The 62,004-nt window shown below is 35.9% G+C and overlaps 2 protein-coding genes across 4 annotated transcripts; both read right to left on the reverse strand.

The window, feature by feature from the left end:
• Positions 1–6,515: 6,515 nt before the first annotated feature.
• Positions 6,516–18,927, reverse strand: LOC123546481 (protein TRC8 homolog). The gene is made up of 3 exons (XM_045332780.2): positions 18,625–18,927; positions 16,938–17,062; positions 6,516–11,832 (listed from the first exon to the last, which is right to left on the reverse strand). Exons 1-3 carry the CDS (start codon positions 18,791–18,793, stop codon positions 10,225–10,227), a joined length of 1,902 nt encoding a protein of 633 aa, XP_045188715.2. The 5' UTR covers positions 18,794–18,927; the 3' UTR covers positions 6,516–10,224.
• A 7,107-nt stretch (positions 18,928–26,034) lies between these two features.
• LOC123546482 (solute carrier family 49 member A3-like) lies at positions 26,035–58,758 on the reverse strand. Of its 3 annotated transcripts, XM_045332781.2 has the most exons (11): positions 58,578–58,756; positions 52,789–52,947; positions 51,894–51,996; positions 50,933–51,046; positions 49,626–49,702; positions 48,769–48,903; positions 48,073–48,189; positions 44,326–44,478; positions 40,570–40,727; positions 32,754–32,890; positions 26,035–30,642 (listed from the first exon to the last, which is right to left on the reverse strand). In XM_045332781.2, the coding sequence occupies exons 1-11, from the start codon at positions 58,728–58,730 to the stop codon at positions 30,482–30,484; spliced, it is 1,467 nt and encodes a 488-aa protein (XP_045188716.2). In that variant the 5' UTR covers positions 58,731–58,756; the 3' UTR covers positions 26,035–30,481. The 3 variants fall into 3 exon arrangements, with proteins under 3 accessions (XP_045188716.2, XP_053406794.1, XP_053406795.1); XM_053550819.1 differs by lacking the exons at positions 26,035–30,642; positions 32,754–32,890 and adding an exon at positions 32,946–33,240 and having other exon boundaries at positions 58,578–58,758; XM_053550820.1 differs by lacking the exons at positions 26,035–30,642; positions 32,754–32,890 and adding an exon at positions 33,937–34,011 and having other exon boundaries at positions 58,578–58,757.
• Positions 58,759–62,004: the final 3,246 nt, after the last annotated feature.

Here is a 62,004-nt window from a genome sequence, read left to right on the forward strand (position 1 = left end):
GCTTCTGTTTTATAAAATTGCAGATGGAATGAAAACCAATTGTCTTTTGCAACAGTATCATGGCTTTTTACAATAGCCACAGCTGAACTATCACTATTAAACACGGGTGAGAGATATTCAGTATTTAAAGCTAAATTCTCAGCAACATCTATAGTTCAGTGAAATCAAAGCAACACAAAATCAAACATCAGCTTAATTAAATCTAAGAACATGCACTGGTTAATCAAACAGTGTTTCAGGAATGTATTGATGTTTAGACACTTAACATTATCATAACAAGAGGGCCATGATGGCCCTGTGTCGCTCATCTGAGTACCATTGCTCAAAATGATATGATCGTTTCAAACCAAATAAAGGAGGTAATTTGTCAAAAATTCAGTCAATATGTATCTTCACTGATTGTTTAAGTCCATCTGTTGACATAAATGAAATTTCAGATCAGTATCTTCATTAGTTACGGAGATATACCCATTTCAATTTGAAATAAAGGGAGGTAATTTGACATAAAATCAGTCCATAGTTATCTACCCTGATTGTCTCAGTCCAATTAATGACAATAATGAAATTTCAAGTAAGTCCTATAAGTACTTACTGATATAAATCCATTTTGATTACAATCAGGGGAGGTAATCAGAAATAAAATAACTCTGGAACCTACGATTGGATCTGATTTGTCAAGGAATCCAAGATTTATTGTTGTTGAAGATATTTTGGAAGTTTGTATCAAATAAAACCATAAATAAAGTCTCTACATGGCTGCAAAAGCCAAAATAGCTAATTTTGGCCCTTTCAGGGGCCGTAACTCTGGAACCCATTATGGGATCTGGCCAGTTCAAGAAAGGAACCGAGATCTTACGGTGACACAAGTTGTGTGCAAGTTTGGTTAAAATAAAATCATAAATGAAGCTGCTATTGTGCAGACAAGGTCAAAATAGCTAATTCTGGCCCTTTCAGGGGCCATAACTCTGGAACCCATACAGGGTTCTGGCCAGTTCAAGAAAGGAACCGAGATCTTATGGTGATACAAGTTGTGTGCAAGTTTGGTTAAAATAAAATCATAAATGAAACCACTATTGTGCAGACAAGAAATTGTTGACGGACGGACGGAGGCACAGATGACGGACGAAGGGTGATCCCAAAAGCTCACCTTGTCACTATGTGACAGGTGAGCTAAAAATAAAATTATTACCTAAATTAACTTAGGATCTGAGTGTAAAATTTTTTTTTACATGTTTCAAAACAATATCTGGATGTACTATCATGAATTAATGTCAAGAACTATCAACAGATAAATATTTAGTGACACAAAATTAAGCCAAATTATTTGTGTACCATTTTAACTATTGACAAGATATTGTAACAGAGTGCCCAATGTCCCACACCTATGGACATTTTTCACAAAACATAATATAAACTAGAACAAAGTCTTCCAGTTAAGGGCAACATACTTAAAAATCTATCTGAATTCTAACAACAACTAGAAATGTGTCCATGGGACACAGATGCCCCCACCTTTTCTCTTGTGTGTATTTATGTTGATGCTGTCAAAAAAAACTCATTTCTCTTCAAAATGACTGAAGGTAAAATATTTTCGGAGCTATGTGCGACAAAACATTAAAATGACAATTTTTTCCTAGACCAGGGGCCATTACTCCTACAATACTGAATGAATCCGGACGCGAAACCCCAGGTGCACAACTGCACATGCTGACCAACATTCCTGTAAACTTTGGTGACTCTAGGTCAAATACTTTTGGAGCTACGCGCGACACAACATTAAAATGACCAATTTTTAACTGTCAGGGGCCATAACTCCTACACAACTGAATGAATCCAGACACGAAACCCCAGGTGCACAACTGCACATGCTGACCAACATTCCTGTAAATTTTGGTGACTCTAGGTCAAATACTTTTGAGTTATGCGCGACACAACATTAAAATGACCAATGTTTTACTAAGTCAGGGGCATAACTCCTACACAATTGAATGAATCCGGACGCAAAACCTCAGGTGCACAACTACACATGCTGACCAACATTCCTGTGAAGTTTTGTGACTCTAAGTCAAATACTTTTGGAGCTAGGCGCGACACAACACTAAAAAGACCAATTTTTACAAAGTCAGGGGCCATAACTCCTACAAGACTGTATGAAACCGGACGTGAAACCCCAGGTGCACAACTACACATGCTGACCAACATTCCTGTAAAGTTTTGTGACTCTACGTCAAATACTTTTGGAGCTAGGCGTGACACAACGTTCTCGGATGGACGGACGGACGGACAAGGGCATATCTATATGCCCCCCCCAAAGTGGGGGCATAAAAAACAAATTATACAGATGTATATCATGTAATTGATGAAGAGATAAATAGTTCAACAAGGCAGTCTAAAAAACAGCTATATCCCCTGCCGCTGTTATGGATAGTGAAAGGGTTGATGGTATTGGGATGAAGTATATTTTATATTCCATGTATGACCATATCAATGAATTTGAAAATCCTTCAAGGGGTTTAGGAGATACAGAGCGGACGCAAAATTGAAGGCTCAAATCTTTGACCTCGAGCTGTGACCTTGATCTTGAGCCAACATGGCTGACTCATGAGTTCTGCACATCATCTTGATGAGGTGATCATTTCATAAAAATCCTTAAAGAGGTTTAGGAGATACAGAGTGGACACAAAATGGAAGGCTCAACCTTTGACCTTGAGTTGTGACCTTGACCTTGAGCCGACATGGCTGAAACTTGAGTTCTGCACATCGTCTTGATGAGGTGATCAATTGACCCAAGTTTCATAAAAATCCTTCAAGGGGTTTAGGAGATACAGAGCAGACACAGTGTTACGGAAGGAGACCATTCCTATAACCCCCAACCACTCGCAGCAGGGGATTAAAAATGTCTGGAATCTAGCTGGTTGATTGCTTTCACACATTAATACCTGCATTTTTACAGTTTAATACAACTTCAACTTGACCTCCGAGCTGCGTTTCTCTGTCTTGCATGCAACACCTAGTTTGTTATGGTAACTGTGTTTTGCAAAGTTACTTGAATATCCATCCACATGTAGCACGGTTATTGACCACACAAGAAAAATGACCTGATATATTCGGCCTCTAAGTGTGGCATTCACCTTTGTAAAACTTTGGACCAAGACAGCCCCTGAACATTATTAAATTCCAGATGTTCCAATAGATAAAATTATCTTGACAATTTAGTCCCAATTCAAAATCAAAGTTCAGAATCCTTTGAAATATTCTTCCTTTTACTGATCTAACTAATTGTTGACTGCATAATACAAATTTTCAAAACAACCTGGAGCAAAATTAAATTGCATCAAAATGCCAATTTCTAGTTATTAACAGAATAAAGTAAATGGCTGATTGTAAACTTTTTGACTAAAACTACAAAATTTCATGTACATAAAATTAAATCATCTTACTGCATGCAAATGAAAATTTTAATACAATATGGCCATATATGGCCCCCATTTAATGCAACAACTCCTATCTATTTTTTCATACCAAATCAACAACTAGAGCCATCACTGTGGGTGATTAATACCCCCATAAGGCATACAGACACTAAAAAGGGAATTGGCAGGGAAATACAGTAGTCACATACTGGTGGATTCAAAAACGTCGTTTTTTTTGCTGTGTTGAGCTTTTTTCTCACTTTCATTGTAATGTTTTGGTTGCATTTTCATTATGAAATAATAGCTTTACAGGATTTGGGGTCTCACTTTTTAGCTGATTTTACAGTGTCAGTTTGACTGACAATATATTTCTTGCATCAAACATGTCCCCTTCTTCTGTTTTGGTTTTCATTCAGCACTTAAAAGCTATAAGAAGTTTCTTAATTTTATACAGAACAAAGGAGCTGCATTTTCAAAAAGTAAAATCATGCCCCCGGGTGTATAAACAAAGAAGTTATTTTTTGATGTTTTAAGTTTGAAGGTGAAAATCAAATGAAGGTCAAGGTCATCTATATATTGGTCTGTTTGTAGGTCTTGCCACAAGGTTTGTGAGAGTGAATATGAACTAAATTAGGTCTTTTATGTGGGCTGTAGGGCGAAAAATGGTTTTTATTAAGGTTTTCAGTTGAAAGTGAAGGTAATTTGAAGTCAAGGTCATTTATATACGTCAGTTTGTAGGTCTTGCCATAAGGATTGTGGAGAGTGAGTAGGAACTAGAGCAGGTCACTAACAGGCAATCTGGTTCTTACGGAAGGACGGTCAATTCAATCGGGGCATAAAAAGAAGACCAGCTGTTTAGTGAGTACCATAAGGGGCTTTGAATCAAGGTGTCTCACTCTTAATGTGGAAAAATGCTAAAGCTAGTTTTATGAAAATTCTTATAATCAGTTTAGAATACAGAGCCATATGAAAATGAGCTCTTGGACCTAGTGACTCAGGTAATGCATGTATTTTATTGTATTATGATGGTGAATATATCTTTGCAGTCATTTGAAATTCAATTAATTATTTCCATGATATGCCTCATCCATGGAATGATGGACTGACGGACAGACAGACAAGCATGACACCAATATAGATCACATATAGTTGCATCATAGGTTATAATAAATAAATTGCAGTATTATTTAGTACTGAAACAATCATCATAAAATTTCATTCTTACTTTACAAAACATGAATTTCTTATAAAAAATAACACATATGTACACAAATAATCAGCAACAATAGTCCAAAATACACTATAAATAAATAACAACATAATGACTGTTTAATAAATGATAATAAAAAAGATATAACACATTCAGTTTAAATTTTCCTACAACAAATATTTAATGACAAGATGGAATGGCAATTACAGCAATATCATTCAAACTATACTTTCACAGAATAGGTAAAATTTCGAACTTTACCTTGCCAACATTCATTTGCAGATTCTCATCAATTAATCAGATTTAGTCATTTGAGCCACGCCATGAGAAAACCAACATAGTGCATTTGCGACCAGCGTGAATCCAGACCAGCCTGGGTATCTGCGCAGTCTGGTCAGGATCCATGCTGGTCGCTAACGGTTTCTCTAATTGCAATAGGCTTTGAAAGCGAACAGCATGGATCCTGACCAGACTGCGCGGATGTGCAGGCTGGTCTGGATCCATGCTGGTCGCAAATGCACTATGTTGGTTTTCTCATGGTGTGGCTCATTTGCTTTACTTGATTCATTTTGAAATGCAGGAAGTATGAGTTTAGTAACAAGACTCCACATGTTTGTTTTATTTGGATTTTAATGCAGTATTTTCCAATGATATGTTATGGCAGCCAGTCAAACCAGTATGCCAAAATGATGCGTTTCCTTCAAGCAACTTTCAACTTTCAGACATGGATCAGTGGTTGTGGATGAATGACTTCAGCCAAACTGTCTGAGATCACTATAGTTTTGTGTTATACCAACAGAGCTTTGAGACTCAAAATCATTATGTTCCAAGAATGAATCTCAGCACAAGTGGATCCTGTTCCTACCAACCAAACACACATTAATGATATCTAAGATGCAGTCACTGAGACTAACAAGAGGGTCATGATAACCCTGAATCGCTCACCTGAGTAATATGAGCCACATGTTTAAAATGGCAAGCTGATGCTAAAATATTATAAAGTAGGTCAGTAGGTCATATTCATGGTCGCTGAAAGTCAGTTTTAAGATCGGTGTGCAAAACTGTAAATGTCATCCAAATTTCAAGGCTGTATCTTAAAAAAACAAGAAAGTAGGTCAGTAGGTCAAGGTCACAGTCAGGTGACCCCTAATCACTTGGGGTCATCAGGTAATCATAATTAGTCTAGGAAATATGATCTGATAATTTTTGAAGTATTTATTCCTATATAACTCATATAACAAGTGACCCTCTTTTCACCCCAGGTGAATAATTTGAACAATCTTGTTAGACATCCACTAGGCAATGCTACATACCAAATATCAAAGGCCTAGGCCTTGAACTTTCAGACAAGATTTTTTTTTCCTACATAAGTCTATGTTAAATTTGGAACCCCCAGGGCAGGGCCTCTTTTCATCCCAGGGTTATAATTTGAACAATTTTGGTAGAGGACCTCAAGGCAATGCTACATACCAAATATCAATGGCCTAGGTCTTGCGGTTTTAGACAAGAAGATTTTTAAAGTTTTTTCCTATATAAGTCTATGTAAAACTTGGGACCCCCGGGGCGGGGCCTCTTTTCACCCAAGGGGCATAATTTGAAAAATCTATATAGAGGACCATTAGATGATGTCACAGGCCAAATATCAAGGCTCTACGCCTTGCGTTTTTGGACAAGAAGATTTTTAAAGTTTTTCCTTTTGGTTGCCATGGCAACCAGAGTTCTGCATGGAATTCAATTCTTTGAACAATTTTGAAAGGGGACTACCCAAGGATCATTACTGTGAAGTTTGATGTAATTCTGTCCAGTGGTTTTCAAGAAGATTTTTTTAGAAAATGTTGACGGACGTACGACGGACGACATACGACGGACACTGAGCGGTCACAAAAGCTCAATTACTGTTTGGCAAAATTTATACTATTAAAAGTGTTTTTATCATGATGTATGTTTACAACTGCTGAGGACTGCTTACTTGATTTATGACAAAGATTATTACAGCAACAGGAAATCAGGAGACTGCAGGTAAAGTTCGGCCTTCTGCAAGATTTGAACTTGCAACCTTTCAGGTAGGAGTACAGCATGTAACTCTGAACTCTATATCGTAACATCTTCCTTCTACATGAAATTATAGTTCACAAATCCTTGAAGTATACCAAATCTCGAATAATAAAAACAAATCTTTTTCAGCAAATTATCTAGATATTGGAATGAAATATATCTGATATTTTCACACTGAAAATGTTTTAATGTCATATATATTTTTCACTGGTAAGAGACCATAAAATGTATAAATTCATTCAAAACATGAAATAAAAAGAATATTTCGATATATTTTTCCTCTCTTCACACTATATCGTTCAAGACTGCTGTAAAACCACACACATTTATATTTCAAATGTAAGCTATAATTGAAACACTGTAAATAAACTAATAAACTTTGTAAACTTGATCAATCTCAAGATTACAAATGAAATAATAAAAAAGACAATTATTTTTATCTAAATCATACACTGTTTTTCTTTTCCACTTACATTTCCTAACTAGAAATGTGTCCATGGGACACAGATGCCCCCACTACATGACATTAAAATGACAATTTTTTCCCAGGTCAGGGGCCATAACTCCTACAATACTGAATGAATCCGGACATGAAACCCCAGGTGCACAACTGAACATGCTGACCAACATTCCTGTAAACATTGGTGACTCTAGGTCAAATACTTTTGGAGCTACGCGCAACACAACATTAAAATGACCAATTTTTAACTAAGTCAGGGGCCATAACTCCTACACGACTGAATGAATCCGGACGCAAACCCCAGGTGCACAACTGCACATGCTGACCAACATTCCTGTAAACTTTGGTGACTCTATGTCAAATACTTTTGGAGCTACGCGCGACACAACATTAAAATGACCAATTTTTTACTAAGTCAGGGGCCACAACTCCTACATGACTGGATGAATCCGGACACGAAACCCCAGGCGCACAACTACACATGCTGACCAACATTCCTGTAAAGTTTTGTGACTCTATGTCATATATTTTTGGAGCTAGGCGCGACACAACGCTAAAATGACCAATTTTTACAAAGTCAGGGGCCATAACTTCTACATGACTGAATGAATCCGGACGCAAAACCCCAGGTGCACAACTACACATGCTGACCAATATTCCTGTAAAGTTTTGTGGCTCTATGTCAAATACTTTTGGAGCTAGGCGTGACAACATTCTCGGAAGGACGGACAGACGGATGGAAGGACGGACGGACAAGAGCAAATCTATATGCCCCCCCACCCAAAGTGGGGGCATAAAAATGAAATACTGTTTAATGGGTAATGGTCTGGGTTACAAAATCTACTGCCTACTGTCGGATTCACCTATATCATAACATGGTTTGTCATTAATTAATCTATATAGCGATTTCCTATGAGAAAATTTGAATGATGAAATGCATCGCCTAAATTCAACAAGCTGCTACTTCCCTCCCTGAACAATTTTAGAACAGGTGTCTCCAAGTATTGATTAGTCCCAAAGTCACTGTGACCTTGACCTCTACATACTGTCCCCAAAAATACTAGGGTTCACAAGATGACTACATGCAATCATCCTAAAGTTTGATCAATACAGATCAGAAAAGGTTCTCTAGTTATTGACTGGAAACCAAATTGTCTACAGGCAGAGGGCCCAGAGTTTTTTCTAACTGATTTGGGAACATAGCCTATATCCTCAAAATTGGGAATTTTGACGCGTACTGGGAAATATTTAGTCCCATAGCATATAGTAAGGATGTGTTTAAGCACTTTCTCATACACTTGTTTCACATTGTACAACCTCTTTAACATACTTCCATTACAAAATTGTCCATAATTTGGTCAATGTTTGTGCAATTTTGATGAAATTGTTTTTCAGAATGTAGGTTGGGAATTTTTGCAGTCATTTTGGGAAAAATACATAGTTTTTGGCATTGGGAATATAGCCGAATAACGGCTATAAAAACGGCCGAAAAAAAAAACCCTGGAGGCTTAATAATATACCAATTCTTCCTTGAAGGTGTCTTCATGAAAAACATTATATCACTGACATGTGAAAAGTAAAGAAGAAATGTGAACAATTAATATAAACAGCAATAAAAAAAATTGTAATGATTTGAAAGAAAGAATGAATGTATGAATGAATATATTTACTTTTAGAATATTTTCTTTTAATTTTTCTGTTATCTGCCATTTTAAGACACCCCCAACTCACTGAATTTAAATTCCTAGCTCTAGACATGTTTTACTGTAAAGCGCTGTAATAGATAATGGCAACAAATTCAACTGCACTTATGAGAATGGGGAAAATATGTACTGTTACCTCCACAGAAACTAGATGCCCACGGGCAAAGTGTCGAGGCCACCCTTTGACCCATAACTGTGACCTTGACCTTTGACAGAGAGTCCGTCTCATTGAGTTAAACATTCATGCCAAATATAAACAAGATTCCTCAATGCATGTCAAAGTTATGGGCCGGACAAGATCTGACATGACCTTTGACCTCCAACTGTGACCTTGACCTTTGAGATAGGAACCTGTGATTTGCGCATGACACTCCGTCTCACTGAGGTTAACATTCATGCCAAATATAGACAAGATTGCTCAATGCATGTCAAAGTTATGGTCGGACAAACAAATCCGGATGCACGCACGCACGGCAAGACGCACACACGCACATACACCAAACAGCCATTTGGACAACTATGTCTGCGCTTCCACAAGCGGGCTCGACAAAAATTGTATGAGCACCACTAAAAATTTAATATTGCAATAATAAGTTTATAACAGATGTTGCATACTATTTTAGTTAAAGCTAGAATTACCGTAGATATTCAAAAACACTTCAAACTAATGATAATTCCATTAATATCTCCAGCAAGGCAAAAGAGTTTGGGTTATCTTATCATTTGAGGATGTTCAACTTTAAAAATAGGTACAATAGATTTATTTTGAGAAAAAAGGTGGGTCACTCATGACTGTTAAGTATAAAGTACAATGAAGGCGTTATGTAACCTGTGTATGATACATTGTTTCAGCAGCTATACAGTATTACATTTATACAGCAGAACTTGACTTCCAATCACATCTACATCAAAATACAATGTAGAGATAACTGAAAGCCAAAGTCTGCACACGTCAGTATTACTTCAATAAATATTCAACCTTTTGTCATAGTTTGTCAAGCGACAAATCATTACCATTCTAATATGAGCTTCTTACAAAAACTTCATTGCACAAAAACATATTATAAAAAAGCTTTACAAATATAAAATGATATACCGGTAGCTGAAAGCATCTTATTTCTAGTTTCAGGAACTCTCACAGAAATTTAATACTGCTGCAAATTGGCTTCAAATTCAATTCAGGCTATATGAAATAAATGATATCTAAATTTTTTTTTACAATACTTGGATTGCTAACACTGAAGAAAAATTTAATTAGTACAATATCTCAATCTGTAAGTGATCCGTTTTTCTACAAAAAATAAATAGTTTAATACTCATGAAATTCATCAAATGAATATTTAAGTAACAGGCTGTTTACAGGTGTACAAAATATCACAGAATTTACAAATCCTCTTGTTCTCTATTAGCATTTCCTATATCATTCTGGTTTGCCTCATCCATGTTCCGTGAACTTGTGTTTGCCGTGCCGTTCTGATCACCTGGTGGTTTGTACAATACCTCATGACAGAGTGGGCAATTGTCTTGAACATAAAGCCACTTACGTAAACACACACTGTGGTAGTAATGATTACATCGCGTTACACGCGCTGTTTTTAATTCTTGATAACATATAGCACACACATCATTAAATGCTTCAAGTTCCTCTTTAGTAGCTTCTCGCAACGAATTAATTTTATTCACTGCTGTCCGTCGTTTCATGAACACTTTCCAGCCTTCCTTAGCTTGCACGAATATATTGAGGTAAGCATGTACACACATCATCACTGCTCGTATAGCACCTCCAGACTCAAATACCATTATCCAACCACCGTTACAAAACATAAATATTCCAAATAAAAACTCTATAGTGTTTCCGGTTGACTGAATATAATAAATATAATCATCTAATTTTTCCCAAAATGAATCTCTGTAAGAATCTATCATAAATAAGGTATACACCATTAATGAAACAATCACTTTAATTATCACTTCAATACTAAACGCTGTCACTGCCAATAACCAGGGACTTGCGCTGTGGTGTTGCCATAGATACGTCACAAGGCATACTGGATATATCACAAGAAAAGCGCACATTGCGAGCACACGTAAATGTTTCCTAACAGCAGTACTGTGGGATGCACTTAGAGCAAGCAAAACTGGATTAACCATACTGTGAATAAAATGCAAAATAGCTGCTGACAGAAGAGCAAAGTTTCGGTACAAGCGCACTAATCTTTTTACTGGTTCAAGGCCTGTTAAACCAGTCTGTAGTGCTAGCAAAAAAAACAAAATGGCCGATACTGTCCCCATGTTTCTATCTTCCTCAGTATCAGACCCGACACAGAACGCCATAATGAGACCAATATAATGAGCGATATAAGAAACAACACTTGTTGTTCCCAGAAGTGATACAAAAGTCTCACAACTTCTGACCAATAAATTTTGAAAAATTAGTGTAAAATTTTCATGCTTGTATTCTTCAGTAGCATTTTCAAAATGCATTTTTGGAGGTGTGTCATAATAAATAGAACTAATGTAGACTGTTAACTGATAGGATACTCTGGTGATAAAGAAAATTCTTAGAACTTTTGGAACATGCAGTCTCATCCACTGATCCTCAATAAAAGCTTGAATTCCTATTGCACTAACTGTCACTCTCACAATATTATACATCCTCTTACATGAAAAGTACACATTAGATAAAGAATCCAGGATATCATGTGAAATATGCATCACTGGGTAAACAATAGCTATAGCTGGACTCCAGCCTCGGTAGAAACCAATATTCAACAGCCCATCTACAACAATGGGAGATATGAAAGACAGATGTACAGCTGCCTGCATGGCACTCTTTGTAAAGTTACTAAGGCCGTCTGAAGATCTACGTATATCCCATGCCATATAAAATAACCAAGCTAGAAAGAACTGGGCAAAAAAATGTTTGTAGACCACATCTCTTCGTGGGAAGGTCATTCTGTCCTCTTCTACAACATCATCCTCATCTTGCACCTGAAAACAGTGCCAAAATTATTTTATTGTAAGAAAGACGTCAAAATTGACAGACACATATTCCCTGAAAATTCTTCATAGAATTATGATTTAATATCAAAATTACTACTTTTTGCTACTTTAACTGGATGACATAAACACACAAGGTACATCTGTGTGTGATCTTAATCTTAGAAGTAGAGATCTAAGTGTTAGACTAGACATATTTTATTATTGAGGTGAATGTTAGTGCCAAGTTATTTGAATATCCGTCTCTGTATACAAAAAGTTATAGAATGGAAAAGAAAAAAATAGTAATGACCTCTAAGGGTGACCTTGATCTTTCAGCTAGGGGTGTAGGTCTTGCATGCAACATACTGACTAGTTATAGTAAATGTTGTGACAAGGTACTTGAATATATTCATTCTCTCATACAAAAGTTATAGACTGGACTAGAAACATTATGTAAAAGAAATCTTTAACCTCAACATGTGATCTTGATCTTTAAAGTAGTTGTATGGAAAATATTTGTGCAAAGTTATTTGAATATCTATGTGTGCATTAAAAGTTATTTCAAAATCTGACATAGCACAACATTGTGCATTGATGGACAAATGCAAACATGGACAGGAAAAAACTATCTGTCTCCCCCATTTTCAATGGTGGAGGCATAAAAAGATAGATATAACACATTCAGAAATAATAAACAACAAGAGCACCGCCTTGCGGGTGCTGACGCTCATCTGATGTTTTTTGTATAATAGAAATATTGTCCTACCCATGATTTTCTAAGTCTAAAAAGGGCCATCACTCTTGCAAAAAGCAGGATAGAGTTATGTTTCTTGATGTACAGTGTCCACTTATGATGGTGAAAAACTGTTGCAAGTTTTAAAGCAATAGCTTTGATAGTTTATGAGAAAACTTGACTTAAACATAATATTCAACCAAGAAAATGATTTTTCTAAGTCCAAAAGGGGCAATAATTATTGCAAAAAGCAGGATGGAGTTATGTTGCTTGCTGTACAGGGTCAGCTTATGATGGTAAACAAGAGCTGCAAGTTTTAAAGCAATAGCTTTGATAGTTTAAGAGAAAAAGTTGACCTAAACATAAAACTTAACCAAGAAATCTGATATTTTCTAAGTCCAAAAGGGGCCATAAATCTTGAAAAAAGCTGGATGGAGTTATGTTTCTTGCTGTACAGGGTCAGCTTATGATGGTGAACAAGTGTTGCAAGTTTTAAAGCAATAGCTTTGATAGTTTAGGATAAAAGCTGACCTAAACATAAAACTTAACCAAGAAAACTGATTTTCTAAGTCCAAAAGGGGCAATAATTCTTGCAAAAAGCAAGATGGAGTTATGTTTCTTGATGTACAGGGTCAACTTATGATGGTGAACAAGTATTCCAAGTTTCAAAGCAATAGCTTTGATAGTTTAGGAGAAAAGTTGACCTAAACATAAAACTTAACCAAGAAATCTGATATTTTCTAAGTACAAAAGGGGCCATAAATCTTGCAAAAAGCAAGATGGAGTTATGTTTCTTGCTATACAGGGTCAGCTTATGATGGTGAACAAGTATTCCAAGTTTCAAAGCAATAGCTTTGATAGTTTAGGAGAAAAGCTGACCTAAACATAAAACTTAACCAGGCAACGCCGACGCAGACGCCGACGCCGACAACCGCTCAAGTGATGACAATAACTCATCATTTTTTTTCAAAAAATCAGATGAGCTAAAAACTGCATCTAGGATACACGTCCTTCAGATATGGGGTAGAATATTTAATATCAAGTGGTAGAATTAAATATAGAGCAACAACTACAGCTATAGAACTGTATGTAACCCTCGGATACAAAGGGCATTTTCCTCTTATTACAAGCCTCTTTATGTAAATCTCCTGTCCAAAGTTTATCCTACATTACCAGTCAATATTTATCAGTGTGGAAATGTATTTCTGTATTTTCTGATATCATATGACGAATGGCTTGCCTTTGAATAGTCAAAATTATCTATCAATTGACCAGCAAGCCACACAGAACATGTACACAATATTCTTTTTCTTTGACGTACATTGTATTTTATTTTTGCCACTTTCAATGAATTATACAAAGGAGTATACAAAGCAAAGTAATAATGTTATCATTCAAAATTTGAGCCGTGCCATGAGAAAACCAACATAGTGGGTTTGCGACCAGCATGGATCCAGACCAGCCTGCGCATCCGCGCAGTCTGGTCAGGATCCATGCTGTTCGCTTTTAAAGCCTATTGGTATTAGAGATACTGTTAGCGAACAGCATGGATCCTGACCAGACTGCGCGGATGCGCAGGCTGGTCTGGATCCATGCTGGTCGCAAACCCACTATGTTGGTTTTCTCATGGCACGGCTCATATCATGCTTCAACTCTGAAATACAACATCAGATTCATACAGTCCAATGAAATCATTTCATGTTGGTCTTCAAAAACATGTTTTCTCATCCAAATTTCTACAAAACCACTTAAGTGCATGTTTTACCAACAGCTGCGAGGTGCAAGCAACTTACAGTACCAGAAGTCAGTTGTCATACCCTATACCACATAGGCTCCCTTAACATAACATGACTGTGTTATCTGGTTCTAGTTTAGCAGACACAAAACAAGATGACCCTGATTGCCCTAAATTGCTCAACTGTATACATAGACAATAACAGTTTCAGGAACATCCACCTGAATATGTGATTCATTGTTTTGTATAAAATAACCTTATGATTTAGCTTTTATACCAATGTGACCAAATTTCATGTTTGCTTTATGATATGACATAGCAGCTTAGATTTTGACCCAGAGAACACAAGTTTCATTTTGACTTAAATAATATAATGACCAGACCAGACTTAATGTAGACTAGATACAAAATGGGACCTCTAGTTCAAAAGATTTTTCTAGGATATGACCTAGTGACCTACAATCTTACCAAAGATACGTCTATTCAGACATAACTTAGTTTTTATCTGTCCGTTGCTTTGGGTTTAGCACTGTTATTATAATATTTCAGTTGTGTAACTGCAGGAAGTTAGCCCAACTAGTGTTCCTGGGTTTCACACCAGTACTAACCTGTTCTCTGTAAGACACTATCAACATCTTCACATGAAACAGAGGTGAAGAACGATATGACAACAGACATGTGTCTTTTATCAAACCACCAGTAAGAAAATACACCTCAAACAGGCAGGGCCCACTCTGCCATTAGCCATTGTAGCCACTTTGGCTACAATTTTTTCAATTTGGCTAAAAATTTGATGGTCCGTTTTGCAATTTTAAACATATTTTTGTATGATTTTAACAGCTTTTTCTTTAATTGGCTACAGCCAATTATTGGCCAAGCAGGCCTCTGAACAGGGATCAAACTCACAACTCCATGATCTACAGATCTGTTAATATATGCCCAAAGGTATGACCTTTGACCCCCAAGTGTGACCTTGACCTTGTAGCTAGCCATCCAAATGGATACTTATATTATGGCTACCCTTTTGTTCTCTCTATTGTTCTTTCAGCCACTTAGGGGAAAAAATAGCCACATAAGAGTTTACGAAATGAATGACAACAAAGAACAAGAGGGCCATGAAGGCCCTGTATCACTCACCTGACCTATTGACCTAAAGATCATCAAGATTAACATTCTGACCAAGTTTCATTAAGATATGGTCATAAATGTGGCCTCTAAAGTGTTAACTAGCTTTTCCTTTAATTTGACCTGGTGGCCTAGTTTTTGATCCAACATGACCAAGATTCGAACCTGACCTAAAGATCATCAAGATTAACATTCTGACTATGTTTCATGAAGATACAGTCATAAATGTGGCCTCTAGAGTGTTAACAAGCCTTTCCTTTGATCTGACCTAGTGACCTAGTTTTTTACACCACCTGACCCAGATTTTAACCTGACCTATAGATCAAGATAAACATTCTGACCAAGTTTCATTAAGATATGGTCATAAATGTGGCCTCTAGAGTGTTAACTAGCTTTTCCTTTGATTTGACCTGGTGAGGGTCAGACCTAGTTTTTGACCCTACATGACCCAGATTCAAACATGACCTTGACATCATCAAGATTAATATTCTGACTAAGTTTCATGAAGATACAGTCATAAAAGTGGCCTCTACAGTGTTAACAAGCTTTTCTTTTGATTTGACCTGGTGACCTAGTTTCTGTCTCCAGATGACCCAATATCAAACTTGTCCAAGATTTTATTGAGGGTAACATTCTGACCAAGTTTCATTAAGATTGGGCCAAAATTGTGACCTCTATAGAGTGTTAATAGTCAAATCGTTGAGGACAACGGACGGACTACGACGGACAACGGACACAGGGCGATCACAAAAGCTCACCTTGAGCACATTTTGCTCAGATGAGCTAAAAATTACAGTTACCTATTGTTCCTATAGCCATCGAAGTATCCAAATGTTAGCACAGACAGACAGACACCAGGGGTATAACATACATCCCTTAAGGTGTATAACAAGCAGGTGGGCACTGATTTAGCTTTTATATAGAGAAACATTCTGATTAGGCATTATGTAAGAAAGGAAGAAAATATAGCCATCGGAGTTTTCCAAATTTGATCTTGTGACCTAACTTGTGATTCTATGTAACCCAATTTTGAACTTTATTTCATAGACATTCTGATTTGACTTCTTGAAGTTCATGTGGATAATGTTACTTCCAGAGTGCTCATAAAGTTTTCCTATGACTGGATCAAGTGTCTTATATTACTTTTGACCCCAGACAACCAGTTTCAAACATGACCAAGCTGGCATAAAGACAAACACTCTGGCACTGTTTCATAAAGATGATTAGAAAATACAGCCTTTATAATGCTTTTTTTTTTCTATTTTGACCTAGCAGTTTAGCTTTTAACTCAAGATGATACAGTATCAAACTGCCCACGATTTTTCCGAGGTGCATATTCCGACCCTGACTGGACCAAAACTGTGATGACAATGGATGATCATTCACCTAATATTAACAGTTAACCTTGAACCTCCTGTTAAGGTGAGCTAACAAAACTGATCATGTGTATACACCTATTTAATTATTTCTATTAATGGTGTCAAAGATTGAAAGAATATGCTCAGGTAACAGTTTACTCACCTCAATAATGAAGCTATGATTCCACCAGTATGACAAACCCAGCACTACAATGTTTACCACGTAACTGTAGATCCTCAAAAGTTGTCGAATTGACATCACAAACATCACTAATCCAATTAGGAAAACTACAATTAAGAAAACAAAATTACATGCACTTGCTCCTGGTATGCGACACTTTCTAATTCATGTTTGATACATGTATACTGGGCCAAATTGTCAATGATTACATGTAGATTTGACGAATTGCCTAAGCTGTTAACGTAAATCAACTGTGAAATGATATGTGATGATTGACAAAATATACTTGCTCATTGATAATTGTTCAATAAAACTTGTTGCTTATTAATTATCGGCTGATATTTGTCTCTGAAAATGCAAGCCAACACTTCATGAGGGTAACAGAATAAGAATGTTTGAAAGTATAAATCATAAATGTCATCTTTGAACAAAAGAAACGAGAGCTCTTTCACAACATATATTGTATGCATAAATGATATATATCCTGTTACGATTTGATTATTTTAATAAATAGAATAAAGTTAAAACTGTTGTATTAAATAAGGGCTGGGTACCACCTTGAAAAAAATACTGCGGTATATCATGTTTTTTTTCCAATATACCATGGTATACCACCATATTTAACGTAAGACTTACAGCTATGGTAGTGGTCATAAAAATATTGAAAAACTCTCAGAAATACTTAATTTATTATGAGCAACAACAAAGACTAGTTACTTGACTAGAATTAAAGAAAAAAATACGCTGGAATATTAACTTGACTAATGACTAGTTAGATTAATGACTTAGTATTTTTTTCCAGCGTGTATTCATCAGAAGACGACATACTGTCTCTAGGGAAGCACTGGGTCACATGTATATAGGTCGGGCTTGTTTGAAGTTCGATTCGTGCACCCATTTGATAAACCAGTAACATTAACAAATAGTATGAAGGCTTCATCAAATCGTTTTCAAACAAAAAATCATAAATTTCGACTCAACATTTTCCATACTATTTATTTCTTTTTAATACATGCAAATACATACCAGGATATTTTAAACTATCATCATTTAAACAAGAAGTCGGGACTCGCCGAATTTACCAGACTCAAAGTAAAAACAAGTGCACCCAGGACGTCATCCATCTATACGGAACAATCTGGAGGTTTTCGGAGGTTTTGATTGGGGAACACGCGGTCGATTATACATGTTCAATTGCACCATTGGGTGGTTATTTTTGGAAACTAATAATAGTAGCATGGGAATTCCAGAGATATAATCGGAAAATCATGCATGGTGTCAATTGCTGTTACGGACGACTACATTATACATAGACAATGTAAATTAAAAATAAACAGTCGTAGGGATAATGTTGATAAAATACTGGTATTCCCCTATGGTACCATACCACGGGAAGCTGGTACCACAGTTACCGGTAATACCACGCACCTCTATTGTATCTGGTTTTAAATCTTCTTTATCTAGTAAACTAAGGTAAAAAACCATCAAAGTAAGGTAAAAAACCATCAAATTTATAGTATGCGCCACAAAAAATTGTGCCGCGAAAATCTTCCCACTTGAGACTCCAAATATCCCACTTAGAAATCATGAAAACCCCTCTTGAGCGTCAAAAAAGGTTGGGAAGCATGCACACTAGTACAAAAAACAACAAATTATACATTTTTCATACCTAGTGCCATAAACAGAAACCAAGTTATGAACTGTTGCCAGGACATAGCCGGATCATACGGAAACAAAAAGGCCAGGAACGACTTGTTCAAAACACTGTCTAGTAGAAACAGGGGTGGGACGCGTAAAATGACGCTAAGCGCCGTTTCAAGTCTCCCTGGCCAAGACATACTTTAGGACCGTCTTGAAGGAAAGTCGAACTAGAACATTTTTCTTCGGTTTTAACCCTATTTTTAAGATAAACTTTAAAATTTTGACAAATCAGTAAACCGGAAATACTTTCAGGTGAACGTTGATCTTTACAAACTGTAAAAATTGCTGCAGGTGAAAGTTAACTAAATTATAGAGACACCTTTTGGCTAGAAGCTGCTAAATATTTATTTTCTATAACATTCTAAAATTTTCATAATTACGAACTAGGCACAAAAATTGTTTTTCCTATATATACGCGAAATTTTGCACATTTAAAACATTTCCTAGGAAGGAAGTGGCAAGGGTCTGGTAACCAGACCTCTAGACAACACGTTCAGGGCGGGTATAGAATTTTTCTCGTTCTTTTAGATACATGGTAAGTCACAGGAAACAGAAGTATTTATAATTCTTTAATCCTGGGGAAAACACAACGCAAATTCGACAAATAATCAATAGCAGTTTGTACGCCGTAATTGGAAGCTTTAATTCTTTTTCTCGGGACTGATGAATTAAAATAATTAACTTAAAGCCCTGCTCCCGTCCTACCTTTTAACCTTGAATTGTCACTGAAAAAGCATGAAAATCCTGATTATGAACAGTGACGCCTGACAAAATAGAGTCTATTTTATATAAAATTCTATATGAAATACCTGTGGTTTTGTGTGCTAAAGTGTGGCACGTGGCCGTTAACTGTTACCTATTGTAGTTATGGGTTGCATACACGCAAAAGAATTTGAGCAGCCACGGGGCTTTAAGACATGGATTTCGCTCATGAACTGTTCAGTTCGTTTTACCGCTTGAGTAAATAGATAACAGTAAGGCCCGGAGTCTATAGGTCCAGTGTATAAGGTAACTGCTGGTAAAAGTTATGATTGTCATAAAGGTGCCTTTATTCCGTTCATTTTTGTAAATATTTTATGTATAATTAGCTCTCACTCGGGTTCTATACATACAGTATTGAATATGAAATTTTAACAGCGATTTCCGGTAGTCTAGCAGTTCAACTGAGTAGAAGTAATTTAAAGGTATTTCTATTTTTAGCTCTAGCAGCCTCTACAAAGGGCAAAGTGACCCTCTTTTGGTCAGATTTGGAGAGGACCTTGCAATTATCCTACAGATCAAGCTTGATGTAGATACATGATGAGAAGTTGTTTAAAGCTATTTCCATATTTAGCACTAACAGCCCCTAAAAGTGGAAAAGTGCCACCATTTGAAAAAATTTATGAGAGGACCTAATAATGATGTTACAGATCAAGTTTAATGAAGTTCAATCAAGTGGTTCATAAGAAAAATCCATTCAAAGATATTTTTATTTTTTGCTCTAGTGGTCCCTTAAAGGGGCCAATTATCCCCATTTGAAAATTTTGGCAAAGACTTTATGATGATGCTACAGACCAAGTTTTATGAAGAACCATCAAGCATTTCATGAGAAGAAATTGTTTAACCTTTAGCCTACTAAATTTCTAAAATGGACTGGTCCATCATTCAATGTGGAAAATACCATTTATTATTTGAAGGGGTGTTCACTGAAAATATACTGACTGAACAGCAAACAGTGCAGACCATGATAAGACTGCTTGGATGTGCAGGCTGATCTTGGTCTGCACTGGTCGCAAAGGCAGAATCACTTGCCAGCAGCAAACTAAAGGTTAAAGGTCTTACTCATAAATTTAATCTGAAATTTAAGTAAAAAAGGGGCAAAATTTATAAAATATTGATGTGAGAGTTATGGACCTCATGTCATATGATGTGGGTGATGATATCAAATTCATTTGGTAACAACAGAAATATGGTGAAAAAACATAAACAGGAGGGCCATGATGGCCCTAGATCGCACACCCAAGTTACATTCCTTGCATGAACAGTTTTGGTAGATGGTTACGCAAGGAAAATGTCTGTGAAATCATATTGAAATTGTTTTAAAATTGGGCCTGCTGTTTCCGACAAGAACATTTTTAAAGTTTCCAATATATACATATAATGAAAACGTGACAACTCCTCCTGGTAGCTATGTTTTATAACAAATCAAAATAATTTCAACAATCTTGGTAGACAATTTGTGTGAAATTATTTTAAAATCGGCCCAGCAGTTTCACACAAAATTTTTTAAGTTTCTGCTATACATGTATACATATAGAGAAAGTGACCATGCCCTGTGGTGGCCATGTGTTTAAATGAATTGAAACAAGTAAATTCGGTGAATTGGTATTATCCGCCAAAAGGGTTTGTGGTGAGGAATGGCAAAAAAATATATCCGGCAAAAAGTTAAGGATGTTACTAAGAAACAAATAATTTCATTAGTCAAAATCAATTTAACAGAAAATGAATGTTTAAAGTGTACATAATAAATGTATGTTACGTTGATCCTGACTAAAGAAATTATTTTGAATGGAATATGTTTACTGTAATAAGTTAGCTTTTAGAATTAAATGGAGTTATTTGAAATGTGAACTTGAAGTGTAACTAGAACGAAATGTTGTCTTCAAGTAGTTTGGCACCAAGTGTTGCTGTTTAACATGTACATTTGACATAAAAGTACAGATGCCTTAAGAGAGCACAATCAAGTAAGATATCTTGAACATGGCTGGTGGTGGGGTGGGTGTGGTTACAACTTCACATGTTGAAGGCTTGAACATTTTTTAAAAAAAGGAATGGAAAAAAAATAAATATTTTTTTTTTGTTGGAGGGTGGTTGGGGGGTGGGGGAGGGGTGAGGGTACAAAACTTCACATGTTGATTATAAATATTGATGGAAAATTAAAAACTAATAAAACAACTGTTGGGAGTGGGGGAGGGATGCGTGATAGGGGTGGTGGGCATGACTGGGTGGAGGAGTGAGGTGGGGGAACAGTACAACTTTGCATGTTGATAAATATTCATGGAAGGTTTGAAAAAAAATCTAAAATAAGGATGAAAAAAACTTTTTTTTTAGGGGGGGGGGGGGGGGGAGGGGGGGGGGGTGTGGCAAAGGCAAGGGGGTGACCAGGTGTGGGTACACAACTTTATGTTTATAATAAATATTCATGGAAAAGAATGAAAGAAGTTTAATGAAATTCTACCAAATGGTAAGTTTGTTATGTAAAAATATGTGGATTTTTAAACAATTAAAGGGCAATAACTCTGAAGTTACTAAAGAAATCCAGACGAAACTGTGTGTGCATAACCACATTATGGTGATCTAAATTTAATTTAAGTTTCATAGTTCTAGGTCAAATATATAGTTATGAAGCAGAAATAGCCATATTTATAGTACCCTATATAGTTAACACTAGAAGCTTCTAAGGGCCATCCATAAATCTGGTGGTACTTAGGCAATCTGACTGAAACTTGACAGGCCCCATAACCTCATAGTGGTGAACATGTATATGAAGTTTTATTTAAATATTCCCAACCATTTCCTAGATAATGGCTCTGGATGGACGGACAGAAGGATGGACGGACGGAAAGACGGATGGACAACGCCAAAACTATATCCCTCCGACTTCGTCGGGGGATAATAATTTGTATATTCTTGGTAGAGGGTCACAAAAGTATCATCTGTGTAAAATAATTTTAAGATTGGGCCAACAGTTTCACACAAGAAGATTTTCAAGGTTTTGACTATAAATATATTCATATTGAGAAAAGTGACCAGGACTCTGGCAGCCACGTTTTTTGATGAATCAGAATAATTTGACCGATCTTGGTAGAAGCTTCAACCATTTGTGTGAAATTATTTTATCATTGGACCAACAATTTAGATGTTGTTTAAAGATATTTCTATTTTTAGCTTTAGTGGCCCCTATGTGCAACAAAGAAGAACCGTTTGCAAACTTTGGTAGAGGACCACCCAAGGAACAACCAGGCCAAGTTTCATCAAAATCCATCTAGTGGTTTTAGAGATGTCATTTAAATAAATTGCTGACAACGAACAGACAGACAGACAGATGCACACACGCATGCACAAAAGACACAGTGTGATCACAATAACTCACCTTCTAAGTAACAAGACTATCCAACGCTGGACTATTCAACAGCCTTGTTAATTGGATGAATACGAAAGTTGAAAAAGGGGCATAATTTTGTAAAAATGGGAAACAGGGTTATGGAACCTGCACAGTGCTTATCAGCTCATGACAGTGGACAAGTGTGTGAAGTTTCAATCCATTTCAATTAGTGGGTACTGAGATACCAGCTTACATATAAGAATTTAAGCCAAAACTGCTAAGTTGAAAAAGGGGCATAATTTTGTAAAATTGCAAAGTAGAATTATTGAACCTTTGCACTGCATGTCATAATTATCATGACTGAACAAGTGTGTGAAGTTTCAATCCTTTCCCATTAATACATATTGAGATACCAGCTTACATACAAAAACTTAACCAAAAACTGCTACGTCAAAAAAGGGGCATAATTTTGAAAAATATGGAAAGTAGAGTTATGGGACCTGCATAGTGCATGTCAGATCATGACAGTGAACAAGTGTGTGAAGTTTCAATCCATTCCCATTAGTGAGTACTGAAATACCAGCTTACATACAAAACCTTAACCAAAAACTTCTAAGTGAAAAAAGGGTCATAATTTTGAAACAAGAGGGCCATGATGGCCCTATATCGCTCACCTGTTATCATTGCACTTGAGGACAAGTAGGTCCTCAGAAAAAATATCTAAGTCCAAAGGACAGGAATAACAAAGGGAAGAAAATAAACCAAAAATAAAAAAAATAATTCTTACAAGGTACAGATATGTCAAAATACACCTAAAAAGTGGAGGTACCATCCATGTTGTACCACAGAAAAGTGGTCTCGGATTTTCCCTACGGCCAATGATAAAAAAGTTACTATAAATAAGCTATTTATAGTAACGTAAAAGGGAAGTAATTAAAGAAAAAATGATTGTAAGTGAACAAAAGAAGGATCTGCCAAATAAATCTGTTGACATAAATGAAATTTCAGATCAGTATCTTCATTAGTTACGGAGATATACCCATTTTAATATGAAATAAAGGGAGGTAATTTGAAATAAAATCAGTCCATAGTTACCTACCCTCATTGGCTCAGTCCAACTAATGACAATAATGAAATTTCAAATAAGTCCTATAAGTACTTACTGATATAAATCCATTTTGATTACAATCAGGGGAGGTAATCAGATATAAGATAAAATAACTCTGGAACCTACGAATGGATCTGATTTGTTATGGAATCCAAGATTTATTGTTGTTGAAGATATATTGGAAGTTTGTATCAAATAAAACCATAAATGAAATCTCTATATGGCTGCAAAAGCCAAAATAGCCAACTTTGGACCTTTAAGGGGCCATAACTCTGGAACCCATGATGGAATCTGGCCAGTTCAAGAAAGGAACCAAGATCTTATGGTGATACAAGTTTTGTGCAAGTCTGATTAAATTCAAGTCATAAATGAAGCTGCTATTGTGCAGACAAGGTCAAAATAGCTAATTCTTGCCTTTTCAGGGGCTATCACTCTGGAACCCATAATAGAATCTGGCCAGTTCAAGAAAGGAACCAAGATCTTATGGTGATACAAGTTGTGTGCAAGTTTGGTTAAAATAAAATCATAAATGAAGCTGATATTGTGCAGACAAGGTCAAAATAGCTAATTCTGGCCCTTTCAGGGGCCATAACTCTGGAACCCATAATGGAATCTGACCAGTTCAAGAAAGGAACCAAGATCTTATGGTGATACAAGTTGTGTTCCAGTTTGGTAAAAATCAAATCATAAATAAAGCTGCTATTGTGCAGACAAGGTCAAAATAGCTAATTCTGGCCCTTTCAGGGGCCATAACTCTGGAACCCATAATGGGATCTGGCCAGTTCAAGAAAGGAACCGAGATCTTATGGTGATACAAGTTGTGTGCAAGTTTGGTTAAAATAAAATCATAAATGAAACCACTATCGTGCAGACAAGAAATTGTTGACGCACGGACGCACGAGACGGACAGACTGACGATGGACGAAGGGTGATCACAAAAGCTCACCTTGTCACTATGTGACAGGTGAGCTAAAAATGCAAAGTAGAGTTATGGGACCTGCTTAGTGCAAGTCAGATGATGACAGTGAACGAATGTGTGGAGTTTCAATCCATTCCCATTAGTGGGTACTGAGATACCAGCTTACATACCGATATAAATCTGGTATAATAATAATAATAATAATAATACAAAACCTTAACCAAAAATTTCTAAGTCGAAAAAGGGGCATAATTTTGTAAAAAAGCAAAACAGAGTTATGGAACCTGTGCAATGTAAGTCAGTTTATCACAGTAAAAAAGTGTGTGAAGTTTCAATCCATTCCCACAAGTGGTTACTGAGATACCGCTTACATACAAAAACTTAACTAAATCGGGTCGCCAACGCCGACACCGACGCATGGGCGAGTCGAATAGCTCTACTATTCTTTAGTCAAGCTAAAAAGTGGTGATAATTCATGAAATATAGGTGAGAGGTTATGGCCCTTGTGTCATATGATGCGTGTGATGATGTGGAACAATTAAAAAGTTTAAATCAAATCCCTTCTATAATAACATAAATACAAACCTGTCTATAAAATCCACCCTTGGGAGAGTCAAAATGTGGTCTTTATTGGGAGGTGGTCTTTATTCACAGGTTAAAATACACTGTAAATGTTAAAATGGGAAACAAAACATGTGGTCTTTAGAGACAGTGTTCAGAGGTGGTCTTCAACACAGGTTTGACTAGCTGTATAGAGAAAATATATTAAAAATAAACAAAAAGTAAAGGGGCATAATTATACGACCCTGTAAAATTATGGCCCAATTGAAATGCTAAGATTCTTTCCTAAAATTGTTTTACATGGAAATGCTGCTTTTATGCTAAGAAAAGTTATAAAAAGTTTAATAATGATGCATCCACAAGTAAAATCAAAACGAAAATATCAAACCTTTTGGTGCCCAAAATGGATGCATTTTACAGTTGAAAATACTATTCCAAATTGTTTTTGATGTCATGACAAATTCACAAACTAATCCAGACATTTTGAAAATTAAAAGAAAAATATGTTTACAACCCTTGGAGTGATTAAGGAGGTATAAATCAATGGCATTGCCCTGTATTTAAAGAAAAATCAATGGAAACTTTATCATGGATAGGTTGACCAAACTTTTAAAAATTTGGTGTTACACTTTTGATCGTCAACACAGTTTAAACATCAAACTCGTTAGTCATGTTACATCTAAGAACAAACAAGAGAACAATGGGATATATAATCTCTACTGATATATTTATCACAGAAATCAGCTCTGCATGTAATATCAACACACAAATACATTCTTTTAACATTCTGAACAACACTTGATCAGTAAATGAGATGATATATAATGTATCATGGAAAACACTAAAACATAACATTATACAAAACTCATTTATATGGTATGCAAACTTTGGTTTGGCTTAAAAACATACATTCACATGATTTTTTTTTTATTCATTATTTCTAACAACAAAATATCTGGATATAATATAATATACAACTTGTATCTTAATACAATATGTATAAATATGAAATACATTTATTAAATCATATGTAAATAAATAAACGTCAAAGTACACCATGTTACATCATTTCATACACTTATTGAATGACTTCCCTTTCAATAGTCAATACTATCTGCCTCCAGTCCTTCAGTCCAAAGGACCGAGGAGAAAAAGATTTTACTATTGTTGTATTGATAATAGGGAGCCATTCAGTAAGTGTTTACATACATGATATCAGAGAACTAATTTTGATATTTTTTCTTCAAGTTTACGGGATATTCTGATGTTTTTTGTTTAAACCAAAGTCTACTACTGACAACCTTAACATTCAATAGATATTCCAATGGTTTCTGCTTACACCAGTGTCAACTGCTGACGACCTAAATATATACGGGATATTCTGATGTTTTTTGTTTAAACCAGTTAACTGACAACCTTTACGTACATTAGATATTTCAATCGTTTCTGCTTACACCAATGTCAACTGCTGAAAACCTTAAAATACACTGGATATTCCAATGTTTTCTGCTTACACCAATGTTAACTGCTGACAACCTTAAAACTAAGTGGATATTCCGATACCTATTGTTTGCTTACACCAATGTTGACTGCTGACAAATCTTTAATTTAACTGAAACTACCAATAGTTCCTGCTATCACCAATGTTAACTGCTGAAAACCTTTAAATTCATAAACTGTATTTTCGAATTTTTTTCTGCTTACACCAATGTTAATGCATGGTATGGAATCAAAATGAAAAACAAGCTTCCTATTCACTGATTTGAACATTTTTGCTTCTTTGGATAATAATGTTTCATTATAGTCATATATGTAATATTAGATGCACTTATAAGCATTCAACCTCTGTAGAAATATTTTGGAAATACAATGTATTTAAGGAACACCAGCTGTATATCAAGGTATCTTATTTTTTCAGATGGCAATTTAAAAAAAAAAGATAAAAATATCATTAATCATTATAATTTAAGCCCATATTTCAGAGGGTGGTATGAGGTTAGTCATTTTTAATGCATCAGAAATGCTGCAGAGCTTTTTTACATATTTCAAAGTTTATAGAAGTGTGTTTGTAAATACTGAATAGAACTCAATGAATCAATTCTTTTTTCCTTTTTAAAAACAATTACTAAGAAATGAAAACAAGAGCTGTCAGTGGACAGCACGCTCGACTATTCTCAGTGCTTGATAGTATAATATAAGCAATGAGTAAAATTTTAACATTACAATAAGCATATTCTAAGTCAAAAAGGGGTCATAATTCAGTCAAAATGTTTGATAGAGTTGCTTCCTCCTTTTTACAGACTGCGGTCATGATGGTAAACAAGTATGTAAAATATGAAAGCAATATCTCAATGGACTTTGAAAATATTTGGGGTGGTACGCAAACTTTAACATTTATTCTAAGTCGAAAAGGGGCCATAATTCAGTCAAAATGCTTGATAGAGTTGCCTCCTCCTTTTTACAGACTGGGGTCATGATGGTAAACAAGTATGCAAAATATGAAAGCAATATCTCAATTGACTTTGAAATATTTGGGGTGGTACGCAAACTTTAACATTTATTCTAAGTCAAAAAGGGGCCATAATTCAGTCAAAATGCTTGATAGAGTGGCCTCCTCCTTTTTACAGACTGGGGTCATGATGGTAAACAAGTATGAAAAATATCAAAGCAATATCTCAATGGACTTTGAAAATATTTGGGGTGGTACGCAAACTTTAACATTTATTCTAAGTCGAAAAGGGGTCATAATTCAGTCAAAATGCTTGATAGAGTTGTCTGCTCCTGTTTACAGACTTGAGTCATGATGGTAAACAAGTATGCAAAATATGAAAGCAATATCTCAATGGACTTTGAAAATATTTGGGGTGGTACGCAAACTTTAACATTTGTGAGACGCTCACGCTAACGCCGACGCCGGGGCGAGTAGGATAGCTCCCCTATTCTTTGAATAGTCAAGCTAAAAAAATGTCAAATTTATTTGTCTAGCGGTGTGCCCCCATCCCTTTAAGTATACACACAAGTCTAGAGGGTGTCCATTCAAATACAGACATATATCTGGAGGTTTGCTGCTTAAAGAACAGAAATAAATCTTGTGGTGTGCTTCTAGTCTGCATGTGTGCCATTTAATGTACAGACATAAATCCGGAGGCCTGCCCCTTTAAATATAGATATAAATCTGCAGGTGTTCCCCTTTAAGTAAAGATATAAATATGCAGGTTTACCCTTTTAAGCATAGATACCAATCTGGCGGAGTGTCCTTTAATGACAGCCTCAAGTCTGGAAGTAAGCTGTTTAAAATACAGACATAAGTCTGGAGGTGTGAGACATAAATCTTGAGGTGTGCCCCTGTAAGTATGTACAGTAAAAAGAATAAAGAAAGTGCTAAATAAAATAGTGCATAGCTTTGGCAAGGAAACAGGATTATGCATGTATCAAATGACAAATGATTTTATATTGTATAAACAAAAAATTTAAACAATTAACATTCATAAATATTATAATGACAGAAAGGCATAAAAAAATTATGAAACACACAGAACTTCTTTTGATTAACAAGTTGTTACAACTTTACATAATTTTTTATACCATTAATTCATTTATCAATGCAAACATAAACAGGATCTTTCACAGGAAACAGTGCGCTCTACTACAACAATGTATAACCACCCATTGTGCATAAATAGTGTTAAAACATTCTTCTACTATAAATTATTTCTTAAATAACAGAGATAGAGTGAAATTGTCCCAAAACATTAACTAAGTATAAAAGGGACATAATTCATGGAATATTTCCTCAACAGTACTGCACTATCTGTCAAATCATGTGACTAATAATGTGGAACAATTATTTCAAATTTGGATTGAATCCAGGAAGTAATAATTGAGATAAAGCAAAAGTGCATCAAAACCTATATTTTCATAAAAATATTGCTGCCAGAGTTATAGACCTTGTGCAATAAGATGTGGGGGATGATGCGAAACAACTCTTCTAAGTTTGAATCAAATACATTTAGTAACAACAGAGATATGGTGAAAAAAAAACACCATCAAACCCTAAATTGAAAGTCTAATGAGAAAGGGGGCATATAAAGTGAGAGTGCATCAAAATATGATACAAGATATGTCCAGTAAAATTTAGTAGAAACAGATGCTAATTTAGGTTAATTTTTTATATCATTAAAGGTAGGTCTTCTCCTCATCAAAATAAACATATTGTTAAGAAATCTGCTACGTACAAGCATACATCTTAAGGAAATTAACGACTACATTTGTATTGCACAGTAGTGGTTGAAGTATTTCAGCAGTACAGTCATGTAAACTACAGTTCACATTAAAATGTAAATATTACCCTAGAAAGTTTTTTATACAATGGTTAAGAAAGATGAATAACATGTTTGATTTTGAAGACTGAAAATAATTGCAGACAAAATAAAATTGAGCAGTTTTTGGCAATTCTTATTCCCAAGTATATGTGACTCACTAATACAGGAATGTTGAGACATGTACTTCAGTCAGTCAAGAATGAAGCAACTAGTAGTGTTACATTAACCTTTAGCATGCTAGATAAATTGTCGTCTGCTGGAAATGTCGTCTGCTAAAATTGTAAAGTTCATTCAATTTGCTCCAAAATTGGTAGAAATATTGTCAGAGTAGCAAACAGCTTGGAACCTGATCAGACGCCGATTTAATCGGCGTCTGATCTGGTTCCAAGCTGTTTGCAAAGGCTGTTAAATTCGCCTGCAGCAGGCTAAGGGTTAAATATTGTATAAAAAAGATTACTAAAACGTCACATAACAACAGGAGATGACAGAGCAGAGAATATGACTTGATATATATCTTCTTCCTTACTGGTCAAAAATAATCCATTCAAATTTGTGCAACATTATTATTGCATACCAATCTGTCACATTCACACTGCAACTTCCAATTTGTGGAAAGTTTATGTTATAATTTATAAGATCAGGGTTTTGATCTTAATCAAACTGGTTAACAAGGCAGTTGTTAACCAAAAATGAATTACAACAGCAAGGTCACATTTTTTTAACAAAAATGCTAGCATATGGTCAATGTGACAGCATATACAGATAAATAACTTTGAAAGTTATAGGCATAACCTGAGTGAAAAACAACCTTAAATTGGATTTTTACTACTGTTAAGTTGTTAATTCTGGTGGTGGGTATTCTATTGTTTGATTCATGATTTTCTCTGCAGCTATTCTTTGTTCAGCATTCATACGTCTGTACTCCGCTTTGAAAAAACACATAAGAATCAGCAACGAGAATACTGCGACTGAACTGCAGAACAACAGTGGAACTGAAATATAAAATGATAAACAATTAAAAAATTAAGAGGATGCTATCTGCAGGATTTATCTTTTTGACTTTCTTCTCATAATGGATAAAACAAAATTTTCAAAACTAAATATAACTGTATATAATTAAATCTAATCAACATCAAGTAGTACATTAATATCATCATCTATTTAATTATCTGATCATGACAACTCAATCATGTGGACTGACTGGGAAGAAAAGGGGTTTAAATGTTTTTAATCATCACTAATAAAAGTACTCAGCGTGATATGTAGAATGTAGACCAAATATTAACAGGCACTTATATTAATGCAGCTAAATTTTTGTGTGACTCTGATACAACGTAAGCAGACTCTGCATGCATACAGGTGGATTTATGATGATTTGACAAAAGACCATAATAATCTGTCACTGGTTGTAGATGCAGATTGGAATATCCAGTTCGAGGGTAACTGTCTCAGCAGTAATGAGGCTCTGCTGAGTTACTGCTAAAACAGTTACCGGAGAACCGGATATTCCCACCTGCATCTACAACCAGTGCTACATTATTTTTCTTGTATACCATATTTTAGAAATTACAGAAAATATATAGCAAATTGAATTCTTTCTTTGTAGCACCCTTACTCTATAGAAGCATATTTAAACATAGAGCAAGAGATTAACAAGTATAAACAGAAGTGACATCATGATGTTTCAGTGACCAACAACAACAAAGTTCCAGTTTAGTTTTTATCAGTTGTAGTGTAATGTTGTTTTTACCATGAAATTATCTATTTTGAATTGAGAAATATGCTATAAGGAATGGTCAGCAACTATCAAGGTATTTGATTTTTATCGCATTTTTAGTCCTAAGTTGTATTTAACAGTACAAGTCATCTGGCATGAGGGGCTCCAGATCAGTTTCGCCAGTATGGGTAAAATTACAGGAAATGTCAGTCCAGTGTGCAAGAAATATAAACTTGGTAGTGGGCCCTAAGGGCAGTAATTCACAGTGCCAATTAGAAATTATGGAAAATCACTTCTAAACTGGTCTTACCATCAGACAGCTGTAATGGTTCTACAATATATTTGAAAACTTCTCCGAATATAATTGACAACCTCTCCACGTTTATTTGAAAACTTCTCCAAATATAACTGACAACCTCTCCACGTTTATTTGAAAACTTCTCCAAATATAACTGACAACCTCTCCACGTTTATTTGAAAACTTCTCCAAATATAACTGACAACCTCTCCACGTTTATTTGAAAACTTCTCCAAATATAACTGACAACCTCTCCACGTTTATTTGAAAACTTCTCCAAATATAACTGACAACCTCTCCACGTTTATTTGAAAACTTCTCCAAATATAACTGACAACCTCTCCACGTTTATTTGAAACTTCTCCAAATATAACTGACAACCTCTCCACGTTTATTTGAAAACTTCTCCAAATATAACTGACAACCTCTCCACGTTTATTTGAAAACTTCTCCAAATATAACTGACAACCTCTCCACGTTTATTTGAAAACTTCTCCAAATATAACTGACAACCTCTCCACGTTTATTTGAAAACTTCTCCAAATATAACAGACTACTCAACATATGATTGACAACTACTTCAAATACTAGTGACAACTTCTCTACACATAACTGACAACGTCTCAACATAAAACTGACATCTTCTCCAAATATAACTGATACTTTCTCCAAATATTACTGACCTCTCCACATATAATTGTTAACTTCTCCACATACAAGTCAACTGACAACTTCTCTAAATGTAGCTGACAACTTTGCAACACATAGCTGACAACTTCTCCAAATATACATGACAACTTCTCTACATATAAATGACAACTTCTCCATATATGACTGAAAATTTCTCCACATAAGACAGATAGATATGTGGCAAACTTTGACAGCAGAGTCTTTGGTCAAGATTCCTTGAGTGGATTAAATCAGAATTTTATGAGTTTTCTATTTCACAGAATTGTTTCATACTGAGATTGCTGGCATACTGACCTAGTTGACAAATTAATCTGTTAAGATAATTTCAGAAAATAAATCAATTGGATGACCATATCAAACAACCTTAACTCAAGTCTACAGATTTAATATAAAATTACCTGTCCAGTCCTGTGGTTTAAAATCGTTAGCATCAAGATTTTCCTGGCTACATCCTGTACCTTTATCAAGTTCTTCCTGAGATAAATCTTGAGTGATAAACTGCATCAACAGAATGTAAATTATACCCTGTACTTGTCTGAAAAAGAAGAGGTAAATCTTGAGCTATAAACTGCATCTACAGCATGTAAATTATACCCTGCACTTGTCTGAAAAAGAAGAGGTAAGTCTTGAGCTATAAACTGCATCTACAGCATGTAAATTATACCCTGTACTTGTCTGAAAAAGAAGAGGTAAGTCTTGAGCTATAAACTGCACCAACAGCATGTAAATTATACCCTGTACTTGTCTGAAAAAGAAGAGGTAAGTCTTGAGCTATAAACTGCACCAACAGCATGTAAATTATACCCTGTACTTGTCTGAAAAAGAAGAGGTAAGTCTTGAGCTATAAACTGCACCAACAGCATGTAAATTATACCCTGTACCTGTCTGAAAAAGAAGAGGTAAGTCTTGAGCTATAAACTGCATCTACAGCATGTAAATTATACTCTGTACCTGTCTGAAAAAGAAGAGGTAAGTCTTGAGCTATAAACTGTACCAACAGGATGTAAATTATACTCTGTACCTGTCTGAAAAAGAAGAGGTAAGTCTTGAGCTATAAACTGTACCAACAGCATGTAAATTATACTTTGTACCTGTCTGAAAAAGAAGAGGTAAGTCTTGAGCTATAAACTGTACCAACAGCATGTAGATTATACTCTGTACCTGTCTGAAAAAGAAGAGGTAAGTCTTGAGCTATAAACTGTACCAACAGCATGTAAATTATACCCTGTACTTGTCTGAAAAAGAAGAAGTAAGTCTTGAGCTATAAACTGTACCAACAGCATGTAAAAATATACCCTGTACTTGTCTGAAAAAGAAGAGGTAAGTCTTGAGCTATAAACTGTACCAACAGCATGTGAATTATACCCTGTACTTGTCTGAAAAAGAAGAGGTAAGTCTTGAGCTATAAACTGTACCAACAGCATGTAAATTATACTCTGTACCTGTCTGAAAAAGAAGAGGTAAATCTTGAGCTACAAACTGCACCAACTGCATGTAAATTATACCCTGTACTTGTCTGAAAAAGAAGAGGTAAGTCTTGAGCTATAAACTGTACCAACTGCATGTAAATTATACCCTGTACCTGTCTGAAAAGGAAGAGGTAAATCTTGAGCTATAAACTGCATCTACAGCATGTAAATTATACCCTGTACTTGTCTGAAAAAGAAGAGGTAAGTCTTGAGCTATAAACTGCACCAACTGCATGTAAATTATACCCTGTACCTGTCTGAAAAGGAAGAGGTAGGTCTTGAGCAATAAACTGTACCAACAGCAGGAAAATCACATCCAGTAGCTGTTGCCATAGGCTTACAAGGCAGTCTGAAAGACAGCTAAATCCCCCGCCACTGCTATGGATAGTGAAAGGGTAAACCTTTGATTTTAGCTGTGACCTTGACCTTGAACTGACATGGCTGACTCATGAATTCTGCACAAAGTCTGAGGTGATCATTTGACCCAAGTTTGATGAAAATCCTTCAAGGGGTTAAGGAGATACAGAGTGGACACCAAATGGAAGGCTCAAACCTTCGACCCTTAGTTGTGACCTTGACCTTGAGCTGGCATGGTTGACTAATAATTTCTGCACATCGTTCTGATGAGGTAATCATTTGACCCAAGTTTTATAAAATTCCTTCAAGGGGTTTAGGAGATATAGAGCGGACACGAAATGGAAGGCTCAACCTTTGACCTTCAGTTGTGACCTTGACCTTGAGCCGACATGGCTGACTCATAAGTTCTGCACATCGCCTTGATGAGGTGATCGTTTGACCCAAGTTTGATGAAAATCCTTCAAGGGGTTTAGGAAATATAGAGCAGACACAAAATGGAAGGCTCAAACCTTTGACCCTAAGTTGTGACTTTGGCCTTGAGCTGGCATGACTGACTCATGGGTTCTGCACAACGTCTTGATGAGGTGATCATTTGACCCAAGTTTTATAAAATTCCTTCAAGGGGTTTAGGAGATATAGAGCGGACACAAAATGGCAGGCTCAAACTTTTGACCTTGAGTTGTGACCTTGACCTTGAACCAACAAGGCTGACTCATGGGTTCTGCACATCGTCTTGATGAGGTGATCATTTGACCCAAGTTTTATAAAATTCCTTCCAGGGGTTTAGGATATATAGAGCGGACACAAAATGGCAGGCTAAAACCTTTGACCTTGAGTTGTGACCTTGACCTTGAACCGACAAGGCTGACTCATGGGTTCTGCACATCGTCTTGATGAGGTGATCATTTGACCCAAGTTTCATGAAAATCCTTCAAGGGGTTTAAGAGATATGGACCGGACACGATTTTGTTACGGACGGAAGGAAGGACGGACGGACGGAAGGACGGACGCAGACCATTCCTATAATCCCTCCGCCACGGCGGGGGATTAATAATTATGACAAAGAAGTATAAAAAACAGTAAAACTGGAAAACAAGAGCACCGCCTACAGGTGTCATCACTCGTCTGCAAGTGCTGGAAAATATGTAAGAAAAGAATTATAGTACAGACTTTCTAAGTATAAAAAGGTTCATAATTCTGACAAAATGCAGGTTAGAGTTATGTTTCTTGGTCTAGATAGTCATCTAATGATGATAAACAAGCGTGCAAAGTTTCAAAGCTGTAGCTGTTATAATTTTTTAGAAAAGGTGGACAAAAAATTTAACCAACGCCAACACTGACGGTCAAGTGACGACAATACCTTGTAGGTTTTTTTAGAAAATCAGACGAGCTAAAAATCTATGGATTTTACACTTCTCTTAAAAAATGAAACCCATGCCATGTTTAGTAACTGTATAAAAGCCTATGCACATCAAAGATAAATAACAGGAAATATATAATCACAACTGAATTGCTTAACATTTTAAAACCAGGGAATGCTTTTAGTAAAAGCATGTCTCTCCATACCGCTTCAGTTAAATAAGAAAGGTATTTTTTCATGCAACAATCAGCCATATCATAAAGACATTTTGTAATACAATGTTTTGTTGTTTTTTTAAATAGAAAGGCATATGACCAACATTTTTTAAGAAATTGTATGCAACAATAACAAACAAGAGGGCCATTATGGCCCTATATCGCTCACCTGAGTTTAGTTGCTTGCTTGAACAAATTTCTTTGCTAAAGCTTCAAAAACAAAAAACTAGGTGAGTAGGTCATGGTAAAGATTATTCAAAACAAGAGCTGTCTCCATAGGATGACACATGCCCCCGATGGCACTTTGAATGAATAGTTATGGCCGATGTTAGAGTTTAGGACCTTTGACTTACGGAGCTGGGTCTTGCGCGCAACACGTCGTCTTACTGTGTCACACATTCATGCATAGTTATTTTAAAATCCATGCATGAATGACAAAGATATGGACCGAACATGCCCATCAATGCACTATCATGAAAAATGACCTTTAACGTCTAAGTGTGACCTTGACCTTTGAGCTACGGACCTGGGTCTTGCGTGTGACACGTCGTCTTACTGTGGTACACATTCATGCCAAGTTATTTGAAAATCCATCCATCGATGACAAAGATATGGGCCGGACACACCCATCAATGCACTATCCTTTAACGTCTAAGTGTGACCTTGACCTTTGAGCTACGGACCTGGGTCTTGCGCGCGACACGTTGTCTTACTGTGGTACACATTTATGCCAAGTTATTTGAAAATCCATCCATTGATGACCAAGATATGGACCGGACACGCCCATCAATGCACTATCCTTTAACGTCTAAGTGTGACCTTGACCTTTGAGCTACGGACCTAAGTCTTGCACGCAACACGTCGTCTTACTGTGGTACACATTCATGCCAAGTTATTTGAAAATCCATCCATCCATGACAAAGATATGGACCGGACACGCCCATCAATGCATTATCCTTTAACGTCTAAGTGTGACCTTGACCTTTGAGCTACGGACCTGGGTCTCGCGCGCGACACGTCGTCTTACTGTGGTACACATTCATGCCAAGTTATTTGAAAATATATCCATCGATGACAAAGATATGGACCGGACACGCCCATCAATGCACTATCCTTTAACGTCTAAGTGTGACCTTGACCTTTGAGCTACGGACCTGGGTCTTGCGCGACACATCGTCTTACTGTGGTACACATTCATGCCAAGTTATTTAAAAATCCATCCATCGATGACAAAGATATGGACCAGACACGAAAATTGCGGACAGACCGACAGACTGACAGACGGTTCAAAAACTATATGCCTCCCTTCGGGGGCATAAAAAGTACTGAAATCTCTTAAAATATTATACAGGTGGTCCAAATCTCTTTGCTGTAACTTCAAAAACAAGAAAGTAGCTCAGTAGGTCAGGGTAAAGAATATATTAAAGACGAGTATTGAAATCTGTATCAAAAGTTATACATTTGGTCCAAATATCTATGCTGTACCTTCAAAAACATGACCCAATTTCGAACTTGGCCTAGGAATCATCAAGATAAACATTCTGACCAAGTTTCATGAAGATAGGGTCATAAATGTGGTCTCAAGAGTGTTAACAAGCTTTTCCTTTGATTTGAGTGGTGACCTAGTTTTTGACCCCACATGACCCAGTTTCGAACGTGGCCTAGGAATCATCAAGATGAATATTCTGACCAAGTTCCATGAAGATAGGGTCATAAATGTGGCCTCAATAGTATCAACAAGCTTTTCCTTTGATTCGACTGGATGACCTAGTTTTTGACCCCACATGACCCAGTTTTAAAGTTGGCCTAGAGATCATCAAGATAAACATTCTGTGCAAGTTTGTATCAAATCAAAGCATAAATGAAACCTCTATATGGCTGAAAGGGCCAAAATAGAAAATTTTGCCCCTTTTAAGGCCAGTAACTCTAGAACCCAAGATGGAATCTAGCCGGTTTTCGAAAGGAACCAAGATCTTATTGTGACTTAAGTTGTGTGTAAGTGTGCTTAAAATCAAATATAAAATGTCACTTCTATCGTGTTCACAAGGTAAAAATTAACAAATTTTGGCTCTTTCAGGGGTCAATTAGGGGCTGTAACTCCAGAAACTATGATTGGATCCAACGAATTTATCATGGAATCCAAGATCTATTGTTGTTAAAGATATCTTGCAAGTTTGTATCAAATCAAACCATAAATGAAGTCTCTATATGGCTGCAAAAGCCAAAATAGCAAGTTTTTGCCCTTTAAGGGGCCATAACACAGGAACCCATAATGGGATCTGGCCAGTTTTCAACAGGAACCGAGATATTATGCCAATACAAGTTGTGTGCAAGTTTGATTAAAATTGATTGTAAACTGTGGTCTCTATCATGTTCACAAGCCAAAATAGCAAATTTTGGCCCTTTAAGGGGCCATAAAACTGGAACCCATTATGGGATCTGGCCAGTTTTCGAAAGGAAACAAGATATTATGCCAATACAAGTTTTGTGCAAGTTTGATTAAAATCAATTGCAAACTGTGGTCTCTATCGTGTCCACAAGAAATTGTGGACGGACGCCGCCAACGGACGACGGACATACGGCGATCACAAAAGCTCACCTTGTCACTACGTGACAGGTGAGCTAATAAATTTTTTTAAACAAGAGCTGGTTTTAAAACACATATGCTTCAAATGAGGAGACTTGTTTACAAAGTATTCAGTATACTGTCACCTTGACTTTGACAACTCATTCTTTTTTGTTTTCCATTATTCAAATTCTTTTAATTTTTTCATAAAATACTGACTCAAAACATAACTAGATTACTTATACAAATTTTAAGTTTCATTCATCTTATATATTTTCCTACAAATTTATTGTTTTCTCATTGATATTTGGCTTCCCCATATGCAGCAGTAATTCTAAAACTTTGTTATTATATTACCTCCCTTACTTTGTTATTATATTACCTCCCTTTAATGATGCAATATATCACACTACTATGGCTGTTTATAGGATAGAATGCCTACAAAACAACTAACTACTCTAAATTGAGTTTTGATAATTGAAAACAGTTGTTAACAAGAGGGTCATGATGACCCTATATCGCTCACCTGTTAAACTTGGCCTTGGAATCATCAATATAAACATTCTGATCAAGTTTCTTAAAGATATGGGTCATAAACATGGCCTCTAGAGTGATAACAAGCTTTTCCTTTGATTTGAGCGAGTGACCTAGTTTTTAACCCAACATGACCTAGTTTCAAACTTGGCCTAGGAATCATCAAGATAAGTTTCATGAAGATAAAGTAGTAAATGTGGCATCAAGAGTGTTTACAAGCTTTCTTTTGATTTGAGTGGTGACCTAGTTTTTGACCCCACATCACCCAGTTGCGAACTGGGCCTATGAATCATCAAGATAAACATTCTGACCAAGATTCATGAAGATAGGATAATAAATGTGGCATCTAGAGTGTTAACAAGCTTTTCCTTTGATCTGAGCATGTGACCTAGTTTTTCACCCCACATGACAGTTTCGAACTTGGCCTAGGAGTCATCAAGATAAACATTCGGACTAAGTTTCATGAAGTTAGAGTCATAAATGTGGCCTCTAGTGTGTTAATAAGCTTTTCCTTTGATTTGACCTGGTGACTTAGTTTTTCACCCCATATGACCCAGTTGCAAACTTGGCCTAGAGATGATCAAAATAAACATTCTGTGCAAGTTTGTATCAAATCAAAGCATAAATGAAACCTCTATACGGCTGAAAGGGCCAAAATAGAAAATTTTGCCCCTTTCAGGGTCAGTAACTCTAGAACCCATGATGGAATCTAGCCGGTTTTCGAAAGGAACCGAGATCTTATTGTGACTTAAGTTGTGTGTATGTGTGGTTAAAGTCAAATGTAAAATGTCACTTCTATCATGTTCACAAGGTAAAAATTAAATTTTGGTTCTTTCAGGGGTCAATTAGGGGTCGTAACTCTGGAACCTATGATTGGATCTGATGGATTCATCATGGGAGCCAAGATCTATTGTTGTTAAAGATATCTTGCAAGTTTGAAACAAATCAAGCCATAAATGAAGTCTCTATATAGCTGCAAAAGCCAAAATAGCAAATTTTGGCCCTTTAAGGGGCCATAACTCTGGAACCCATGATGGGATCTGGCCAGTTTTTGAAGGGAACCGAGATATTATGCCAATACAAGTTGTGTGAATGTTTGATTAAAATCAATTGCAAAAGGTGGTCTCTATCATGTTCACAAGCCAAAATAGCAAATTTTGGCCCTTTAAGGAGCCATAACTCTGGAACCCTTGAAGGGATCTGGCCAGTTTTCAAAAGGAACAGAGATATTATGCCAATACAAGCTGTGTGCAAGTTTGATTAAAATCAATTTCAAAATGTGGTCACTATCGTGTTCACAAGAAATTGTGAACGGACGACGGACAAAAGGCGATCACAAAAGCTCACCCTGTCATTACTGTACTGAGCATCCTGACAAAGTTTGGTTGAAATCCAACCAGCAGTGCTAGAAGGCAAACTGACTGACAGAGAAGACAATATCAATGTATCTCCGAGCATATAGAGAGTCATTATGAGAACCCATGACTTATAAACATTTAGTGTCCAAACCTGCAAGAGTAAATTTTTAATTTTTATAATTATTCCATTAAAAGGATGCATCTAAAACTAATTGTGCTTAAACTGTAGCTTCTTCAACCTGAGTTTGTTTTTTTCCATTACTTTTTTTTAAATGAATGAAAAATAATTTTATGATGCACTATTCTAAAACCCATTCAAGTTTTCTGCACACTGATTATTATGACAACTGCTTACCCAGATATGACCATTAAACCAGCACTAGTTGCCTCGGCAACAGGGTAGGTAACTTCAACCGCTAACTCCATACATATAGGATATATAGCAAAGCCAAACCCTCCAAACAGTGCTGAACACAGAGCCACCAATATCTGCTGGTTATGTAATCGTGCAACCTAGAATAACAAGAGGACCATGATGGTCCTGAATCGCTCACCTGTTCCCACATGAACTGAGTATGACGTCTTTTTTTCTATTATTTGACATAGTGACCTAGTTTTTGAGCTCATGTGACCTAGTTCTAAACTTTATCTAGATATCATCAAGATAAAAATTCTGACCAATTTTCATGAAGATCCATTGAAAATTATGGCCTCTAGAGAGGTCACAAGGTTTTTCTATTATTTGACATAATGACCTAGTTTTTGAAGGCATGTGACCCAGTTTTGTATTTGACCTAGATATCATCAAGGTGAACATTCTCACCAATTTTCATGAAGATCTCATGAAAAATATGGCCTCCAGAGAGGTCACAAGGTTTTTCTATTTTTAGACCTACTGACCTAGTTTTTGATCGCATGTGACCCAGTTTCGAATCTGACCTAGATATCATCAAGGTGAACATTCTCACCATTTTTCATGAAGATCCATTGAAAAATATGGCCTCTAGTGAGGTCAAAATGTTTTTCTATGTTTAGACCTAGTAACCTAGTTTTTGACCACAGTTGACCCGTTTCAAACCTGATCTAGATATCATCAAGATGAACATTCAGACCAACTTTCATACAGATCCCATGAAAAATATGGCCTCTAGAGAAGTCACAAGGTTTTTATATTATTTGACCTAATGACCTAGTTTTTGACCGCATGTGACCCAGTTTCAAACTTGACCTAGATATCATCAAGATGAACATTCTGACCAATTATCATGCAGATCCCATGAAAAATATGGCCTCTACAGAGGTCACAAGGTTTTTCTATTATTTGACCTACTGACCTAGTTTTTGACTGCACATGACCCAGTTTTGAACTTGACCTAGATATCATCAAGATGAACACTCTGACCAATTTTCATGCAGATCTCCTGAAAAATATGACCTCTAGAGAGGTCACAAGGTTTTTCTATTATTTGACCTAATGACCTAGTTTTGGACCACACATAAACCAGTTTCGAACTTGACCTAGATATCATCAAGATGAACATTCTGACCAATTTTCATGCAGATCCCCTGAAAAATATGACCTCTAGAGAGGTCACAAGGTTTTTCTATTATTTGACCTAATGACCTAGTTTTGGAACGCACGTGACCCAGTTTCAAACTTGACCTAGATATCATCAAGGTGAACATTTTGACCAATTTTCATGAAGATCCATTGAAAAATATGGTCTCTAGGAAGGTCACAAGGATTTTCTATTTTTAGACCTACTGACCTAGTTTTTGACCGGACGTGACCCAGTTTCGAATCTGACCTAGATATCATCAAGGTGAACATTCTCACCACTTTTCATGAAGGTCCATTGAAAAATATGGCCTCTAGTGAGGTCAAAAGGTCTTTCTATGTTTAGACCTAGTGACCTAGTTTTTGATCGAAGTTGACCTGGTTTCAAACTTGACCTAGATATCCTCAAGATGAACATTCAGACCAATTTTCATACAGATCCCATGAAAAATATGGCCTCTAGCGAGGTCACAAGGTTTTTCTATTATTTGACCTACTGACCTAGTTTTTGACCGCATTTGACCCAGTTTCAAACCTGACCTAGATATCATCAAGATGAACATTCTGACCAATTTTCATGTAGATCCCATGAAATATATGGCCTCTACAGAGGTCACAAGGTTTTTCTATTATTTGACCTACTGACCTAGTTTTTGACCGCACATGACCCACTTTTGAACTTGACCTAGATATCATGAAGATGAACATTCTGACCAATTTTCATGCAGATCCCCTGAGAAATATGACCTCTAGAGAGGTCACAAAGTTTTTCTATTATTTGACCTAATGACCTAGTTTTGGACCGCACGTGACCCAGTTTCATATTTGACCTAGATATCATCAAGGTGAACATCCTGACCAATTTTCATGAAGATCCATTGAAAAATATGGCCTCTAGGGAGGTCACAAGGATTTTCTATTTTTAGACCTACTGACCTAGTTTTGGACCGCACATAAACCAGTTTCGAACTTGACCTAGATATCATCAAGATGAACATTCTGACCAATTTTCATGCAGATGCCATGAAAAATATGGCCTCTACAGAGATCACAAGGTTTTTCTATTATTTGACCTACTGACCTACTTTTGGACCGGATGTGACCCAGTTTCGAACTTGACCTAGATATCATCAAGATGAACATTCTGACCAATTTTCATGCAGATCCCATGAAAAATATGACCTCTAGAGAGGTCACAAGGATTTTCTATTATTTGACCTACTGGCCTAGTTTTTGAACGCAGTTGACTTAGTTTCGAACTTGACCTAGATATCATCAAAATGAACATTCTGACCAATTTTCATGCAGATCCCATGAAAAATACGGCCTCTACAGAGGTCACAAGGTTTTTCTATTATTTGACCTACTGACCTAGTTTTGGACCAGACGTGACCCAGTTTCGAAACTGACCTAGATATCATCAAGATGAACATTCTGACCAATTTTCATGCAGATCCCATGAAAAATATGACCTCTAGAGAGGTCACAAGGATTTTCTATTATTTGACCTACTGACCTAGTTTTTGACCGCATGTGACCCAGTTTCGAACTTGACCTAGATATCATCAAGATGAACATTCTCACCAACTTTCATAAAGATCCCACGAAAAATGTGACCTCTAGAGTGGTCACAAGCAAAAGTTTACGCACGCACGGACAACAGACGCTGCGCGATCACAAAAGCTCACTTTGTCACTATGTGACAGGTGAGCTAAAAACAGTAACTATTATAGCAAATAACAGAGCTCAATGTCAGGTAATGTATTCAGATATATACAATCCACATAATGCAGATCTCAATATCAGGTAATGTATTTAAATATATAAATCCACATAATGCAGAGCTCAGTCAGGTAATGTATTCAGATATTTATATTCATTCAAATCCACATAATGAAGACCTAATATCAGGTAATGTTTTCATATATATATTTTATATATAAATCCACATAATACAGGACTCGATATCAGATAATGTATTCAGATATATAAATCCACATAATACAGAGCTCAATATCAGGTAATGTATTCAGATATATATATATATATTCAAATCCACATAATGAAGAGCTCAATATCAGGTAATGTATTCATATAAACAAATCCAAATAATGCAGTCATTTGTTCATTGATGATGTAATTACTCTTACAAGCTCATGTTTATGAACAGATTTGACCCATGATAATGCTGATCAGTAGCTACACATAGCTAATGTTTGTTTATTGTTGTATCAACTCATTTAAAATACTGTACTGTACTGTACTGTACTAACAATCAGAAACTTCCATGTGATAATATTTTTAATATGCTACATCATCATTATTCACTAAATCAAGTAGCTGACACTAAAACATGGCTTACCGATCTGCAGGGGAACGCCAGAAATATATAAATGAATGGAAATTTCCACAGGGCAGTGTATTTCTAATTATTCATCTATTAAAGTAATATCATTCATAAACAGTAAAATGTATTTTTTACCAATACACTGAGCATAATGTAGCTGCCAGTACTGATTGAAATCATATTATATTAAAAACACAAGTGAGTACCTGTGAAAATGCTACTGCAAAAAGACAACTGAAACACCAGCAAACTTTCACTAACTCCTCAAAACGTTTTGTCCTGTCTACATATATCCCAGCAAACACTGCTCCCACTGCACCTGTACCTATCATCAAGGCTCCACACAGACCTGCAAACGTCTGAATTGACAATGTGAACATGAGAACATTATTCATAGAATAAATGAATTTATTGACAAGCATATTTCATAAACACATTTGATTATTTGAACTTGTTTTTTACTTTCATGCATTTTAATGTTTAAGCTAACATTTCAGGCTTGAGTGTATACATAATTTCAAAACACTCTTTATGCTAAATTTTGTATCACATTATTCATGCACATTCATCATTGTGTATGTATTAAAGAGTACACCCAAATACTGAGCTGCAGCAGGAACATCACATACACCTATAGTTCTGGTGGTACAGTAAAAAGAGGGGCAAGATGGCCCTAGGTTGCTCACCTGAGTAACACACCATAACAGTGCAAACATGTTTGACCTAGTGACCCAGTTTTTAATACCACATGACCCAGTTTTAAACTCGTCCGAGTTTTCAAGGAGATAAACATTATGACCAAGTTTTGTATAGATTGGAGCAAAAATGTGGCCTCTGGAGTGTAAACAAGATTTTTCGTCACACCAACAGAATTATAGGTCATATGGCGACTTTCCAGCTTTGATGGTGGAGGAAGACCCCAGGTGCCCCTCCGTGCATTATTTCATCATGAGTGGGCACATGGGTAGAACCACAGACCTTCCCTAAGCCAGCTGGATAGCTTCCTCACATGAAGAATTCAATACCCCAAGTGAGACTCGAACCCACATCGATGACGGGCAAGTGATTTGAAGTCAGCGATCTTAACCACTCAGCCACAGAGGCCCCAACAAGTGGCCTCTAGGGTGTAAACAAGCTTTTCCATTGACCTGACCTAGTGCCCTAGTTTCTGATCCCACGAGACCAAGATTCGAAATCATCCAAGACAAAAAACATTCTGACCAAGTTTTATGAAGACTGAATCAAAAATGTGGCCCCTATAGTGTAAACTAAGCTTTTCCTTTGATTTGACCTGGTGATGTGGTTTGGGACACCACGTGATCCAGATAAGAACTCATCCGAGATTCATGGAGACAAACATTCTGACCAAGTTTCATGCACATCAGATGAAAAGTGCAGCCCCTATTGCACACATCAAGTTTTTCTTTAATTTGACAGGGTGACCCTAGTTTTTGACTCCAGATGACCTATATTTAAACGTGACCTAGATTTGATCAAGACAAACAATCTGTTGGGATTCCACAAATATCCAGTGAAAAATAAAGCCCCTATTGCATATTCAAGGTTTTTCTTTGATTTGACCAGGTGACTTTGACCCCAGATGACCCATATTCGAACTTGACCTTAATTTCATCAAGAAGATCATTCTGACCAAATTTCACAAATATCCAGCAAAAAATGCAGCCCTAATTGCACACACACAGTTTTTCTTTTATTTGACTGGGTGACCTAGTTTTTGACCCTAGATGACCCATATTGATCTTGACCTAGATTTAATCAAAACAAACATTCTAATCAAATTCCACGAACATTCAGTGAAAAATGCAGCCCCTATTGCATATACAAGGTTATTCTTTGATGCGACCAGGTGACTTTATTTTTAATTCCAGATGACCCATATTCAATCTTGTCCTAGATTTCATCAAGACAAACATTCTGCTCAAATTTCATGAAGATCTAGTGCAAAATACAGCCTCTATTGCATACATGACCTAGTTTTTGACCCCACATGACCCAGATTCTAATTTCACCTAGAGGTCATCCAGACAGACATTCTGACCAATTCTCATGAGTTTCAAACTTAAAATGTGGTCTCTAGAGTGTTAACAAGATTTTCTTTGGCCTAAAGATCATCAAGGATCACAAATGTGGCCTCTAGAGTGTCAACAAGCTTTTCCTTTGATGTGACCAGGTGACCTAGTTTCTGACCCCACATGACCCAGGTTCAAACTTGACCTAGGTCATCAAGACAAACATTCTGACAAATTCTCATGAGTTTCAAACTTAAATTGTTGACTCTAGAGTGTTAACAAGATTTTCCTTTGATCTATCCTACTGACCTAGTTTTTGACCCCACATAACCCAGTTTCAAATCTGACCTAGAGATAATCAAGACAAACATTCTGACCAAGTTTCATAAAGATTGGGTCAAAACTGTGGTCACTAGAGTGTTGACAAGGCAAATGTTGATGCACAATGACTGGTCACAATAGCTCACCTTGAGCACTTCATGTTCAAAATTAGACAAGACACTTAGGAGTAAATGTGCATGTCTTCTTGCTGTAGATGAAGTTAACAAAGTTTTATTAGAATTGGTGAGAAACTGTAGGATTTGAATACATAATCTACAGATGTAGCTGTAATATTTCAAAGTCCAACAAGAGTGCCAGACTGTCACAAAATATGCCCATCATCGAACTTGGCCTAATTCAAGGGGCATAATCCAAGAGTGCCTGAGTCGATTTGGGTGGTTATCGTACTTGGCCGAGATATTATGCCCACAAACATAGTCAACAAGTTTGGTGAAGATCGGATGAAAACTGTTCAACTAAGAGTGCTGACAAGGCTAAATTCACAATTTTTTTAGTAATTCAAGGGCCATAATCCAAGATGCCTGGGGCGATTTGGCTGGTTATCGAATTTGGCCATGACATTATGCCCACAAACATTGTCAGCAAGTGTGGTGAAGATCGGATGAAAACTGTTTGACAAGGCTAAATTCGCAGTTTTTCAAGTAATTCAAGAGCCATAATCTAAGAATGCCTGGGGCAACTTGGCTGGTTATGGAACCTGGCAGAGATATTTTGCCCATAAATATTGTCAGCAGGTTTGTGAAGTTTGGATAAAAACTGTTGGACTTAGGGACAAGGCTAAAATTCGCAGTTTTTCCAGAAATGCAAGGACCATAATCCAAGAGTGCCTAGGGCAATCTGGCTTGTTTATATCATGCCCACAAACATTGTCAGCAAGTGTGGTGAAGATCAGATGAAAACTGTTCGACTTAGAGAGCAGACAAGGCTAAATTCCCTGTTTTTCGAGTAATTCAAGGGCCATAATCCAAGAGTGCCTCAGACGATTTGGCTGGTTATCAAACTTGGCCAAGATATTATGCCCACAAACATTGTCACGGGTGTTCACATAATACGCCCTGCTCTTTCAGAGACAGGCCTATAAAAAAGGGTCATATCTCTAGAAAATATAATCAGACATAAAAGTGTTAAAATATACACATGTAAATTTTATGTTGGTGATGTATAACAAGTTTCATCTCAGATGAATGAAAACTGTCAGTGGAATTGAGTGCACAATGTTATAAATGTAGTTGCAACAATTCAAAAGTTTGAAAAAGGGCTGTATCTCTAGAAAAAATAATTGAAGATGAAAGTCCTGACAATATGCCCTTGTCTGTTTCAAGATGACAATGATGTAAGTGTGACAGACTGACTGACAGATGACCGTTCAAACATTAATGCCTCCCGTGTCTTGGAAGATTGGGGCATAAAAAGCAAATTCAGCATTGATCACATAAGCTACATCTTGTAGCGAAAAAAAATTGGAGACTAATTTGCAGTTTCTACATCTTTTGAATCATTGTGAAAAAATTCTAGATCTGAAATCTGACTTTCTGCAGTTTTGTGAATTTGAAAAGTGACCAATGATAAGAGCAAACATACATCGGTATATCCTCTAGGACACAGCATCTGATCTAGGAACGAGGAGTAGGCTGTAAACAGGGCAAGCCCACAACCAAACACAAAGTTCAGAAACCAGTAACGCTTGTTCTTCACAATCTGAAATTGTTATATAACACAAAATATAAGCTTTTATTACACAGTTTCCAGTGAACTAATGAAATATAAAGGTGGAGTATTTCTGATAATTTGATGGTAAAAATACAAAATATAATTCATTATTTTGCACTGGTACTGAACTACAAAATGTGTAAAATTTATCTAAAGCCATTATAAAGGCATGAATTAAAAAAAATATTGACTTTATTTGCGAGATTAAAATAACTTCACCCTTGGACATCAGACCTTACATTTTTACTTGTAGCTAAGCCATGTATGAAAATATTGTATCTATTGTTGACTCTGTGAAAAATATTTCAGTCATTCAATGAACTATGAACACAGGAAATGTGAGACATCACATCAAAAAAATCTTCCTGCTGATGTAAGTTTAACTGGAAAACTGTGAAATCATAACATAGAAAAAATTTTTAACAGTACAATGTCAATTATGTCAAACATATATTCATCATAAAACCAAGAATTAATTTTTGGTTAATTTATTTCATGAGAATTAGTCCTAGCAAAAACTTTTATTTTAAGTAATTTTATGGGATAAAATATTTGATATCCCAGTACCTGTTTCAGTCCTTGGAAGAAAGGTTCTGACTTCTCCTCTGCACTGGAAGTGGGTGGGGTAGGTGGAACCGAGCTACATATACCAAACGTTGCCATAAACATCACCAGTAATGATGGTGCTGTGATAATCCACAGCTGAAACATGATCATTGAGGAATGAGATATAAGAGCTATTAAAATATTAAACAGAAATGCTAATGAATTTTGTTTTTTGAAAATGAACATTCAGTTATAAAGATATATCTTTCAATTTCCCCTCAAAGCATTGTGGAAAATAACATAACAGGTGTACATTACGAAAAAGGTGGTAATGCAAAATATATAAGGAAAATATAAACTTATATTCATCACCCCACCCCCACCCCCAGTATATATATGTAACTGGTAAAAGAATTACTGTCCTAGTATGCTTTAACTCCAGGAAGTATATTATTACACTTCTACTGTACATTCAACATGTAGATCTATGCATACTGGAGTAAATATTATAAAACTGTCATCATAACTGTCATCATTCACTACAGACAGAGTGAAACGTTTAATAACAATAACATACAAATGTATTTTGAAGCTACTGTGAAAAAGTCTTCATATATTTTGAATAGAACTCCGAATACACTTGAGTGTGTTTGTTGTTGTTGTTTGGCTTTTAGTCACACTGGTTCAATTCATGTTATGTGGAAACTTTCCTAAGCTTGTGGAGGAAATCCCCTGTGCCCATCCTGGCATTATTTCAGGAATGGACAAGCACTAGCTAGAACCACTGAGCTGGATGGCTTTCTCACATAACAACCCATTTGGATTTATACATCACAATTAATTTAGAAGTAAAGTAAAATAGGTAACTCTATACTTACTAGCAAAGGAATATCTTTTTGACCTTGAACAACATTTGGTGCAAGCAAGTTAGCTACCAAAATACCAAGTGGATTTGCTGAAATTTGAAAAAAACAACTTTTTATACAAATATTCTGCTTTAATGTGAAACTGTTAAAATTTGTGAGTCTAAAATTGTGTGGTTTTGGTCCAGTACAGCTTCACTAATTCTACATGTTTTAACAGAGAAAATACTACGCACATGTCACTGACTAGTTTTGACTTTACATTTTTCAGCGGATTACTGAAATATAACAATAGATTATATCAGAAACTTTCATTGTTTCCAACTGTGAGATTTCCATTTTATAATAATCACTGTTACGGAATTACACTTGAATAAATATGAGTACAAGATTATTCTTTCCAAAATTTACATCAATTAAGACATATAAGTGTAACAGACTGAAAATACTTCAGCCCTGACTTAGAATCGAACCCGGGACCTCTCAACCTAAGGCGGACACTCTACCATGTTGCTATAAAAGCTAGCTCAATAGCAAGGAAGTATAAGTGCGCCCTTATACTCTACCCTACTACATACATCCCCTCCATTTTAGAATTTGTCCTCGAATTCCAGGAGTTTGAACCTCTGTGGGACGTTCTAAGGTGTCCATTTATATCTACTCATGAATTACTTATGTTGGGCGCCCAAATGTAACAGACTTAAAATACTTCAGGCCTGACCGGGAATCGAACCCGGGACCTTTCTCACCTAAGGCGGACACTCTACCACGTTGCTATAAAAGATAGCTCGATAGCAAGGAAGTATAAGTGCGCCCTTATACTCTACCCTACTACATAAGTATATAATAACAACATAACACTTCGCACTCCATCTTACTAAGATATTAAAGAAATCTAAAATTCTCAAAGGATTACTTAACCTTTTTCCATATTAACATACTGATGTCTTAATTTTGCTTGTGACATTACCCAACCTTGAGTGCATAAAACTGGTATAATTTAGTAAAAACCATTGAAATGACATGATATAAAGGAAAATTTGTTTGTTTCAAATGTAAGATCAAAATAACTTTAATTGGTGAACATCAAATTTCAATTTTTTACTTGTGGCTGCTCCACCCATGAAAACATTACGACAGGTGTTTACTCAGTGAATTCTGATCTTATATTGGAACAAACAAAATTAATGTCCTTTATTATTATTTATGTTTTATTTACCATTTTTAACTAATAAGGACCTTCTTAGTTTACAAAAAAAAACCCATAAATTCTTTGTCTATTTAGTCATATAAATGTTATATGCAAAGACATCAACACTTACCCATTGAAGCAAGCATATTGGCTGTAGCTCTCTGATCACCAGCAAACCAAATAGCAGCTAATTTTGTTGGAGCAAACATAATAAATGGTTGGGCACATGCAGCTAAAACCTGACCTGAAATGTTTATAGACACTCTAGGTTGCTGTGCCTTTTTGGATTTTATTTTATTTAACAAAAATAAATAATCTGAAATAGTGTAGCAACATCACTTCTGTTAATTTCATTTAAATTTCCTTGTTTTGTTTTTGCACTAGTTCACTAATATACATTTACAGTGACTTAGTACATTTTGTATTCACATAAGACACAGTAACTACCATTTACCAATTTTTGCATTCATTTCCATCTCAGGTTTGACACTATTCTGACAGCAGAAATGTCACTACAGAAAATTCTGAAAGTTTACAGGTAACTATGGAAGATCTATAGTAAGAATGTGTGTGTGTTCAGGTTAAACTTCCTTTTTTTTTTTTTCAACAATTTTTCAGTCATATTATAAACTATCATCAAGGGTGTCTGCTTGTGGTAGTGAGCACAATGTCCAATGTATCATTATACCCTCCAGGGTCACATTACCCTGACAAGTGCTAGAACTATCCTCTTACTGCTTATCTCCAAGCGAGGAAGCTACTAGTACCATTTTCCGTTTTTCCGTGTCTTTAGTATGATGCAGCTGGGGGAGAGAACCCATGACTTCCTGCACTGAAAACAGGTGCTTTCCCACTCAGCTACCGATGTGGTCTATTGTTAGTAAGAATGGATACACTGTTACAGGTAAGTTCAGTAACTAGAAGTCTAACATTATGATATCCTGATTAGAAGCTGAACAAAATTTTATGATTCAAACCACAAAAATGAGTCAAAATTTTTTTAACTGTAGCCAAAAAATGATATAAGTTTACACTTAAACAAATGACTTTGGATGAAGTTGTTTAAATGTCTGCCCCACAGACAAACTAACCTGTAAGGCACCATGTAAATTTAGTGTCCTCAGGCACAAAATCAAATGTACTGACATTTCTCAGAAAGCTGCCCACACCATTTAACCAGCCTGCCAGAATCAACTGAAATGTTTATAATTTACTTCATAATTACATAATGGAATGGGTTACAACACATTTTAATATATCATTTATTGTATAACACATTTGGCAAGGCTTACAGCAAAATACTATTTTATGAAAGTGAGTTATCAATCTATCATAAAAGTAAATGGAAACACATTTTTCAGTTATGGCCTCATGGTAAGAGTCACTGATTGCAAATCACTATTTAATGAACAGAAACCAAACAGTCTAAAGCCCACAAACAGACTGACAATGAGCAAAACAACATATCACCTCTTCTTCAAAGAGGGGAGAGGTGGGGATAAATAGTAGAATAGAACCAGAATAGATACTGATTATTCACCAGTGACATGCATGCCGAAATCACATCAGTATCTTTATCAATGGCAAAAGAATAGTGAAAAAAATGTACATGTACATAGGCTATAACTCCTCCAAACATTTTTGACCATGACCACACTGTGATTGCCAAACCACTTCTTCTCTTGAAACTCATAAAGATTACAAGAGGAAAGTTTAACCAAGTGTTTATATGTGTTTTCAGTAACAACACCTGAGAACCCCTAGTGAAGCACGCAATTCTTCATCTAATTTCAAGTATCTGTCTTTCTATATTATGAAAGAATAAAATAGAGCTAAATTACGAATTTCATGAAGCCACTTAACTTTTCAGGGTATATTTCCCTTTTTTCTCTTCTATATACTGGTTTATATAAATTAGGCACAGCTCTACAAATCACTCATAAAATATAAAGATAATTAACCTAGTTAAAGGGTAAACAAACTTACACTGAGCCGGAGACCAAGCGTATCTAAGACCCATGAAGCTATGAATCCAAATGGAACACTAGCTATAGCAAATACCAGGACAAGGATATTCAATTCAAATGGAGTTATCTTGTAATATGGAACAGTTGTGTCAGCTATAGGTGAGAATGTTATCCATATCTGAAATAGAGAAAATAGGCATTTGAATGACATACAGTGAAAGTTTGAGGTCGCAAAGGATTAGGAATGAGCAAAATGTTTGTGTTGTCGAGGAATTCAAGTGATCCAAACACAGAAAATCTGAGGGCAATAGCTAAGAACTACATGAAATTGCTCCAGTGAGCTTGTGTGCTTAAGCCGCTGATGGTCTGATGGTCATGCGAGCCTGGGTGTTTGAGCCACTGATGGTCATGCGAGCCTGTGTGGTTGAGCCACTGATGGTCATGCGAGCCTGGGTGTTTGGGCCACTGATGGTCATGCGAGCCTGTGTGCTTGATCCATGTCTCATCCATGTTACCTTACAAATGATGATACATTTCTGTGTTAAGATATTGTTCTTGAAATGTTTATGTCATGTGCAATATAAAAGGCAGTTGATGGAAGGTTTTATGAAGAAGACTGGCAGATACAAAGAAAATAATCACAAATAAAGCGGACATTTTGGTTTTAATACCTCATTTTGCTGTTTATTGATACTTTGGTATTATAGTCCATCCCTCACAGCTAGCACTAAATATTGAGTTTTTACTGTGATATCAGATATAGCTATATCAAAAAGAAAATCAAACATGTTTAATTTTCCACCATTATTTCATTAATATAACATTTGAAGCTGTGTGTTTTGTTTTTTTTTAAGTTCAGTCCTAGCAAAGTTGTTTAAGCACACATTTTTGATATGCTCAGCTGTGCATAACAATGTATTACTGAAATACTGCCAATTATTAACTTTTTAATAGTAAAATTACTTTATTCAACTTCAATCCAAATTCCAGACACTTACTACAGACAGGACTAAGTCATGGCATGACAGTCATGATCACTGCCATCCAGTTTAAGCTATATATGTTCTAAATATGCTGAGACTTGTAGACTCACCAGGTATTGAAAGCAAGAGCTTTCTGCCTCATAAGTAGCGCCTTATTTCATTTTAATATACTATATATATATATATACAGGTCTAGTATATAGCCCAACTGATGCATGATGCACCAATTGGTGTATTCGGTGATGCATCTTTCGGTGTATCAATCTTTTAAGTGAAATTTTGGGGATATGTAACAGGAGAACCTATAGACTAGCTCCTAGACTATGATATATCTTTTTTAGACACGATTTCCTTGCATTTATATACCATATAACCAATTATATCAAGACGTCATTTGTGCCAATTTTACCAAGTAGCTGTATTGTAGCATTGCTTGAAATAATTCTGAAAGTCACTGAAATTTTAAAACGTTTCATTGTCTTGCAAACTGTAGACAATAAGACATTCCTATCATTTATAAAACAGAGTCACTGTATCAACGTGTTGGAAGCTTATAACATATTTAATGAGTTTTACTCTTCAAGCATCAATCATCGTCAAAAAATATTGAACCAATGAACCATTCATAAAAGGGGTAAAAACAAGAAAGACTGCTATGAAATACAAATTAAATGCTCATTTCTTTTTTATAAAATGTAATTGCATATGTATTCTACAGATAACTTACACTTAAAATATTTTTACTTGTCAATGACGTATTATTTCAAGAAATCCATTTAATGTGAAAGCAATTTCTTTACCGCATTTTTTTCTTAACTGATTGAGTTGCCATATATATACTGTTTTTTTATACAATCAAATTATCGTAAAAGATAATACAAAGAATGGTTAAATATTCAGCCTTATCAAAACTCAAGAAGCACTTAAAAAGCTGATATATCTCCGCTACTCATAACACAGTCACATAAGCCTACTTTAGTCCGAATACTAAGAGACGTGTTTGGTTTGATTTTAAGAATTCGTTTGCTACTTTGTCTAAGTCCACATTGTCTGTGTGTTCTTTGTGTACATTGAGAATGATCATCAGGTGATTGAGACGCTCCTGGGACATGTTAGCTCTCAGGTATGTCCTCAGACGATGCAGAGCTGAAAAAGAACGCTCACTGGATGTGTTTGTAGCTGGCATCACCAGTATCAACCGAAGCACAGTAACAACCTCATTGAATAACTGCCTTGAACTGGAACTTGACATATCCTTGAATATATTCACAATGTCATCAAGTGTTTTGACAACGATTTCGTTGTTCATTGTAACGTATGCAAACAAGTTTCCAGTTGCGTAGCAAGTGAAGTTTTTTCCACATCAGATCCATACAAGTCGATTAAGTTTTCCATCTCCACTTTGTAACTTTGATCGCTGACACATTTCATAATTGTATCTTGCAGAGTACAGTACTTGCGGTATCCGGGTTGATCGAATCTGTCATTAATCGTGCTGATAGCAAGATCAATCACTTCGTAGTATATTTGACGGTACATTTGTTTCACTGACATCGGTGCAGCGCTTCCAGTCTCATACCGTTTTGGAATTTTTCATCTCCCTGGCAGAGATGGCTAGTCCACATGGACTTTTTCTAGATAGGCGTTGACTCCCCCAATTAACTTACTGACTTTTGACACTTGGTGATTCCGCTAATCGACAATACATGTGTCCCTGGTAACGCTCAAAATAATTGAAACATGTCTTGCTGTTAGGCCATACCAAATTGATTAATAGTTCTTCAGAAAATTTTCAAAAAAAATAGGAGCGAGCGAGCGAAATTTTAATTTTATTTTTTTTTTCTCAATTTTGATTTTTTCAGAGGCGGGTAGATTTTACATGGAGCGAGCGGGCTTTTTTTTATTTTTTTTCCCAGCTTGGGCCCTTGAGGAGGCGGTTATGATTATACATAAAGTTAACATTTCTTTAGAAATAACACAGAAATCAAACATTTACAGTGTGGGTAACACAGTATATAGTTTTTTTATATGTTTTAAAGACTACATGAATGATTTTGCAAAAAGAAAATCTTGCCAAAGCTCACTGAATCACTTTGGTTTTTTTATTTTGTAATTACAATTACTAAGGGATGAGCGTCTTATTTTTAATTTTGATTTTTCAACATTAATATGAAGGCGTGCCTATTTAACGGCACAGGGTGAGGAATATTTAAGACAATACAGGCACATGTGTGGAATAACGTTACTTCTGAAACAGTTAGATGGCTTTGACACATGAACAAATTTGTGCCCCTAGTGGAACTCCAACCCATAAAGGTGAGGGGAAGTAATAAACCACTTGACGAGTGAGACCAAACGGAGTTGGGCATACAGATGCTTCGACATTGCTCGAATCCCTTTGGAATAATTTCTTAACAGATCAGGCTAGCTTAAGTTTTTGTGGTAGAGATTCATTTCATGCAAAAATGATAACAGACGGACAGAATGATCCCAATATGGCCACCCTTAAAAATGTTGTTTGTTGTGCTTTGACTGAACTAGAAATTTAAAGTTGGGAGGTCTGGTTTTTTTTCAGTTTCTTCCGTTCAATCAATTTACAGCCAATTAATATATCCTGGCGTCATGTGTACAAACAGGCAAAATTGGGGTTACAAAAGGACAGATTTTGTTAGAAATTATTTTCATATCAACAATACTTATTTGAAAGGCTAAACAATTTTTAAATGTTTTGATAGAATATAGATCTGCTGTACTAAAGAAGTTATGTTCAAAAAGATTTGGGCCGAGACAATGTGATAGGCCGGTCAGGATCTGTGAACAAATATTTTTTTAAGATAGTAGTTGGCCTCAGCTTTGGGCTCTAGATCTAACATGCTGAACTAAATGGTTTGAAAACTTTATATCTGAACAATATTTCAAAATATTTTTAACTGCATCCCCGTGCACGTCTTACAAGTCGGGCTTTGTTCTTTTCACTGTATTGAACAAAAGTAGAATGTGCCTACTTCATAACATACCGGCACATCGAAGGCCATGTGTGGCACTAGCACAGACACTCCAGATTTAAAACAAATGATGAACAACACCATAAGTCCTGACTTTTGTTTGACTGAAGTGTTTGGGTCATCAGCTACATGTATTACGGATGCATGAAATCCGATCAATATCACTTTGACGCATTAAAACAGCGATAAAACCTGTTTTGCCGTTATTATTCCGGACCGCGTAATCGGAAAAAAAAAATTTTCGGAGATTTTTATGTACGTGCGGGCGGGTGATTTTTATTTTTTTTTTCTCGGGAATGAAATTATTGATGCGGTAGTTCCAACGAACGACATATCAATTTGGTATGGCCTTACTGGCCGAATTAATGAGGCGGCGACCACCGGTCACCCCAGTTGCAATGCCTATGAATTGGTGCATCACAAAATAAATGTTTTGAAAATTTCTGACCTTAGTCCCTTGATATTTTAATTTACTTTGGATCACAAGAACAGAATTATATGTCCTGCCATAGAAAATGAAGAAATATTTATGTTGGAAGCATGGAAATTTCCAAAAAGAAAAACATCCTTGCATGATAATTTGATAAAATTTTAAGTGTTCTGCCTCATTTTCTGGTACAAATCGTTACCATTAACATTTGCAAGTGGCAAAATGTGGTTATACAATTCCGAGTCCAAAGATATTTACCAGAAAAATTCTTCTTCAGATGCTGATACACCATTCGGTGCACCATTAAATACACCAGTTGGTGCATCATATACAAACTGGCACATTATGCACCAACTGGGCTGTATATTAGACCAAAGAGCTATAAAAATAAATAGATCGGCAACTTGAAAGGCATACAGAGCAAATCTCGCCGACATCCCGTGACTACTGAATGAGATCTCGTTTACCGGAAGTGACGCGTTCTCCACACGCCATTTTGTATGCGAAAGCAATAATTCATCGGTAAATTAATTAACACCGTATGACCACGCTTCTTTTGATGGTAAGAAACGTGTACTTTGTGTCTTAAGACTATTTCACATTAAACTAATGTTGTTTTAGAAGCTAACATGTATTTTAAATGTAGTTTTACAGGTACAAATTGTAACTCCATGCTCGAAGTTGTTTGTTTTTACTAAGTTAACGCCGATTCACGCTCTGACACGAGATCACGCGAGATTACAGCCTGTTGCCATTCTGTGTATTTTATATCTTTGATTAGACCTGGCCTGTAATAGGAGAGATCGCCCTGACGTCACGCATCAACACCTGTTTATCTGGTGGTGGGCAAAACAAATATTTTTACATCGTTTGTGTATGGATCGGAATTATTAATTTTTAATAACTTTTTTGTTCATTTATGGATTTTAAAAATTCAAAAAGTTTTGAAATGCTTCCAATTTTCATATTTTTATATTCAAATAACTTTTGAAAATAAATAACCGTTTTGAATGACATACAATTTTAATAGCTGCGTAGCGATGCTCAAAACTTTTAGAAAAAACACTGTAAGTTAAGCGTTCATAATTAATTAATTTTATTTTGAAATGATAATTAAAAGTTATCAATAAATTGTTTGTTTTATATCCTTTCCATTGATCAAAAAAATATTGATATCGTTTGTGTTTTAAGAAAGTTTAAGCCGTTAGAAAAACATCACTGTTTACGAAAAAACATTGACGCTTGGTGTCTGCCCACCTGATCTTTGTCTTATCAGTTCTAAAAATAGAATACACAACGGATTTGTTTACAAACACGATCTCTCCTATAAGACCAGCTAGCTTAGCAGCTATGTTTGATAGACGATTAGAAACAATAGCAAATAATTTACCATTCCGTTTGTTAAATTTAAAAGAAACACAACAACCAAGATAAACCATCTTCTTCCATACACCCGAAACTCTAAATCTGACCGATCATCTAATTTATTAACACTTGAATTGGAGCCCAATAATTTCGACTTTTCATCCGTGGAGGCTGCCATTTTTCAGTCATGTGACTTTCATGTATAAAACCTGTACTGTACCGCACTATCAATAAATAATCCTTAAAGGTGATCAGTGACATTTAAGCAGCGTTTTATGACATTTTTTGTTTAAGTATATTCTGTTAGAGATATATTTAATGAACAAAAAGGTCCATATCATAGAGTTAGATCCCTATTAGAAATGTATGTTTTATTACTTTTCATGAAATTTTGTAATTACTCCCTTTTAATATGTGTAAGTATCAAAAAAGCAGACTACTTCTTTTGATTTCAATATAATTTATAGTTTAACATTTGTATTTGATAGATATTGGGATATTTCAATAATCTAGTACAAAAGGCAAGTTCTAAACCAGTGTATATAAATCATTTATTTCAAACCAAGAAAGGCAAAGGGAGATAATAACAATTTTACAAAGTTGCATTTCTAATAAATTTCAGCAAGATATGTAATTGTCAATGTAAATCTTTGACAAATATGATACAAGAGTTCTTATATTCATTCCATTCCTTTGTCAACGTGTGTTTATTAAATTTATACATATGTTAAGATGACTTTATCTTGTTTGGGCAATCAGGAAAGGAAAATCAAATCTTAAAAATTATGACTTCCAGTGAAAATCTAACATGCATTAAGTGAACAAAAACAAGTGTAAATGTTCATTTGTTTAAGAAATAATATATCCCAAGCAGTGATTTGTCATTGAATAAAATCATTGTTTTGAGTTTAGATGCGAAGAAATTATATCATGAGGGCGCAGCCCGAGTGTTATAATAATACACATCTAAATGACAATGTGCAAATCACTGTTTGAGGTATATTATTTCTATTCTAACATGTTTAATATCAAGGATTATTATGTACGTCCTTGACGATATCCTGATTTGTTGATTTCTTTTCCTGCGCGCCACTATGCCGTCTAACGCTATGACGTTATAATTGTGACATCAGATAAATGAATTGTTGAATAATTACACACAGTTTTCAGCCTTCTTTGTTTAATAGGAAAACAAACTGGGTCATGTTAGAATAAAGTTTAGAACAAATCCAGCCTACTTGATAAAAATCTGATTAACCACCTTTAAAAAAAACTATATAAAATTTCTTGCCTTATTTCCTGTGGTATTTGTAACCTTTATGCATCTTACTCCATCTATAATGTAGTGACTCAGGGCCTCTGAATACCCAGAAGTCTGGTTAGGATAGTTGGTAAAGCACAGTGACTTGAACATAGGGGATCATGGGTTCGAGTCCTACACTGGGTAACTTGGAAAGTTGTGGGCTGCAGCGGCCAGGTTATAGGTCCATTACTAAGGGAAAGTGAGTTGGCAATTTTTTTCATAGCCAGTGCATAGACTTCTGCAAGACACTAAATAATGAAGATTGGCAGATCAAAATTTACAGAAGGTCTTTGGAACTCAAAGAAATGTATGTGTATTATGTTGAAATTTCAATGAATCGACAGAATGACCCCCCAGGTCTTTTTAACTTTCTTCATACTTCATAGAAAAATAATTGTACATATACTGCATTTTATTTCGAATTTCTACATACCAACTTTCATTTTCCAATAAAATGAAATAGTTTCTGTGCTTTTTAAAAGAAATTAAAATGTTCACTTTCCTTAGTATTGCACCTTTATGTAGAGCATGCAGTTTGCAGTGGCTACCCTGTTGAAAGCTGAATAGTTGTTGCCTCACACTGTAAGGGAAAGCTGCATGAGCTGGTGCAAGTGGGCATGAGGGGTGCTGCACTTTCCATTGCCTCTCATGAACAGACCGAGTCGAACCGAGTCTGCCATTATATTGCTTGGTTGCAGTCTTTATTTACTAATAAAGCTGCAAGTTATGTATTATTAGCTTGCCATTTGCAGGGGCTGTACTCTGATGGAAGCTGGACACTAACCCTAACCCTAGCCCTAACCCAATGGGCAGTTATTTTTCTCATAAAAATATAGTCTTTGCATGGTAACCAGTATAAACAAGAGGGCCATGATGGCCCTATATCGCTCACCTGAGTAGAGTTGTTTGCTTGAACAAATTTCTTAGCTAAAGCTTTAAAAACAAGAAAATTAGGAGAGTGGGTCAAGGTAAAGATTATGCAAGATTACTTTTGAAATCTGTAAAAAAAATATTACAGGTGGTCCAAATCCTTTTGCTGTAGCTTAGAAAACAAGAAAGTAGGTCAGTAGGTCACATTGATGATCACTGAAAGTCTGTTTAAAGATCGGCATGCAAAAATTTACATGTCATTCACATTTCAAAGCTGTATCTTAAAAAACAAGAAATTAGGTCAGTAGGTCACATTCAAGGTTACTGAAAATCAGTTTAAGATCGGTGTGCAAAACTGTGCATGTCATCCAAATTTCAAGGCTGTATCTTAAAAAACAAGAAAGTAGGTCAGTAGGTCACATTCATGGTCACTGAAAGTCAGTTTTAAGATTGGTGTGCAAAACTGTACATGTCATCCAAATTTCAAGGCTGTATCTTAAAAAACAAGAAAGTAGGTCAGTAGGTCAAGGTTACAGTCATGTGACCCCTAATTACTTGAGGTCATAAGGTAATTATAAAACAGTCTAGGAAATATGATCAGATAATTTTTGAAGTATTTTTTCCTATATAACTCATATAAAAACTATGTGACCCTCGGGGCGGGGCCTCTTTTCACCCATGGGGCATAATTTGAACAATCTTGTTAGAGAGCCACTAGGCAATGCTACATACTGAATATCAAAAGCCTAGGCCTTGAACTTTCAGTCAAGAGATTAAGATTTTTAAAAGTTTTTTCCTACGTATGTCTATGTAAAACTTGGGACCCCCAGGGCAGGGCCCCTTTTTACCCCAGAGGCATAATTTGAACAATCTTGGTAAAGGACCACTAGGCAATGCAACATACCAAAAATCAAAAGCCTAGGCCTTGCAGTTTCAGACAAGAAGATTTTTTTTTTTCCTATATAAGTCTATGTAAAACTTGGGACCCCCGGGGCGGGGCCTCTTTTCACCCCAGGGGCATAATTTGAACAATCTTGGTAGAGAACCACAAGGCAATGCTACATACCAAACATCAAAGGCCTAGGTCTTGTGGTTTCAGACAAGAAGATTTTTAAATTTTTTTCCTATTTAAGTCTATCTTAAACTAGAGACCCCCAGGGCGGGGCCTCTTTTCACCCCAGGGGCATAATTTTAACAATTTTGGTAGGGAACCAAAAGGCAATGCTACATACCAAATATCAAAGGCCTAGGTCTTTTGGTTTCAGACAAGAAGATTTTT

The sequence above is a fragment of the Mercenaria mercenaria genome, chromosome 9 (assembly GCF_021730395.1).
Source record: "Mercenaria mercenaria strain notata chromosome 9, MADL_Memer_1, whole genome shotgun sequence".
Classification (NCBI taxonomy): Eukaryota; Metazoa; Mollusca; class Bivalvia; order Venerida; family Veneridae; genus Mercenaria; species Mercenaria mercenaria.

Excerpts from the sequence above, each read along its gene's own strand:
- LOC123546481 (XM_045332780.2), bottom strand. The coding sequence starts at position 18,793 with ATGTCTTGGCCAGGGAGACTTGAAACGGCGCTTAGCGTCATTTTACGC. Across the intron at positions 17,063-18,624 it reads GTTTCTGTTTATGGCACTAG|TTTTCCTAATTGGATTAGTG; the intron begins GTATGAAAAATG and ends TCTTAATTGTAG. Across the intron at positions 11,833-16,937 it reads ATCATAGCTTCATTATTGAG|GTGCAAGATGAGGATGATGT; the intron begins GTGAGTAAACTG and ends CACTGTTTTCAG.
- LOC123546482 (XM_045332781.2), bottom strand. The coding sequence starts at position 58,730 with ATGGCAGCCTCCACGGATGAAAAGTCGAAATTATTGGGCTCCAATTCA. Across the intron at positions 32,891-40,569 it reads GGTTTAATGGTCATATCTGG|ACAAGTACAGGGTATAATTT; the intron begins GTAAGCAGTTGT and ends CTTCTTTTTCAG. Across the intron at positions 30,643-32,753 it reads TAAACCACAGGACTGGACAG|TTCCACTGTTGTTCTGCAGT; the intron begins GTAATTTTATAT and ends TTTATATTTCAG.